General features: G+C 45.8%; 2 long non-coding RNA genes across 2 annotated transcripts in view; both read left to right on the top strand.

Annotated features, from left to right (window-relative positions):
• The first annotated feature begins 33683 nt into the window (after positions 1-33683).
• Positions 33684-43148, top strand: LOC129387154 (uncharacterized). Its single transcript, XR_008614444.1, has 4 exons — positions 33684-34118; positions 37484-37552; positions 38606-38686; positions 40996-43148. It is a non-coding gene; the product is annotated as an uncharacterized lncRNA (long non-coding RNA).
• Positions 43149-71376: 28228 nt separating this feature from the next.
• Positions 71377-72089, top strand: part of LOC129387153 (uncharacterized) — a 7664-nt gene continuing 6951 nt past the window's right edge. The window contains exons 1-2 of the long non-coding RNA XR_008614441.1: positions 71377-71445; positions 71597-72089. The exon at positions 71597-72089 is cut by the window's right edge and continues 13 nt beyond it. This is a non-coding gene — a long non-coding RNA (uncharacterized lncRNA). The remainder of the gene's footprint in view (positions 71446-71596) is intronic.

Raw genomic sequence — 72089 nt, forward strand, 5'->3', positions numbered from 1 at the left:
ATTAGGACACTAACCCCTCGACCTCAACAGCAACGACCTCGATGGTCCAAATAAATGTTTTCTCTCTCTATTCAAGGGCCTTAGCTCTGATACACCGCCTATTGCCGTGTAGCCCAGGAAGCATGTTCTTGCGTAACAGTTCTATAACCAACTGGCGTTTGACTGCACCGAGTAGTGTAGTTTGTCCTCCTGAATATTGAACGGGATCCAGTACGAGTTTACCCACAATGACCCTGCCAGTTGCGGTACTGGAGAGTCGTTCACGTCGGGCTATTTTATGGGCCTCCATGAGTTCGTATAGGTTATTGTGTATCCATAGCTGATGTAGTCGTTCAGAGTTCGCATACCTAGGGAGACTGAGGGTTGGTTGCAATATGAGCTGTGTTGATGACACAGTTGTCCGCACAACTCATAAATTGTCCCTCGGTGTCTGTGGCAGAGATGCCATCTCCAAGCGCTCTCTTCAGGCTATGGACGATTGTAATGTTTACACTACCACATCCCAGCATGCGATCTCCATAGCATATCACCTACATTTTTGTCGCATAGGAAAACAAGCACAGCACGTGTCATACGCACAAACTGTGAAATGCTGTCACGGTGGAGCCTGCCGGGATATGTAACGTTCCTAAATAAAAGAAGTAACTTGTTTTATCTAGGGATTCTAGGGATGCCCGGAGGCGAGCGACATCTAGGGGTGTTGCAAAAAACCCAGCGGTATGCGCAAACTAGACCACAACAGCAGAAGCAGCGCCCGGAAATTCGGGAGAAGAGGCAAACAAAGCTTCGCTTTAAAAGCAGACAGAGTAATCTCTAGGTGACATCTACGTGAAGCGAAGCATCCTAGGTGTGACTGGCACATGAAGCTTGTGTGTCCATGTGTGTGTGCCCACATATGAAGTGCGGTTTTCGAGGTAGAAATATTAGTATTAAAGAGCGGCACATTATACGAAGAAATTATTTTATTTGTAGTGAATTATAGACAGGCTGGAAATTATATACACACATTTACATGCAGCATATGTTATATCTTATATAAGATATGCTTATATATATTTAACATATTTCTTAAATTCTCTTGAGTAAAGTTTGTAAATGGGTTTCGTGATTTTTAATGTCGTGTTGCACTCGTGGTGTTCTAATACGGCGGCTTCTTCTAGCGCAGCTTAGGACTGAAACGCGTCAACTATCTCATCGCACCGGCTAGCACACTGGAAAAGGCGTTCTCAGTCGCTTGACGACGCATGCGCCCTTGGTATGATGGCACAAATATACAGCGTGTTTCACGTAACCCGAGCCAAACTTCACAAACACGCAAACGCCACGCAGCTGGACCATACCAAGTCAACGCCACCGCCGCCGCCCAGAGACACTCGGACTACACCTTCCGTTCCGCCTAGTTAGACTACCTGCCCCAATAAACCGATGAGCCCCTCAAACATCATAACCAGATGAAAATTGTTCATGAGAAAATGGCAGAGGAAAACGAAAAACTCCGAACACAGCCCTCTGCCGCCAAACACGCGCCAAATAATTTGCAACTTGTTCCCCATTAGCAAGTTGCGCTACGCTGCGGGTATTACCTTGTTCACGTGCTAACATTCATAAAATGCATCGCATTTTTGCTGTTCTTGTGTTGGGATGCACGTGGGAAAGAAGTGAACGAACAAGTATATTTACGCGCGTCTGCGTAGGAGGTGTTGGCTTATCCCATCTGTGCCTTAGAGAGCTGGTCAATCGCTTTATGTGTTTGCGCAATGCTACTGACCCCGTTTTACGAAATGTGGACCAAGAGAGGTTAGGTAGATATATGCCAAACTTAGCTGTGTGGTCGGAGTGTCAGCCAGGTAGCATTTCTGGATAGATGGGTTAGACTACGAGTCCCAATCAACCGTCACAACCAAATAATCTCAGTGAGAAAATGGCAGAGGAGCGCGAAGAACACGTATCACATAATTTGCAACTTGCTCCTCATTACGAAGGTACGGAACGCTGCAGGTAATACATTGCTGACGTGATAATATTCAGAAATGGTACAGCGTTCTTGCTTGGTTATGAACAGCAAGAACCGGAACAAGACTCAGTTCCTAGGCCGTAAGGGCTGATGTACATGCCAGAGTTCTGGTTACTCTCCTCAGGCCTTGCTTGGCTGGCATGATTGTACAGTGTATTTCTTTGTGAATTCAGTAAAGGCAATAAATAAAGAAAAAGCGTCCGTGGCAACATGGTTTCAATGTTCGGCGTGTGCTAGTGGTCGTGTGTTCGAATCCTGCCGTCGGACAATTTACGTATTTTTTATTTCTTATAGCACCGTACGTTGTTGGGAACGATGAGTTTTCAATGTCATGGAACCGTTGAAAGCCAAAAGGACGATCTTTTGGCCGATTCATGTTCCAACTTTATCCTCATGCTGACTGAATCGCCCTGAGATGCAGGCCCCGTAGACACTACCGCCACGGATCCGGCTGGTTATTATTGTAGGAAACTCTGTGCTTGAAGCGGTAAACGCGCAAACTACTTCAACGATGCACCGTGCTTAGATGGGGCCACCATTCTATTAAACGCGTTCCGCTTTAGAAGTCAGATACGTACGAAAAACAACCTTAAACTCATGAAGAAAGCTTTGCTTTAAAAAAGAATACAAAGAAAAGTATTAGGTTTAAAAACGGAGGAACAGTAAGAAAAATGAATTCGGGTATTTAAAGAAATGATGCGCTTGAAGGCACTATGTATTACGGCAGGACATTTGCCAGAGCTTTTTTTGTTGTTGTTGTTGTTGCGCAATTCTGTGGACAATAGAGTCGGCGACAGGCACTTCTGCAGCGTTAGCAGAGGTACGTATACTGTGGCTCGATATACGTGGGCAGTTCTCCTTTGGTTCATTCAGACGATGTGGTACTTCCGCGGAACGAAAGTTGGCAGGCGACCTCGAGAATAGTTTATACTGCAAAAACATTGAATCTTTACAGAATGCACTTGCTGATGTGACGCATCTTATGTTCGCGTTTTTCGGCAGTTGGCAAGAAATTATATTCATATCTATTATGAGTAATTTACTTGCTGTGTTTGTCTTCTTCCAGTGAGCGTTCCTCACGTCCGCCTTGAAATGTCGAACTGCGTGACAGCAGAACCGAAGCCATGGAGCAATATGCAAATAGGAATTGTGTAAGTTCGTTGAAAGACATGCCTCTTATTCCAACCTTAATATGACACCCCTTTCAGAACGCATTGCTGTCCTTATGAGCGACTCTATAAGATTGGCGAACATTGATTATTTGTGCAAGCAAAAGCGTTTAGGCAATACATGATCTTGAATGCGCTGGAGTGATTTCTTGCAGCGTCCTGGGGACCGAATATTGTTAACAAGTGTTTTAGATATTTTTTGCGCACGCAAAAATAAAGGTGAATGCGAAGTGGTGAACAAGATTGCAGCGTAGCAGAGAATTCAGGTCGCTTACTTACTCAGAAAGTTAGAAGTTGGTAAGTAGGAAATCTCAGTGGATAGACTTGCAATCCTTTTCCCCAACCGCCATCGCTCTATCTTGAGACTTTTATTGGAAATAGCAGCATATTGGCCACCAAACGAACAGGCTTAACACTAAGTCCGGGTCAAGAGCATCTTTAACCCACGGAGGTTTACTATTAAAAAAAGATATAGTACACAATATTCAATTGATGAAAGTGCTCTAAACCACCCTAATCGAACGCACCTGAACACGGTAAATTAGGGGCTGAATTTGGAAGCGTTTTTTCATAATAATAGCGGCGTGATAATAAGGTAAACTTCCTTCATTGTTTTAGGTGCGCGATACTAAGCTCTACCCCCTCAAAAACGAAGATGAGATCGCCCACGCGGCTGCTGCGGCCGCGGCGGCGAGAAATTCAGCGCATGCGCAGGCTGGCTCCCCCTCTGCTCTGCCTTATATATGCTTTCACTGTAGCATCCTCCTCCAATTTCCTCCTCGCGCGCTCTTCTTTTCTGCTACACTCCGCGTTCGCTTTCAACGTTTACTGTGCTCGTTCGCCCGGTTACGCCGCTGAGGCGCAACGCCGTCACTCAAAGCACGAACGGCCACCTAAGGCTAAGTTCACATTTGATCTCGGAGGCGGCGGAAGCGGCAAAAACTTGACAAAATCCGCCGCCTAGGCAGCGAAACGGGAGCAAATTCAGGCGGCGGGCCTAATTCGTCTCGGACCAATTTTTTTCGCCACGGCGGAGCGGAAAGCCGTTTCACATCACCGGAAGCTGCACTAATATGCAAGCATCCGGTCCTAAATTTAACCTCTTCCTTTGTTCATTGACTTTTAGAAAAAACAACTAGCTAAAGGTATCAAAACTGTGCATTCTTCCTCTTCCCTGGAAGACGAAAGTGATTGTTTCGAGCAGTTGCACAAAAAGATAGCTCTTAATAACTTATGGGGCAATGAATGAACATACCGCTTGCAATGATGCGATGAACAGTGCCACCACGCGGACTAATTTACGCAGACTGGATGGATGTGGGCGAAAGTAGCAGTGCTTTCCGCTGCAGTGGCGAAACAAAAATGGGTATCTTGGACATGCAGGGAAAAGATTTTCCTCCCGCTTGCCGCTTCCCAGACAGAGTGACAGCAAAGAGAGGAAAGGCAGGGAGGTTAACTAGAGGAGCGTCCGGCTTGCTAACCTACACTGGGAAAGGGAAGGACTGAACAGAAAGGAGAAAGCGGGATAGAGGGAACACTGTGTGTGGATGCTGCAAAGCGCCTTGAAATCACTCATGTCCAAGCAAGTTCTCCGCCGATACGTTAGATTGCTGTCATTCTGCTGTGGGAAGCTAATCTTGGTGCTTCCCCATAGCTGGTGATGCACGGGGCAGTCACCTCTGAGAACCAAGGAGTCGGTGGTCGTCACCGGTACGTTGCAGCACGTGGCAGTATATTGGTAAAGCAATCCCCATCGTTTTTGACTTCATTACGGATTGAATGCTGCGGGTGAAACACGATGCTTACTGAAGACTGCCCAAGTGTAAACGTAGCATGAGAGCTGTGCCCTAAAACTACGCATTCTCATGCGTAGGTTAAAACAAGATATATTTGCGGATCTTGTCCGCAACCAACCACGCACGGTACCCGAGTTCAAATCAGAAGCAACAGCCGTGGAAAAGATGCTATAGCAGCGGGGCCGCAATGAAACCTTGCGATGAATTGCATATCCCCCCATGTTTTTTCTGGAAGCAGGGGAAACAACCTGGAAGCTATGTGACCCCATCATGTCATTGATAAATAAAAAGCTTAGCAGGTTAGTTACTTCAGGCTCTAACGGCACTGCCTGTTGTCGATGTTACCAGGCGTTAAACGAGGATGGTCCTACGGAAACCACAGTGCGAGCCATAACCGGCTCTACGCGTCCCAACGTACTTTGATGGGTTCAGACAAACCCCTGTGCAGAATACTGCACCAGTTGCGACGTCTGCTGCCTATCGTCCAAAAGCAAACAGCTCACCCGTCTTGTGGAACCAACGGTCGCTTATCAGCGAACAGCGCGCATCGCACCTCGACTAGAGTAGGACGAAGGGGCCGGAAAAGTGACATCTGTCGCAACCACGAGCGCAGGCCTCTATGTTTCAACTGAGAAGAGGTGGGTGTGTATTGCCAAGCTGGTCTAAGAGGTTTTCCCTTAGACGCACTGTGCTCCCGAAATGGTGAACGACCGACTGAAATTGAGGAGTTCTTTCCCACGTACCATAGCCTCGTTACTCCTCGCGATGCCCAACCGCGTTCACCGTCACCTAAGCATTATTGGACTCCCAGACTACATGCATCTTTAAGACTGCTTAGGCGTCGTTCGCAGAGCTCACACCAGCAAAATGCAATTGAGAAACCTATAGAGGTGAGCCCGCAGGCAACAGGAGTTGCGAAGAATTTGCATGACGGTTGCAGTGTGACGACTAGATTTTGGCGGTAAAGAGGTGCAACAACCAAAAGAATACGTCATGTTTCAGGTTGATGAGGGATGGATGTGAGCTGATTGGCTTAGTCGGCACCCGCACTTTTTATTCTGTCATAAGTGACGAAATAGCAAAGAAACTCAAAAAAATTTTGGCGCGGTGGACTGAGCAGAGATACGCACGGCAAGCGGTCACATTATTGCACCTCTCGGCAGATGCACTATAAGAGTTCAAATACGAAGCTTTACTTACGTCTTAGACTTTATCGTACTGACAAATCGTCCAAAAAAACTTATACTAGGGATAGATTTTCTGCAAGCGAATGGCACCATCATTGCCTTAAGCTAGTCCCATGTATCGTTCTCGGCAAATCAGGCTATAGCTCTTGAAGAATCGGAGCAGCGACGTCTTACTGCATCGCGTTTCGCTGATGATAACGAAACTGTGCCGCTACGTGGTAGCGCAATGGTTCTTGTGGAAAATGAGAAATTGCACGGTAGAGTGGATGGCCACAGAGGGCTATTCTTGAGGAATGCCATTTTCATGACTCGGGTTCTGGTTTCCTTACACAATGGGCATGCAGATATCCTACTTGCAAGCTACGGAAACGAATTGCAGCACCATCGCACAAGCAACAACTATTTCTTATTTTCACGAGTCATGGGCAGAGACCAAACTATACAGGCTAATATTATCGACAGCGGCTGTGCCAGATGCCCACCACGCCCACGCAGCGATTACAGTCAACCTTAGACTTCCGGCGACCCAAAAGAAATCGATATACGACCTGATAAATAATTTTTTGTGACTGCTTCTCTCATTTCTCAAAGGAGCGGGACACACCGATTACAAGGGCGCAATTATAACATGAAGCCACGAGACCCTTATTTCAGCATCCATGTAGAGTGCCACCAAAACAGAGCGATTATCAAGAAACAGGTATAGGAGTAACTTGCAGATAATGTAATTCAAGCTTCCAACAGTCTATGGGCGTCTGCCGTATTTCAGGTCAAAATGGAAATTACACACAAGTTTTGTGTAGACTATCGAAACTAAACGAAATGTATACCCATTCGGCGCATCGATGAGATGTTAGATCGGCTAAGATGTGCAAAATTTTCTGGTCCTTGGATCATAAAGCAAATATTGGCAAATCGAAGTAAATTAACGCGATCGTGAGAAGACATATGCGTGACTGCAGATGGCCTGTACGATTTTAAGGCAATTGCACTTGGCCTCCATTCCATGCCAGCCACGTTGCAGCCTATGATGGACTGTGTGCTCCCGTGCTTAAAATGGCAGTCATGCGCAGTCTATTTAGACGATGCGGTGTTTATCTTATCTTATCTCACTACCCACGGAGAGGCTGCAGTAAGTTTGTCAGCATACCTGAAAAATAAGCCGGGACAGTGTCAGTCAAGTTTCGAAAAACTCCAATTCATCGGACAGATTATCAGCGTTGAGCATGTTCGTTTAGATCCCGAAAAGACAGCAGCGGTGGTGGTGCCCATGGACAAAACGTCAGCGCAACATTCCTTGGGCATATTTGCCTACTATAGAGATTCGTTGAAACTTTTTCAGAGATTGCCTAGACTCTACAAAACTCACAAGAGATGTACCTTTAAAGTGGTAAAGCAAACAGAACGCATTTCACGATTTATGGAATCGACTGCAAGTCTTCCCAATTTCTGCCCATTTTGACAAGACAGCCGACATGGAAGTGCATTTCGACGTCAATAGCATCGGCCTTGGTGTCACTTTAGTCAAATCAAAAGATGGGAAACAGAAAATAATAGTTAACACCAGCTGTAAGCTCTCGAAAACTTACGTAAACTCTTTAGCAACACAAGAAGAGTGTCTCGCAGTGATGTGGGTAGTAAGGAAATTTGACGCTACCTCTACGGCAGACAATTCAAAGCAGTCAACGACCACCATTCGCTTTTCTTGCTTGCAAACATCGAATTGCCCTGCGGACGATTGGCAAGATGAAGCCTCATCCTGCAAGATTATGACATTATAGTTGACTGCATACAGAGTCGGAAGGAAGCACAGCGACGTCGACTGATTTTCACGCGCCAGTAGGCACAAAGGCGCCAGAAGAAGACTTCACGTTTTTTTGCGATTAGTGATGATGCGTTTAAAATACCAAAACTTTAACGAAACGGCACAGAATTGTTGTCGCGTGAACAATACCTAGAATATTTCGACATTTAAGCCCCGTGTTCCCTTCCGGAAGGCTGTCATCATCCTACCTCCGAGGATGTGTGCTCCACAAGGGAAACTGCAGTCACACCGAGACAAAGGTTTTACTTGTGGCGCATTCAGCTTTATGGCGAGAAATTTTGCAGGCATGTCATAAGCCCACTTATGGACACCTCGCTGAGGGGCGTACATTCACCAGAATTTTATATTAAGGAGTACTGGCCTAAGTTACTAGATTCAGCGCAGCACTACGCGAAGACTTGTTCATTCCAGAGGAGCTAAATTCCATCCGCAAAACCAGCAGGTCTTCTCTAGCCAGTAAACCCACCGAAAGCTTCATTTCATCTAGTTTGAATGGCCCTTCTTGGGCCATTCCTGGCGTTATTTTGGGGGAAAAGTGAATTCTCATAGCGACCTACTATTGGACACGATACGTAGAAGCTGGCATACGGCCTAATGTGACGACTGTAAAAGTTGCAATATTCTTCGTCGACAATATTGTTCTCTGGCATGACGCTCTTGCTACCATTATTACTGATCGTGGAACAGCATTCACTAATCATCTAATCCAATCCTTGATGAGGTAGTACTACTTATAGGAAGACTACCGTGTACCATCGCCGAACAAACGGCTTAACTGAAAGCCTCAGCAGAAATATGGCTGACATGTTTCTAAATTTGTCTATGTTGGGCACATGAGGAATGTAATTTCGCCCTGCATTGTCTTTCCGTATAAGATGGGTGTTCAAGTAACAACCCGAGTTACGCCGTTTTAACATGTATTGGGTCGAGTAGTGACTGAAACATTAGATCATTTGTTGCCGTTGGACGAAGATAGCAACAATCCATGTGATCTAGATAACTTCGGGCAAAGAGCCGAGAAGGCATGCCAGATGGCAAGGTACCGAATAGGCCACCAACAGCTATTTTCGATGCCGTGACGTCCTGCTTAGCAGCATACCACCATAGCCACTTGGGTGCACTTAGAGTGTTCTGCTATTGTGTACACACTTGCTTCAAATTTTCTCTATAATAAAGCAAGCATAAATAGGGTGTTTCTACATCTGATCCACTCAGGAGGGTGCAATCCTCCTTGTTGCGCATGGTCGCTTCATAAACATATGAGAAAGCTATATCATTAAAAAAAAATTCAGGTTGTATATGCCAGAACCTTGAAACAGTGACAAAGTTTCTTCTAAAACATACGTGATTTTGTATTTGCAGTATATTTGCAGCTATCATACTTTTTTCTGTTTTTGCCGGAACGCTTGTTGACCACTTCGTGGAAGAACAATCTGTGTGGAGAAAAGAACTTGGTGAGTGCAATGGATAATTATCCGTTCTACGTTTTTGTGGTGACATGTGCACCCATTTACTAATGTTGCTAGAAAACATTAGCAAGAATTTAAAAAAAAAGAGAAAAGTAATGGCATGAGATGCGTGGCTCGCAGTAACTCCAGATCATTATACTTTTTGGAATGACGTTTATAAAGAATCTCTAGTGATTGATAGTACATTTCAGGCTCCGCAACTTGGAAAAACGATAGCTATGAACAAAAATAATCCCCAGGCAGGTCAGCCAGTATTCTGGGAAAGAGTGGAGATTCTCCAAACGACACATCATAAAGCAATGTGAGCTAAATGCTAATGTTACCCCAATGAACTTTGGAATTATTATTGGTATGAGGCGTTGCGTAGCAAGACGCTTTTTTCGGGAGATGTCGTGCCTTGTTCCTTGGTTTCGCCCGTCCTTCTTAAACATGGGGACAGGGGGTGGTGGGAGAGGGGATGCGGTTCACGTGAAAGTGAAAAATTCGGCTGGTGTTTGGACGTTGGGATACTGCATCTGGATAAGCGTCTGGTATAACTACTGCTAAGTTTTAGTATCACGGCCGAGTTGAATAATAAAAAAGCAACATGAACAACCAATGCAGTATGCTTCAAAGTTTGAGCACACTTTTCTCTAAACTGGCGCTTTATAAACACGTAATTTCCCCTAAGCTGATATTACTTCGTTACCAGTTAGCGTCCACTGCGCAGATCGGATGCGTGATGAAGGTCGATAATTAAAAAAATAATTTGATATACACTATGAGATAGCTGACATTGCAAACGCTGCTAATCTCAGTGCAAATAATGCGCGCATGTTCAATTAGTCTAGCTGATAAAAAATAACTTCGCTCATGCCAGAAGGGACTTATATTAAGTACAAGAACCATTCCCTGGTGTCTGTTTAGATTTGTTATGTGTGCCCGCGTATCTTTACACAAACGTTCATTGGTTCATTGCATTTAAGGCTGTGCCCCTCTGTGGTTGTGAGTGCTCTGGCATGACACGTCCAGAGATACGTGTGAGACTGCGGGAAGTGGTCACAGAAAGATTTTACCTGCACAAGCAACACATAAAGCTAGTTTTATGAAAGTGCCGCTGAGGCATGTTTGCGCGCAGAGCAATGACGCCATATACTGTAGGCGTCAATGGGCAACATTTACATAGAATGACGTGAACTTTTTTTGCTCGTGCTATAAGACCGTTATCAATAGTTTCACTTGCTTGGTGAGCTTTACATGCTTGTCCGTGTTCTTCCACTCTTTTGTATTTCGCCTGCCTCATGCGTGGAGCTATATGGATCTTGTCGTGCTGTTTACATGGTATTCAATGGTTTTCATAATGTTTTTCGTCAAAAATTTCATTCGGCCTGTCGAGGAGCTGCTGCCGCCTCTTAAATGCCCTCATCTCTTATTTATATCAATAAAAATAATGTTTTTACGTGAAAAACGGAACAGTACAAACATCTTTCAGAGTGAATTACATCTTATCAGATATTGAAAGGCCAAGTGTCGATTTACGAGTAAATCAGCCCCTTTTTGAGTAAAGCAAAGGAAATAGAGGAAACCCATACACTAGTTTTGTTTTGGTGAGAAACTGTAGCAGCTATACAAATATTTTATGCAGAAGTTCTAGCCTCTTCAAGAATTGAAAAGTTTCCGTAACTAACACTTATCATCAGTGATTAGATTTCATTTGATGTGGGTTTGCGAAATTCGTATTTAAGAAAAAATATTTATTCCTGCCGCTTCTTTTCGGCATAGGTGGTGATATCAGGTAAACTTATTTTCTTGAGCTGGATGAGTCAGCCAGTAACTAAACATTGCGTGGCGCTCTGAACATACCTAGTCCTATAGGACCGGGTGCCCACAGGCGTACGAATAATGTATGTATGTATGTATGTATGTATGTATGTATGTATGTATGTATGTATGTATGTATGTATGTATGTATGTATGTATGTATGTGTGTGTGTGTGTGTGTGTATGTATGTATGTATGTATGTATGTATGTATGTATGTATGTATGTATGTATGTATGTATGTATGTATGTATGTATGTGCCACGCATACGTGTCTATCTAATCTATCTACCTAATTGTTTACATGTATATATCTGTATGTCTGCCAGTGCGTCTGTCTACCGATAATGTCAATTCGTTCGCATCATCATTCTCGCAAATGCACTCACAGACCGAATACGGAAGTCGCGTTCCTTGGTCCCTATTCAGAGAAAACATTTAGAGCAGAATCGTTTCTACGAGGAAATTCCAGACAATAATTATGCTGGATATACTATCTGCTAAGGCATCTAGCCAATGAAAAAGACCACTTTTACCAAAGAAATACTTTCTGAATTGGGTCCTTTGAGACATACACTGAGGTTGACATGGCACTGCTTTCCAGGTGTCCTGTTCCAAGTCGTCGTGGCCTTCTCGGCGAAATCGAACACTCGCATCTTGCTTAAAGTAGACGACAAGTATCAAGTTCACCAGCAGTCTCTGCAATTCTTCAACGGCCTGCGACTTTTCTGCAATGTGCACGTTGTGCTCGGGCACACCATCATGATGATTTCGGACAGCATTTGTAAGTGTGTCACGCATGTTTGCGACTTAGTTCTCGGTATTGCGTTGCCTTTCACGTATATTCTCTGATACTAACAGCAGCAACCATGTGACAAAAATTTCGCTTAACAATGAGGATATAGCAATACTAAAAAAAGTATTTTTTACATTTGCATTACCATCTTCATATTTATAGCATTGAATCGCATGCTGAATGAACCGCTAGCCTTCCTTACTAGGAGACAACAATAGTTTGTTGAAAGCATCTTTGCCTGTGACTTATGCGGACATAACGAATGCGCGCCGAAAAATATTGGCTTTTATTAGCACCTTTACTGCATACAACTGCAACGTTTGCTTTATGAATCTTGTTGTAATCATGCTCTTGCAGCAGGAATGCTGAACATGTTCACTGCCACATCAGAGTGGCGAGCAGTCATCATAGCCACAGGATTCAACAACATTGACACATTCCTATTTATGAGGTAAGCAGTCTAGTTCTACTAGCCGATTTTTCGCATTCATACTAAGATGTAGTGTTTACTTTACGCACACATGTCCCTTTCGTTACTGCTTCTTGGTGGTGAATTTGGTCTGCTGCTATACAATTAATCTGACAGACCAACTTTCCATGCGCACAGCTCTTTAACATTTCATTACACGTCATGAATAAAAAAAAAGAGTTCAGTTGGAAATGTAAACTTATCGTTATTTAAATAGAGCTCGAAACTAGAACGAACCGTATTGTGGCAAATGCTATCTCTCAAGCGGCTAAGGTTTACTGGAGAGTAAATGTAATAGAAAGAAACATGCTAATCGAAGCTCACACGAAGAATTTTAAAGTCGCGCATGCGTAGAAGGAATACTAGAGGCATTTTACATCTGATATAACTGAAACAGCTGCAGTGGACGAACATCCAGTACTTGAACATTCAAGACTCGCCAAAAAAAAAAATGTCTATACAAGCCATAAGCGCCTTCTAGGATGCAGTTTATCAGTGTTTAAACCACTGCTTTATTGGCCTAAAAATAAATTATGGGGTTTTACTTGCCAAAACCACTTTTTTTTTATTATGAGGCACGCCGTAGTAGAGGACTCCGGAAATTTCGACCACCTGGGGTTCTTTAACGTGCACCTAAATCGAAGTACATTTCTTGGCTTGTTCACCCAACTTTCGTACACCTTTTTCATGGTTTCTAAACGCTACCAACTTGTGACCGCACTCTATTAGTACCAGTGATTCGGTACTTTATCACCACCCGTATTTCTTATGAGCATCTAATGAGCCCCGGTCGGATGTGGCGTCTGACTAAAGGTTGCGCTTCACATGTGTTCTTCACTGACATGATTTATCGCACATGTGCGTGTTAGCGAGCGATTCAGTTCTACGGAAACTTCAGCATGGTGTCTTACGGTAATGGTAAGAGCAATTTGGATTTACGACTGCTGGCCGGTATTAGACTAGGCGGTCACTTCGTAAAGTTTTAGTCAACACATCGATCATGTGTTCACCAGACGATCCGTCAATATCGAAGGTTAAGTATGCGTCTTACTTTCACGCCCACAGACAAGAGAGTGGAAATTTTAATGACACGAAAAGCGGAGAGGTTGGCCTGAGGTACATTCCTCTAGCTAGCTACTGCGCGCTAGTGAAGCGGAAGAAGGAATGAAAGAGGAGCATGATGTGTAGCGATTGACTATTCGAAATGTACGGGTCTGGCCTATAGGCTGTGAGCAGACCTTATTGTTTGTTATATCTTGTTTGCATATAGCCACAGACAAATATTGTGAGCAAGGACCATACAAGGATTCAAAACCATGGAAACGTCGTAATCTGTAAGTGAAGAGACCGGCACATTTTACCAACCCCGCGTTGTGTTTCAATGCGTTGTTCCCCAAAACTAAGCTTCGCTTACATTGACCCACATCAAGGACCTCTTCTGTCCAATTTTTCTTCGTATGACTAATTTGCAGTGCACGTGTGTATGTTTATGGATGTACGAGTTCTATAACAAGGTTACTGCGTTCATGTCATTGCAACCTTTGCAGCTTCCAGAAAGCGCCAGTCCTTTAATGTTTGCTTTCGTTCTAGTGCAACATTTCACTCAAATAATGCTTAAGAAAGAAGTCTGGATAGCATTGACAATGACGATGGTGCGTCAGATTCTCAGTTGCCTTATTTAGTATAGTCGTATGCCCATCTTTTTATGGGACAACTTCCAGGACAGGCGTTTACGAGAGCACACATAACGGTGTCAGCTCATGCCTTTGAGCACTTCACTGAAGAATAAGGAAAAAAAATGTAGAAAAAATTTGCACTTTCCATGCACTGTGGGAATAGGTAACTGGATATCAACTGTTGTATGGGGTACCGCAAAGCAGACGAAGGTTTCCTTCTAAATTGAGTAACTGTGTGCATAGGTCGCGAACGCACATGTGTGTGAAGCCAGACGCACTACGATTAGCGCGTTCAAGATGACCGTGTGGTGGCAATGGCATGATTTCTACGGCAGTTATTGGGTGTGAGCTTACGACATAGCGATTGCTGGGTTCTGCATAGGTAGTTGACAAGCGCAAGAGAAAAACGCTGGCTGTGACATCATTAGCTACTATGTCATACAAGAGTATGAGCTTATGACTATGGCACATGGTGTATGTTAAAGCGACGATGGAGTTTTGCTCCGGCAAAGAAATGTTAAAATATTGTTACGTAGGAAGACGCAGACAAAAACTATATACAAGTATATTTACAAGGAAATACGCCGTGCTTGGCCAAGACGCAACAGTCCGCGCTAGCCTCTAATCGTCGCCGTCTTCTTCACACTGCTCGCCTCTTCGTCATCGCAAATACTGTTCCGCAGCACTACCCTCGGCGGCAAAAACGCCGTGCCGGAGTGACTAAAGGCCGGACTCGGAAGCAGTCCAGTAGGCCTTGAGCCTACTGACGTGCACGACACCACTAGATGCCAGGGTAGAAGACGAGGTTGAACTCACAGAAGCAATTTCGTACGTGACAGGCGTCACTTGTCGCAGCACGCGGTTGGGCCCTGTGTATCGCGAAAGGAGCTTCTCTGAAAGTCCGACGTGACGAGAGGGCGACCACAGGAGCACGAGCGCACCAGGCAAAAACTGTACGCCACGGTGGCGGGCGTTGTACTGACGCTGCTGAGTGGTTTGCGAGGCCGTCAGTCGAGTACGGGTAAGCTGGCGTGCATGGACAAGCTGGCGTGCATACTCGCTTGTTGAGATCGCAGCAGGAGGAAGTGGCGTGTCAAGGTCGGTTTGCGACCGCACGGTACATAAAATGGAGAAAATCCTGCGGCGTCGTTCCGGGAAGAATTATACGCAAATCTGACGCAAAGAAGGCCAATGTCCCAGTCGTGGTGGTCCTTGGAAACGTACTTGGAGAGCATATCGGTAAGAGTACGGTTTAACTGCTCTGTCAGGCCATTGGATTGAGGATGGTGTGAGGTAGTCAACTGGTGTTGAGTGGAGCAGGAATGCACAGTGTCGGCGATAACTATCGAGAGGAAGTTACGGCCACGGTTAGTAAGCAGCTGTCGCGGGGCGCTATGAAGCAAGATAATGTCACGCAAGAGAACGTAAGCGATGTCAGTGGCGCAACTGGTAGGAAGAGACCGCGTGATAGCGTATCGGGTGGGGCAATCAGTTGTGACGGCTACCCATTTGTTCCCAGAGGATGACGTGGGAAAGCGACCGAGGAGGTCTAATCCAACTCGAAGTAACGGTTCTACAGGGACGGTGATCGGCTAGAGATGACCGGCAGGTAGACCTCACGTTTTCCGACACTGGCAGGGATCACGGGCACCAACATAGCATCGGATGGAGCGAGCTAGACCCGCCCAATAGAAGCGGCGGCGGACGATGTCGTACGTGCGAGTTACCCCAAGATGTCCTGCAGTGGGTGCATCATGCATCTCAACGAGCAAAGTCTGTCGTAGATGTTTTGGCACGACAAGAAGATCAGATTCGTCAGGGAGGAAGTTCCTTCGGTACAGAATGCCGCCCTGGAGGACATATTGGCAAACGGATGCCTCGGTAGGTGTAGAGTGCAGACGCTCGATGAGTGCTCGCAGCGATAGATCTCGGCACTGCTCATCGGCGATGTTAGCGATGGCAGACACAGAGAAAATGCTGTTGACGGTACTACTGTCGTCGTCGTCAGGCTCGTCTACCGGATAGCGAGACGGGCAGTTAGCGTCATTGTGTAGTCGGCCAGATTTGTAAGTTAAAGTATACGAATATTCTTGGAGGCGTAAGGCCCAGCGACCAAATCTTCCTGTAGGATCTTTCAATGCGCATAACCAGAAAAGCGTGGGAGGGTTTGTGACAATGGAAAAGGGTCAGCCATATAAGTATGGGCGGAACTTCGGAACCACCGAAACTAGGGCCAGACACTCATGCTCAGTGATGGAATAGTTGCGGTCTGAGGGTCAGAGAAGCCTGCTGGCGTAAGCCATGACACGGTCGTTGCCGCGCTGGCGTTGTGCCAGTACTGCGCCAATTCCGTGACCGCTGGAATCAGTACGGACATCGCTAGGCGCAGAAGGATCGAAATGGGCAAGAACGGGAGGCGTTGTGAGAAGGTAGATTAGATGTGAGAATGCAGAGGCCTCGTTATCGCCCCACTGGAAAGGGGCGTCTTTCTTCAAAAGCTCAGCTAGTGCTCATGCTATGGCCGCGAAATTTTTCACGAAACGGCGGAAGTACGAAGAAAGGCCGATGAAGCTACGCACATCCCTGACACACTTCGTAGCAGGGAAGTGCGTAACAGCATGGAGCTTGCCTGGGCCCGGTTGGACTCCGTTCGCGTCAACGAGATGTCCAAGGACGGTCATCCGGCGACGGCCGAATCAGCACTTCGATGCGTTGAGTTGCAGACCGGCTCGACGAAAAACGTACAGCACTGCTGAGAGGTGCTCGAGGTGTGTAGCGAACGTTGGGGAGAATACTATAACGTCGTCCAAGTTGCACAGGCATGTGGACCATTTCAAACCGTAAAGAAGCGAGTCCGTGATGGGTTCAAAAGTGGCAGGAGCGTTACATAGACCGAACCGCATCACTTTGAATTGATAAAGACAGTCGGTTGTTTCAAAAGCAGTCTTCTCGTGGTCGAGATCGTCCACGGCAATCTGCCAGTAGCCGGAGCGAAGGTCAATAGAGGAGAAATAGCCAGCACCATGAAGGCAGTCAAGGGCGTCATCAATCCGACGTAGGGGATACACGTCCTTTTTGGTAACCCTGTTAAGGTGCCGATAATCCACGCAAAAGCGCCAAGAGCCACCCTTCTTTTTTGCCAGTACAACAGGTGACGCCCATGGACTACTGACGCTTCAATAATGTTTTTGGCAAGCATTTTGCGCACTTCTGCGTGAATAACTTGACGCTCAGCCGGTGACACTCAATACGGGGGGCGATGAATAGGAGGTGCATCGCCGGTATTAATGCGATGTTTAACAGCTGTAGTTTGGGCCAAAGGACGATCGTTAAAGCCAAAAATATCGTGGTAGGAAAACAGAACGCGGCACAGCTCACGAGCATGCTAGGACGACATGTTGGGCGCAATCATTTTCCGTAAATCGGCGATGGCACAAGTTGCCGACTGCGACGGTAGAGGAGGATCGACTAAATTGTCGCGTACTGCAATAGATGATACTGAGTGATCCTGGAATGAGCAAAGCTGGGCCAGAGACATCCCGCGTGGCAGCACTTGTGTAGTCAAGCCAAAATTTACCCCTGGCAGGAGGACGCAATTCGCCGTAATAGATAAAACTGTATAAAGTACTCTGATCCCCTGTGTAAGGAGGACGTCTTGCATAGAAGCCACGATGTAGTGACCGTCGGGTACTGGTGGGGATGACACTAAGTGAACGTAAGTCAGTGCCGAAGGTGGCAAGCGAACGAGGTGGACGGAAGTGAGGCGACTGGGGTGTGGTTCAGTGGTATCCAGAACAGGCAGGTCAAGGCGGAGAGTACTGGCGGAACAATCGATGAGAGCTGAATGTGCGGAGAGGAAGTCTAAGCCGAGGATGATGTCTGTGAATAGCACGATAGTGGAGCGATCTGCGAAGGAGACGCGGGCAGCGCACATACCAATTACGGGGGCGTGGACAACAGGCGTCGTGGCGGGCGAGATTATTTTCTTCAGCCGGTTACGTAGGTGAGCGCTCATTACCGACAAATGCGCCCCAGTGTCTATAAGAGCAGACACAGAAACACCGTCGACCTGCACGTCAAGAAGGTTCAGATTAGTGGGCAACGTCAGTAGAGGATTTGGCGGCGTAGGGAGCAATGCAGCGTCACCTCGAGGCACTACAACATCTAGTTTTCTGGCTGGGAGTGGCGCCCGAAGGGAGTCGGTGAATAGGAGTGACGGGGCTGGGGAGAGCGAGATTGTCGTCATTGGGGCGAAGGCGAACGAGAATAGAGGCGGTTTGGCGCAGGAGAATCAGTGGCGACATTATCGGAGCATGCGGCACAGGAACCAGAAGTGCCACCTGGGGGGCGAGAGTAGGCAGTATAAGTAGACCAGGTCGGGGAACTCCAGCGACTGTGACAGTGCCGGGAAATGTGCCCGACTCGACGGCAGTGAAAACAAATGGGCTTGTCGTCAGCAGGGCGCCATTCAGATGAGTTGCGGAAACGTGGTGGGTAATAAGATGCAGGACAGGGTGGAATCGAGGAAGCCGGGTGGGTATCAGGGCGATGGGCTGAGCAAATAGCGTGAGGACCCATGTTTGCGAACTGCTGGCGGACAACTGCCTGGATCAGGCAAACCGTGACTGAAGGTGCGTTGGAGGTGCTGGAGTCGAAGGCAGCCGAATAGGCGGCCTCGATCTCACGTCGGACGATCGGTAACATCGCCAGTGTTGTTGCGACGAGGAGCATTGGCACAGGAACATGTCATTGGGGTGTTGGGTAGACGGGCACACTGCTGGTCGAACGTTGGCTTTTAGCGAGTTCCAAGCGGCGGTACTCTAACTGCATCCACCGTCGCCACGTTCTTGAAAACGAGAAAGTTGAAGGCGTCATCGGCAATACCTTTGAGGATGTGGGAAACCGTGTCTGACTCAGTCATGTGTGCGTCAACTATGCGGCACAGAGCCAAGACGTCCGGAATGTACGTGACGTAGGGCTCTGTTGACGTCTTCACACGGCCAGATAACGCCTTCTGCGCCGCAAGTTGGTGACCGTAGGGGTTTCCGAACAAGTCTCGGAGCTTTTGCTTAAGCGAATCCCAACTGGTGAGCTCATCTTCGTGCATCCGAAACCAAACTCTAGGTGTGCCACCGAGGTAAAAGACTACGTTGGCGAGCACGATAGTAGGGTCCCACCGTGTTCGTACAGACTGATCCAGTCCTCGACGTCTTCCCCATCTTTGCCCGAGAATACGCCAGGATCACGGAGAGCGGGGCGAGCGATGTAGGTCGTCGAAGTGGCAGCAGGTGTCGGAGCCGCCTGAGTCGAGTTGTTGTCGCCGGGAGCCATGAAGCAAGGCTCGACGTACCGTCCACTGCGAAGCTCCCAGACGAGGTACAGGGAACGTCCACCTCCACCAGATATGTTACGTAGGAAGACGCAGACGAAAAGCTATATACAATTAAATACGCTAGACGAACTGGTCCACCAGCGTCGCCAAGCTCGTTCCGCAAAGTGCCATAATATCCCTGAAGCTGCAGCTCTTGAGAAGTATATGGCAGACGGTTCAGTGATGCCCTGCGATTCCTGCTCGCCACGACCACCATGGCTTTATCAGCAAGTTACGGACAATCGGCCTCTGACTCGCATACACCATGATCCATTGGCCACCTTAGAGAGTCGAGTATAATAGCCAATAGCTCATTAGCTACGAGTGCAAGCTCTTCGTGCAGACATGTAGCGTTTGTCGACGCTAGTGTGAGCGATGATCACGTCAACACGGCTATCGCTTGTCCGGAAATATTGTCAGAAATCGCAACCTGCTCGTATGCTCGCTCCTCTGCCTGGCCGTCGACACAGGCGGAGCTCTTGGCAATCCGAGACGCCATATCCATCCTCTGTCCGCTTCTTCCGCCGTCTAGTAGACACATTGACATCTTCACCGATTCCTCAGCTGCCATCCGTTGTCTGTGGCGTGTTCTTAATTCCGACGTTTTGGCACAGGAGATTCAGGACACAGTGGGGAAATTATCCATTACAGTACGTGTACAATGGATACGTCGCAATGCACATCCTACACAAGCCTTATAGGATGCAGTGAGCCATAACAAACCTTCGCGTCCACTTCAACTGGCCCCAACCTCTCCGGAGACAAGGCTCTTCACAGATAAAGAACACCTTCGGCGCGCCACGCGAGCACTCCTCCCACCGTGTGGCACCGACCTCCCTGGCAGCCTAGCGCGCTGGGAAGAGGTCTTGTTACGAAGGTTACGCCTCCGTGTCGCCCTCACCGCTGCGGTAACCTGGTCGTGGTCGGCACAGTACCGTGCCTCCATCAGCGATTCCTGCCCTTCTGTCCCGCTCCTGTTTGCGAGGTGGACACTGGGCACCTCCTCTGGACTTGCCCTTCTCTACATGCCCTCCGCCAGAAACACCAGCTTACATGTGCACCACCCCCAGGTCGGCCGCCAGATGTAGAAAGTTGGATCTTGGCGCCCCACCACCGGACATTGCTGGACTCCGGAGTGTATCTACATGTTTAAATATTTCTTTATGCCAGAAGGCACGCTGTCGCAATAAAAAATAAATAAGTGCATTTTCAAGGAAATACGCAGCACTTGGCCTAGAGGCAATAGCCCGCGTTAGCCTCTATTCGTCCTCGCTTTCTTCCCACTGCTCGCCTCTTCGTCATCGCAAATACTGTACCGTAGCAATATGATCGACTTGGGCAATCATGAAGTCTGTAAAAGGTCGCCCACTTTCCACGTAGCGGAAACTGCTAAGAGGAAAGCCGCGGCGTAAATGGGCCGGCCCAGGTAATATTGCAGTCTAACAAGGCGCCTATGAGTGCGACCTACCACAAGGAAATATAGCAAGAACATGGCACACGCCGCAGGCATCTAGTGTTTGTAAGGCTTGCATGCTTTGGTACGCAAGGAATAAGCGTGCTACTCTTCGTAAATAATGACTTTTGAAACTTTCTGCTTGAAACTGTTGGGTGACAAGACAACAGGGTTTTTTCAGATGCTGGCATGTGAGGTGAATACACTATCTACGTAGGTAGTTTCAGGGAATTCTGCGGAGACCAGGAAGAACTTTATCCAAGTTTTCAAAGTTGCGACGTCGTTTTGCACACAATCTAGCCGTGCAATCAACGTGCCAAGGTACGTGAAAGCATGCACAAATAACTGCACGCACAAGTCCGCTGTTTTCTTGAACATAGAGTGAACAGGATAGTCCAACCTGGTCGTGCCGTTGTAGCACTACCACCTAAGGAAGGAATACGGGAACGAGGAAATTGAGAGGATAAATATCAAACCAGAGGGTTGGCGGCGCTGCGATCGGTGCATGTTCGCGAGAGCGACCATGTGCAACCTGTTTCTGACAAGTAGGCGGTGTTATATTTTGCAATTTCTTTGTATATCATGCCTTATTTTTCAGATATTCTACCATGTATTCGCTGTTTTTACATGGGCTTCGGAGTGGGAGCTTATTAGTAGCAGTAACCTGTTCAAGAGTGTCAATGTCGTGTGGTAGGAACTTGCCAATTTATTCATTAGAGAAATTGTGACTCGCTTTCTCTTTTTGAAGGACCAATACAACGACTTTTGGGAACTGTTATACAAATGCGACTGACATGCTGCGAGAGTTCACTGTCTCGTTATTCGGTACGACCGCTAGAAAGGCCAGCGGATATTTCCACAAAGCTATTTGCCCATTTCGCATATTCAGAATGCATTTCGCATTGCAATGTCTACCGCCTGCAAATCGGAAGCTCCTGTATAAAGGTCTAATTTACGTACTATCACCAAAGCAAGTGCATAGAACCCACCACTGTGAAGGTCGAAGACGCGATGCTTAAACCAAAGTCAAGCAACTATCAATGGAGCGAAGGACAAGGCACCTTTTCTTTAAAGCACGTATCGACACACTTTCAATCAAAAGTTGGCTGCGGGATAAGGGCTTCTTTGTTTCATAGACATTCAACTTTACCTACGCCACACACAATTTAATTGTTAGTTCATCATGTACAAGGTCATGGTCTAGATGGAAGGATGTCATCCCAATATCAAGGCATGTTTTTCAAGAGAAAACATTATGGAAAGCGTTGCATACTCCTGTGAGGGCTACAGAGCTCAACTTGAGCCGTCACATTGGCTCGCCCTACTAACGTTATCGAAGTTCTCAATGTTGCAGCATTGTTTTGCACACAATCTGGCAGTGTAATCAACATGCCAAGGCATGTGAAAGCGTGCGACAAGGTAACAGCATGCAATAGCCCGCTATTTGCTTGAACATACAGTGAAAAGCAGAGCCATACCAGGGGGTGCCATGAGCAAGGTTTACCTGTCGCTTTTTTTCTTTATTGATGCTGGTGTTTCTTTTACGAAAACCACTTGAATGGCATTATCGCAGTTGTTGCACGGGCAATAAAAAATGAATAATACTAAAGAACGTGGCACAAAGTTAGATCCGCACCAGACTTCTGCGCTCGATGGCAGAGGTTCGATTCATACATTGGTCACTGATAATCTTTTGCTTTTACTAAAGAGACACAACGGGAGATTCTGCCTGTATACTTATCTACCACAAAGAATGCTTCGCAATGATAGAAAATAAAACTCGTCATCCCGGCCCTGCGAAAGTGATGTCTAGAGAAGCTCTTGAAAACCACCACTACAACTGCTGAGGGTTGTTCAATATTTGATGGCTTTAGATTAATGGTAGGAATGGGAATAATGTTAATTTTGACAGCACGCCGCAGTCCATAGAGGTTTCTTCAACAACATTGAAATTAATTGCTAGGCTGGTTGTTCTATATACAAGAGGCCAGCGATGGCACACCTTCCTTTTGCAAGCTGGCGTCGTCGCGGGAACTTGCGCCATAGTCATCTTTGCCGAGGAACATATGCGGGGAACGCTACGTGCTTCGCATTGCTGTCACGAACACCTTATCATAAATTACGTGGTACGGATGCTTGCTCTGGGCTAGGTATTTACTGAAATGTATGCTGTTCTATATGTTGTAGTCGTGATTCCATAGATTGGTATGCAGTGTTCGCTTGATTTTGCTGAGTGCTTGTAGCCTCTGCCTTATCCACGTATGAGATGACATGACAAGAACTTTATCTGAGTCCTGAAAAAGTGAGATCTTGAGAAGCCGAAGGCTCCCCAAGGTCAAGTCGGTGGCTTCGCCCACGATGGCACCGGGAGACGAAGCGCTGCCGCAATGTCGTGGTATGAGCCGTTGAACTTTTCCTTGCTTATGGGGGTATGAGCCATGGGTGATGATAGTTTTCGTTATGATGCTCTGTATGCATTATGCGTGACTTTGTGGGAAGGCTGGACTCGGTCCGATCACCAAATTGTGGGAGGCGGTGCGCAGAGGGTGCCGCCGTAACCATGCTTTATTTAAAGCGGCCAGCCTTGGTGCAGCAGGATCTCGGGAGCGGCCGACACCGCGGCCGCTCTGGTCGAGCGCGATACGAGTTCTATTCTCACGCTACCTACACTTGAGCCAATCTTCGATAACTGCTTTGGAGGCTACTGTCGCGCCGCCAGAAGGCCCCCACCTAGAGCGAAGCGCGTTTGAAATAATGACAAATGGTAAAGTCCAGGTAAAGTGTGCAGATGGTATCGTCATTGGTAGTGTCGAATTCACGCAATGCGAGAGAAATATATCAGGCAGCACCGGCAGCGTAGGTTGTGAGCGAGGCAGAACTATAGTGATGCCGGATTGCGAAATCGCGACCTACCACAGGTTTTCGTATATGCACGGGCCTGTAGAAGTTGGAGCTCCAAAAGTAGACCGTCTGACAGCTCGGGACTTGCGTGGAGATAGCGCAAATGCTGGCCACTCATGTTCGTGACGTAGAAGTGATTCTCGAGTTGAAGAAACCAGATAGTGAAGCTGCTCCTGCAAAACTTCGGTAGGCCATGTATCCACGGAAGGTGCAAGCACAGAACAGCGAAAGACTCGCCTGCTGCTGCTTGCGGAGAAATCTCGAATGCCGATAGCATTAAGGCTGGGTTGCTACTGAATGCATCGCGAAGGGTGTGCTTGTGACGCCGCCGTGGCTTCGAAAGTGAAATTTGTGCCTAGTGAAGCCGGAGGAAGCGCCTCTGTATCGATGATGAGTGGGGTGCCCGCGACCGGAGAATGGACCGCTTGTGGGAACGTTCAAGGATGGAGAGCGGCGGGCCGTAGAATAGCCGAAAGCGCTTACGTTTGGCCCAGCTAGATCCTTGGAAAAGGTCGTTGCGCAGCTGCCTTTGGGCTGAGGTGGAGAGAGAGATAAAACATTATGAAATGTCCTTGCTTGGGTCAAGGGGGGCGGGGGCCGGGAGACTAGCCCTACTAGAGCTCCCTTTTCTAAGGCGGCAGCCAGACCGTGAGTCATGGCGTCATCGTCGGCCAGCCGGACTGCCCAGAATTGGTCTTCTGGGCAAGCGCTGAGCAGCATAGCCTCCCACTGTTCTGATGTGGTGATGTTATATAAAGGGTTGGCGCTGCGTGACATGGCCAGATTATGTGGTCGAGGTTTGCGCGAGCCGCACCACACGCTTTGCATTGTGGTGTGTAAACGTCTGGAAAAATGCGACTATACAGTGAGGGTGTGGGGAATGTGCGTGTCTCTAATCAACACCATGTTGTCGACCGGTACTTATTAAGTTACTTGTCAGCAGGTGCAGGTAAAACACAGGGAAGTCGGGAGATAGACATTCAAGACGACCAGCAAAACGAGAACAAGGTAAAAGCAGGAGTCAACGTTTCGGCAAGTGGACTAGTCTTCTTCAAGGCCTTGAAAAAGACAAGTTTCCTTGCTGAAACATTGGCTCCCGCTTTTACCTTGTTCTCGTTTTGCTCATTATCAGTAGGCGAGTACTTCATTCTTTCCTTACGAAAATGCATGAGGATTTAACCCTAGGTAACCATGCCGTCTTTCGCGTGGCGGTACTAGGGGACGACTGCCTTGTATTCAGCCTGCCGGGCTGCAGGTCATCGGGGTGGGGGGGGGGGGGTTGCTCCGCTGACGGGTGACGTGCCCGATGGAAGATTCCTCGGGCAGTGTCGTGGGCGGCTTCGTTCCCGCCAAGGCCCAAATGGCCCGCGGCCAAGAATAACTGAACTTGGCGGCGATGGTATGAGGATCTGCTTCAGAGTATGCTGTTTGCTTGCGCTGAGCTGAGGCCTCTGGTGAAGTTGCGGATAGCCGTAGAGGCCGCAGAGAGTCGTAGACGATAGCCGTCTTAGAGGCCGTAGTCATCGCGTAGTCGTTGCGTAGGAAAGCGATGGAAGCTGCTTCGCCCTCTTAGGGTTGTGTGCTGCGTATGGTGCTGGTGGTTGTAGTGGTATGGTTCGGCCCCGTGACCCCAGCTAGGGCAATGTCCGGTAGTTGCGGTAGTCTGTGTAAGCCACATGTGCAGCCCCCTCGGAACGCTTGTTGAGTTGTCTCACGCGGTCGGCGCGCCGTTCTGCATTGTAGGCAGGGCGCATATTGCGCGGGATGGGAGAGATGAGGAACGTCTGTCGGAGGTCCGCGTACATGAGGACCTTGGCTCCTGTCTGCATAAGGTATTGGATGTTCACGGTGTGGTGGATATGCCGCCCGGTCTTTGTGAGAGCCGCTCGTAGTGTGGAATGCCCTGAGCCTCAATTAACTTATCAGTGATGTTATGTAGACTCAATTATATCAGCTTTTGATTGGCTGTCGATTGAGGGACGTGAAGGGCCTGCTTGTACGCCTCTTTTATAGCCTAACGAACTGCACGTTTCTCGCGTCTCTGTAGAGATTTTAACGTTCTACGCGTGGGCCACGCATATGGGTCAATACTGGGACACGATGGCGACGGCGCGGACGCGCGTCAACCGAGGGTGTAATTGCTATCGCAATAAAGAAGTAGCAGAGCAAAGCCAGCAGCAAGCAATATGTATTCAAATCCAGCACACATTTTGGAATCAGCGTGAAAAGAGGCTTTCGTGAAGTGGGTAATTACGGGCTGTAGATTTGACCATTTCGTCAATGCGTCCTTGGTGTAAAGAAAAATGGTGCACACGCATGTGCTTTCGCACACCCGTGCTATACGCAAAGTGACAACTCTTACATTGATTTGCAGTTCTTCATTATTTCTTGCTTATTTTAAGTCTACTTATGCTACACCTGGTCTAATATATGGCGGTGTGGGACACTGACGTTCGTGCCCACACTGTCCAAGTGTACGCTTTTGAAACAATATGTTCATTGTAATGAACACAAAGGGCCCAACAAAACATGCGTGAATGTCTCCGACGATGCGAAAGCCTTCCACACATGAAAGAATTTCGGAAAGTCTGCAAGAGTCTCCGTTTCGGGAAGGTTGCATTTTCCCTGTAAGTATGGTTATGTCACTGTGAAAATGTGCTTACGTATGCATAAAGTAAGACGATCATGGCCAGATGCTTAAAGCATCGGACTGCTGCGCTGGGGTTTGATCGCAGAACTGGTCACCTAATTAAACTTTAAATGCAAAAGCATTATGCGCCCATTTACGCGAAAATTCTGCATCATCGGCAGCGTGACCGAGCGATGGCACCAGAAATGGCCGACGGCTCAATGAGTAGAAATGGACTCGCCATCCCGGTTCTGCAAGAGCGAATATCCAGCAAACCTCCTGGAAACCGCCATTACAAGTGCTGAGGAGGGGGATGCCATGCTTTATTGCTTTAGAGTAATGGTAGTAATGGTAATTTAGAATAATGGTAGTAACGAGAGTAATGGTAATACTGACAGCACGCTGCCGCTGGTCCTATTGCCGTTTCATTTTCGCTTTGCCGCTCCTCGTATTCACGCTGCTCCTGGGCATTCCTATGTGTTGCCTACCCATAGCGGTGCTGCAACAACAATGGAATCAGTTTCTCGGCTGGTTCTTTTAGATGCGAAAGGTTGGTGACATCACCTTCCATGTCCGAAGCTGCCGTCACAGCGGCAGGTTGCGCAGCATTAATCCTAACCAGGAAAGCGTATGCTGGGTGCACTACGCGCAGCGCGTCGTTATCAGGAGTGCCTTATCATCAAATATGTTGTCCGCGCGGTTTTTGTGCTTGTTATTTATTCAAACGAATGGTGTCCTATGTGATGCATGTGTGATTGCGAAGAATGTATGCGCTTTTCGTTTCACTTTACCGAGTGCTTGAAGCCCACATTCTTTCTCACGGACGACACCACAAATAACGCCGACCAACGAGAGCTTAAAAGTTTCGCTGTAAAACATGTCACAAATGCTCTTACTGACGGCAAATTTCTCAAGGATGTTGCTGTAGACAAAGCAAATCATTGGCTTCGAAAAGAGAACTTCGTGCATGTGGGTGTGGGTGGGAATCCAACCCGGGGCTCCGGCGCTCGAGATCAACAAGCTTTCCCGACGCTGCGGCGGCTCCATGGTTCTGACTGACTAAACGTGCGCCTAGTTCATGCGTCATTGCACATGTCACGTCGCAGCCATCTGGCTGACTTAATGTTCCGCCTATTCCTCCAAAGGGACTGTAATGGCAGTGCTCGCGAAACGAACCAAAGACGCAGACAACAGGACCGGCGTTGGACAGGCGAGCTAACACATTTACTTCAAAAGATGATCCATTTTAACTCTGCGTATGAGGCACATCATGCAAGCATCATCGTAGAAAAGATTGTAAAAGTCAATCAGTGCATACAAAAGATTCTTTTCAATATTGTGTTCGTTCACTTGTGTAGATACGTAGAAAGAAAAATCAGTTCTTTCACATGGAAAGCCTCAGACGGACAGATGACGCACTCATCACCTGCGTTTCTTATCAAATACGCTTCGACTATTTTGCGCTCTGTTTTGGTGTTTTCTTTCCTAGGAAAAATGCTTTTCTGAACACTGTTACGATGAACCATTTCGCTCAAATGAAGGTATTATTGACTATAATGCTCTCGCAATCCCACACGTAAGCAGTCGTAAGTGTCACCACCAAGATGTTTAAATTGCAACCTATTCCGCAAGGCAGCAGCAGTAGAAGTTGCACCACCCACCGAGAAAGCATCCACGGCCAAGAAAGTATGGATGAGTTCCCAAAGAATACTTCGCTTTAATAAGCAAAACAAAACACTAGGCCTTCATGTATTTGGATTAGGTGACACAACAGGATATCATGAGGCCATTTATAAAGCCGTCGGCTAAGATGTTTCGAAGAGATCTAAAACGTTTTGTTGCAGGTTAGCGGTTCATATCGCTTACGTTATAACGATTGTCCTTATCATACATCTACAGGTGTATATAATAAGGTGCTTTCGCAAAAACCAATATATCGGTTTTAATGCCATTATTTGTACACACCGTACACAGCAGTGTGCTTGACTATTTCCCCGAAATGTTCCATAACAGCTGATCTTTCCGCTTAGCTGTAGGCGAAGACCCTGCGTGATCGAGAGCACGACAGAATGCCAGCAAGTAGACTTTTCCATCGAGGTGCTATTTTATTAGAAATCTGATGAATTTGCTGAGTTTATAATTGATCAGTGAGTAGGCGATTTCACCAACGTAGAGAGACATAATTTCGGTCGAAACTGACATGTCTGAACCCCTTTTCCAGCGGATTTTTGCTATGCCATACTCTAAAGAAGTACGACAGAAGCAGACGTGCCGTGTTCATCATTGCCATTCTTAGAAGGCTCATCAGGTGAGAAACTTGTGCTATATGTGATCATGTGTAGATGGACAAATGAAATAAGGATGGCAGAAGCGATTACTATACTTCAATGAACCGCGAAAGGCGATAGAAACAGCCTGCACACATACCTAAGAGCTGCTCTTATTGAATGCTTGTTTCTTGAACCTTGGGAACGCCACAAATGTAGACGAGCAGATTTCTTGGAAGAATAGTGACATGATTATTTCTACATTACCTTCTTTTGCGCTCTGTAAAGGTTATAGACATCGAAACTCCAGTAAAGATACTCGTAATCCCCAGAGCACCTTACGTAACGTAGTTCTCTACAGTAGCTTTTACACGAAGCAGTTTCGGTTTAGATTCGCAGGAGTTCTATGGTCATGATATAGTGAGGTGGCAGTTGATCATGTAGTTGGAAAAGATGGATATGTTTTGGTAGTCGCTCCGGCTCATTCAGGCGTCTACTCCGCTGTTATATTGGACCTGTCAAATAGCAGCAACATGTAAGACGTGGGAAAATTGCAGAGCGAGTGAGTTGGAGCAAGCATCAGAACGTTACGATGTTCTGCTCCCACGTGACCACCTGTAGCGTCATGACTTGTACAGCTCCTTTGAAACGAAAGCGGAAGTAGTTCGTAAAAAAGCCATGACTGCAGAATATTTGGTACACACTTATGCCTGCCAGTATATTTTGTAGGGTTTCGTGGTCTAGCAACATTTAACAAAAGGATGTAAAGCTGAAAATGTGATGTCGGTACTTATGTTAGTGACCGCTGCCATACGCATATTAAAAGTCACAAGCTTGCGCGGCACACGCAGAACAGGGACAAAGTAGGCTGGAGGAGCGGCTCCATAGAAACTCGATTTTCGGCATCACGCGCTACAGGTTCTTCGCAGCGAAGTCTTTTCGCGTCGTTTTCACGAGAACGGCCTGAACTGTCTACCCGTCGTCAACTGCGAGCTGCAGCTTGTGCTGCTTTCTTCACTGCAGTCTACCGAGCCCGACACTACCTGGCTGTAGCCGCGTGCGTAGCTCTATCATTCACTTCGCCACCACGGGGTGTATTCTCTGCGAGGAGATGCCATAACTTGTACCGATGAGCAAACACAGGCATCGAGATTACGTGGGACACCTGTCGCGTCCATTGACCGCGGCACGGCACGTTGATGTTTTTGTTGTTGTTGATGGTCATGATGCTTTATTGGCATTCCCTTGAAAACTGGGTGGTGACAAATAGTCACCTAGCCTACTTCAGTTAACTAGCTACATGTAGCATGCAGCTGCTATATGGAACTGCTAAACGTTGGGACGCCTATTGGAATATAGCGAAACTGCACTGCAAGGGTTGTAGGCATCGACGCTACGCAACGCGCATGTCACATCGCGTGCCAAATGGCACCATGCGATGCTAATGACTATGTCCATGATATAATGGCATTCTCTTTGAATAGGGATAGTGAGGAACAGTAACCTAGCCTGGCTTTAATTATTCATGTATTTCATATATATTTGTAATAAAGCAATATTTATACATCGCCATTAGGTTCACTTTTCCCTCAAGTCTTCAATATCTACCTTGTACGGCAACATATGCAACTGGTACATGGTGTTCCATCTCGTGTACTAATATGCAACTCAATGCAAAGGGCGGACGGATCGGCCCTACGTGGCGCGGATCGAACATCGCAAGTGGCTTCTAAGGTTTCAATTGGGCCTGCTTATGGGCCATAAGTGCAATACACAACATCGCACCGGTTAGGTGACGCGCAATGAAGGCATGGTCTACCGTATACCACTGTCATATAAACGCTTTTTAGGGCACTGAGGTGGGTGCATTAATAACAGGGTGACATTAATGACATTAATGACATGCGAACAATGTTAAAAATACGACAGGTGGCTGGTTAGCCATTCACTGCAGAGATTGCAGATACAAATCCACGTTCGACCAGTGCAGAATAATAGCTCGAAGCAAAAGAGACTGGCTTGATAATCAAAGCACGTAATATTTATAAATTAGGAGATAAGTGCACCAGTCAGTTTAAGAGTTCGGATCGGGCATGTCGAAAGGGGCAACTCGCCCTTGCTGTCGTCCGACTCATCCACGCTAAGGACGTGGTTAAAGGGAGGAACATGCTCTCATTGAGAACAAGGAGTACAAGGTGTACTTATAATATGGTGAGAAGCCGCTAATTAAGAGCGAAGAACGTTACGTGTCACCAGTCTAACATGATTGAATTGAAGCATACTGACGAGCCGACAAAGTTTGCGCAAACGCCCCCTGTCCTCCTTACATCCCTATGCCACGGAAATCTGCCGCCCACCTTCGTCCAGTCGGAGCGTCCAAAGTCATCGAAGGACCCGCGTTTAGGGCGAGGTTTCACACAATTACTCCCGCACCTTTGTTCACTGAACACAAAGAAAGGAACGCAGCTTCATAGTCAGGGATTGTCAAGCTTTACTCAAGTGTGCGCGTCTTGGTTCCTGGGATGACCTATTGGTTAGCTGGAGCGTCTGTCAAAGGACCGTGGCGTTTACCGGAGTCTGCGAGGAAACGCCGTAGCACAACCTTTTGAAGAAATTTCTGGCTCTCATTGTCCGTGATGGCAACACTGAACCAAGATAGAACGCCCGATCCGCCAAACGTGGCTCGCCTTGCTGTCGCCGCAGGCCTGTCCGAGGAGGGCGCATTGTCACCTTTACGAAGCGATTCGTCGCAGTGGTGCAGGAGTGGTTAGAAGGTCACAACCCCCGCTGGCCGATCGTAACATGAGGTGTGAATTGCACTGTCTGCAGAAGAGGGAGCCTTTTTGATGGATGGACAAGTGCGTAAAGATATTTCTCAGGACATGCGATGTATTGGTGCAAGTGCATAAAAGGTTCTCGTTCTTTCAGAAATAAGATTGTTGCAAATTTGCGGCTGGTGTGTCCTATCGTTCCTTCTTGTGTCCGTATCCTTTATGCGCACTCTCGTACGTACAAAAGGCACGATACGATGCTAATGGTGGAGATGATGATGATGATTTAATGAGATTCACTTTGAAACGCAGTGGTGGCATAGTCACCGAGCCAGCTTGATTCAATCAGGTACACAATGTATGCTTTTTTTTTAGCATTCCGGTATACATCTCCTTAAAGCTCGTTGTCTTCCCCAAACCTTGTACCGCTGACTGTGCATCTGTTGTATAGAGTTCTAACAGCTGCAATACTATGCAACACGCAATACAAAATGTGCACTTTTCGACGCTACGCGGCGCGCAGGTCAGGTAAGGCACCTCCTCGCGCGCTGTAAGGCGCATTTATTACCATCAGTCACGAATTACGATCGGCTGCTGATGAATGTGCTAAATTTACATAATTTTACCCCAAGGCGCCGGAGACACCATACAGAAAACAAGTCAAGGTAGCAGAATGGCTGTGTGCACTTTATAGCAACCCATCATAATCTCAAAGTAATTAATTATTTATTAACCTGTACAGACAGTCGTGATACGTTTCTTTGTTAAATATATTGAATCACCCGCTCGAATTACAAGTACACTTGAATTATTGGGCACTAGCATTACAACAAAGGAAGAAATAAACTTTCGCGATTCCTACCCAAACGCCCCACTTCAAACGACCCGTCAAAGGGTGTAATGCCTTCGTGAAAGCGGTCGTTTGAAGCTATATATTTCCCTCAGAAGTGAAATAAAAAAAGAAAGCAGAGTGTTCAATTTACTCAAAGCCTAATGTTCATTGTCTATTCCTTGCAACCACTGCAGAGTAATGGCAAAAGTAAGTAGCGTTCACAAACTTGTGCACTTTGACTGGAGGGGTTATAGGGCATTTTCCCGCTGCATGCTAGCAAGCGCTTGGGTGGCTCAGTGGTAGAGTAAAAGATTTGGGGCGGCGGGCCCAGGTTGGATCCTGGCGGGAACTGGTTTTTTCTTCTCATTCACGGTGATAGCTGCTCCGGACATCGGCGGCGGACCTTATAGCCGACCTAACCGTTATCGGAATGCACCCAAACAGCTTACGTTGTAAAGTAATGTTTTGCTTGTGGCTTACCGCCTCTTCTCCGTATGGCGTATTTCGATTTCTAGCCTCTAGCCTCTTTCCTGAATCACGTGACCGCGTGTTCATGCACTAAGCATAGTGCTCACTTACCGCATTTTCACCCCCAAACTCCTACAAGACATTGTATATCATCCAACTTCAGCTAGATATTCAGCCACCTTCCAACTTTTACAGAGCAAGCTGTTATGGGCTCTTTCCAATAGCTGTTTTGCTTGGCGATAGTCTCCTACGCCGCCACCGCCTTTGCCGCCGGTGTCCGTAGCAGCTACCGCCGTTAATACGAAAGGAAATACGCAGTTCCCGCCACGATGAGACTCAAGTCCACTGCGCGGGAGTCAACTACTCTAGCATTGAGCCACACCAGCGCTTGCTATCCTGCCGCGGAAAAGTGCCTCGAGCGGAAGTGTGGGAAAAGGCGTCCTAGCGGACGAAGAGACACGCGATGTCAATCAAGCTGGCTCGATGTCATCGTCGCGTTTCAAAGGGGGTGCAAATAAATAATCATCATCCCGTTAATGATGCACCGTATTGCCTTGCGATGTGAGATGCGTGCCAACGTGCACACTTTGCCTTACAGTTGCGATATATTGCGCTACATGGCGTGCTATTACGCCAAGTGGCACGCCATGTAGACTCTAAAAACTAGGAAGGGTATCGCAGGAGTGAAGCTGCCGGTTCACTCTTCAAAGCGTCGTTTTACTCTCGCAAAATGTCGAGGAGAGTGAAATGCATTGTTCACTCTATCACCAAGGAGAGAGTGAAATGTGCTTTTCACTCTCCCCTTCAGAGAGAGAGAGTGAAAAGACTCTTGCGACAATAGAAAAGAGAGACTCTTGCGGCAATAGAAAACAAAACGTAGCGTAATCTTCTGCTTCAACTGTAGGTGGCTGGCCCCGAACATGGCAATGTATCATTCATGCACGCTGAGCAAAGAACACATCGTTTTGCTTCTAAGAGAACAGGCCGCCGCAGTTCAAAGGAACGCGTAGCGAGCGCTCTACTTTTTCACTCGGAGTTGCTCCACCGCGCGCGCGCGCGCTCAAGATCGCGGAACAACACAGCACCGGAGAAAGGTGATCCCTCCGCCGAGCAGCACAGCAGCAGCAAAGGCCAGCCAAGGGAGATCGTATGTCAGCCATCTCGCGTCGCCACGAAAACACGACAGTCGTTCGTCATGCCTTGGATATAACAGCAAATCCTCCACGGTAAGTGAATTCTAACTTAGGTGCACATTGTCCGTATATGTCATGCTATCGCCAGGAAGTCGTCGCTGCGCTTAGCCGACGCGATTGACAAAGGACTAGGCATACGCGCTGTGTCTCTCGATGTCAATCGAAAAAGCCAGTCGTCGCGATAACTGCATGTGATTTTATCACTTTGCCGTTGTCCGTAAGAGCTTTAAAAATCGCAAACGCCGCCAGAACTATGGTATGTTCAATAAGACGCCAGACGAGAGGACGCTTAAAATGGTTAGTTCACCAGCCCGTGATTCCGAGCCTATGCGGAGCGTGATTAGCGTGCGTTTTGTGTGTTTGAATTTATTCAGTTTGGCAGTCTACTGTGTACGGAACGCTGTTGAACTAAGGAATCACATAACAGAAGGCGTCATTTTGCTGGCAGCATGCTTTTTTTTATAAATAAACCGCGCGCTTGACGGTGTCTCGCGCAGGGGGAATCTGCGACCACTTAAGTTACGTGCAGCACCAGTACTAGTTAGGAACTTTGCCGCAGGCATTCAGCTGCATGCTGCAAGAGGTCAGTTGGGCGCGTTATCTTGAACTTACTGAAAAAGCATGAGGAATCCATGTTTTATGCTGAAAAAGTATAAACCCCATATAAGCGATCTTGCGCGCGGCGGCTACAAGCGACGCGACGGAGATGGCTGTCGCGTTCGCTCGTCGCCTACAAGTCGTACTCCGTGCGAGCGACGATTTTGAGCGACGCCTCCCCGGTGTTGCCGGCATGAGGGCTGCAGTCACGCGTGACGCGTGCTTTAGTAATTTACGTTGATGTATTTTACTATAAAAAGTAGCATAAAATATTTCCGGAGATCTTGCAGTACGTTCTTATCCTTGCACGTATAAAAATTGAATCATTTGCTCGTTCCGCGCGACAATCGGTAGTATTTGAGCGATGTATGTACATCCAGTTCCGGCTTCGCGCTATTGGCTAGTCGCTCATAGCACTTCTGGGCGACGAGTGACGATTTCTAGATTTCCAGAACCGAGCCATCTGTTCAAGCGACGGCCCGTTTTGTCGCTCATCGCCGTCGCGCACTAAATCGCTCTCACAGTGTTTATCCCTAAGACTGCACTGTTTTTGCTCATGTTGAAATGGTGTGATTATAGGTCTGGTTTTGTCTCCTGTTGCGGTTTTCGTGCACGGTGCGAAACTGAAAGGATGCTTATGTCTACGAACTCGGTGAATTGTCGAGCAGCTAGTTACGCATCGGCATCGAATATAACGGCTGCTGTGTGGAATTACAATTGCAGGGGCGCTTTGCATACGCTTATTGTTTTGGACATGCCTGTGCATTTGCTAATATGAGTTGGCGTGTCAGAGTTATGTCATATGAACAGCTAAATCAGCCTTCCTCTGGGGGTTACAAGCGTAATGTGTGCATTTTGCTATAGCATGGCAGATCAAGATGTGTTTATCGCTTGAATATTTTTAGTAGAGAAAAAATATCAAAATAAAATGTTGCTTCAATTCCGTGTTACCAGTCTGTCGTACACAGAACAATAGGTTGGTGTAATAAACTAACAACTGCGGTGTAACTGCAACTTTTACATGCCTACAAGAATCTAAAATGCTAGATTTCAAACTGCAGCAGTAGTCGGGTCTGTCAAAAATGAACTCCACTGCGCACCTCATGCATGAAAATAAGTTCATGCCTTTTAGTAAGCTTAGATGCAGGCCGCAGTGAACTTATTAGTATTGAAATGTGGGTAAGCTTGCCATAACAAGCCTTGTTGCCCTTTTTTATAGGCACATCCATATATCCATTGAGCTGAAGGACAATATTTTCATCCCTACTGAGCATCATGTTTGCAGCTATAATCCTCAAATTATGGCTTCAGCAGTGGCACAACCAGGGATGGTGCGGGGGGGGGGGGGGGGCACACTGGGCACGTGCTTAGGATGTGTCACAAGTGGTGTTTGCGATACACCAGACTCATGACAGACCTATGACGTCTGAAAATGACCAATATTCTATTCATTAGCAGGAGTATTCTAACATTCATGAAAAACAAGGATGAACTGTGGTTTATTTGTTTTTTTGCTTAAATCTAAAAATTGAAGTTAGTTTAGCAGTTGACTGTTGCAGTCATTTGGATGTTTTGCATGCATTTCACTAGGAAGACTAAGAGCTAAGACTTTTTTATTGCCATGGCCTTGACTGTCTTGATGTTGTTTTGCACCATGCCCTTGTGTTGACTTTTGCATACGATATCTTTCAGGCACCCGCTTTATACAACGCAAGAAGGCAGCTGCAAGGACACGAGGATGTGAAAGCCAGTGCAGCGCGACTTCACGTAGTGCAGAGGAGCCAATGCCAAAAAATCAAAATGCATTGGCATGTTATTTGGACAAGAAAACTAGTATGTGGGTATATTGGGTGTACCATTTGACCAAATGTCAACAAAATCAAGATACAGTATGTTACACGAAGATGAAAATTCTCACGTGCTCCAGGCAGTCATCTTAACATGGTATATTTATGTAATGTCTCTGATTGGAAAGTCAAATCAAGTATGCTCTCTGGAGACAAACACATAGCAGCAAGTGTCATCGAAAAGTTAGAAATGTGTTTTAAGAAAGCTGATTAGTTCTGAGAAGTGACTGCTTTTTGTCTTGCCTCTCAACAGATATACCCATGTGATAAAAAAATAGTGGTACAATGAAATTGCATATTTGCTTAGCGACATGATACATACTTGCAATGAGCACGGTGCCTGTGTTTACTATAATAAGCAACAGCCCATGCTTGCTTAGGTTAGGCCCACTACAACATGCAGGCATGGGTGATTGGCGCTTTTTTTATTTCTGTGTCGTGAGGTTTATTGACGTGCGTATAGGTGCAGTGGCACGCAGTATGGCTAGTACAAAAAAAGGGGGGGGGGGGGCAGATATATGTAGCTCACTGTACACGACACAGGGCAAAAGAAATCCGTGTTCAGCAACTATGTTAAATGCCATGTACGTAAATTTTACAACGCTACTCGTTCGAAGCGCGCACAGGTGCATATTGAAGAAAAGTTTCCAGGGTAGATAATTTAGTTCGTAATTTACACTAATTTTGCTCTAACCACGAGACATAATAATTTGAATATACTGCACGGAAAAACCTAGAGCGAATTAAATTGTGTGTCAGCTTCGTGTGTATACATATAGTCTTTCCTATGCATTAGGTTTTTTGCGTAATGCATTAACAGTTGACAGCCTATCTTATGATGTGTACTCTGTTTACATTACAGTTGTTTATTAGTTTACTCGTTTGTTTTGCGACTGATGAAATGCCGGCATATATATATTTTCAACATTTGACATAACCCTGTATGTTTTGCAGGGACAACCCAGGACGTGCATTTCTCAGCACCCAGTCAACTGCCAAAAGTGACTCAAACACAGGCCACCAGTAAGTGGACATCAGTTGCAATTTCACATTATGCAGTTGGCGGCTGCCTTGTACGGAGGCTTTTTTTTTATGAGATGGTGATGTTGTTCTAATGTACATTTTGACCACAAAGGTGCGATCATGTCTCACAGAGGCATATATGGTTGCTATTCTCTGCGAGGGACGTGTTCTCGTGTTCGTGAAGCATTTGTGTTTGGCAGTATTGTCGCCCAATGAGTCGGATATAAACACTAACTTGCCACTGCCGGCAAGTAGTTGCGAGAAAGGCATTATGACGCTGTAAAGTTATTTCATTAATTCGAAGGAAAGTTTTGCAGCAGGAAAAAAGATTGCTATTCGAGGTAAACATGTCTTTTTCTCACAGGTTATTTAGCCAAACTGTGGATGCATGAAATTCGTGACTTATGAATAGATTTTAATTTATTCTTTAGTAATGCTTCTAAAAGAGACTAGAAATAGCATGTGACTATCTCTGCAATCAGCAGACCATACATTTACAGTCATAAGTGGCAGTTCCATGCAGTCTCGCACTTTATATAACCTTTCCTTTCAGCAACATTGGAACTGGTGGCTGCGTTTTCAGAAGGAGAAGTGCACTTGACACTGTATATGTATGTGTGAATTCGGTTTTCTTTGTATGTGTCGGCTCACTGACAAACAGTGCAAAAATCTGTTGTACCATGAGCCTGACGACGCCTTCTGCTGCTAGAAATGCGGCACTTCGTATGTTATAGTACTGCATGACATTTAAATCAAAGCTACCACATAAAATGATCAAGAAAACTAACCGCTGTTATAGCTGTTTTCCTCAAAGAACGCTTGTCCTTTATGGGCTATGTTAATCTGAGCTCTCCACCGATGTTTCAGTAGTATTATCCCTTAGTGAGTGAGAGATTGGGGGCAATTAATCGTGTTAGTGTTTAAGTGGTGTCCTAATTATGTGCATTTGTTCCAACAAAGTTGTCTAGATTACTTTATTGTGTAGTGTAAAGCTTATGAAACCATCAGCAACTACTGAGTTGCTAGCACGCATATGGATTTGTCACTATACAGGTGGAACTCGGCTGTACCATTGCAGTGCTGCGGAAATTGCCTTCACCAGCGGCTTTGCAACAGCTGTTTCGCAGCATGTCGGTATGTGTTAATTCATAATTATGTTGAGTTGGGCTAGTATTATGGACCACTGCTACTCTGTATTGTGACAGATCCATATGATAAGGGATGTAATGGGCACAGCGAAAACCTTTGAATTTTTTACTATGGTACATAAACAGGCTCTCCTCTTCGTCACTGGAGCAGGAGAGAAGGGCATGCAGGCACTCCTGAATGTACATATATTTCAAAACATGAGAGAGACATATATACACACACACACACAATTAAACTAAAGGCAGGGACATTCCATCTTTCATCTTGAATTGAATTGTGCAGCGCAAAAATACAACACAGACCACAGAGAAGCACACATGTTAACAGGTTTGATACACACGTTAGTTCAACAGATTTGATACTTCAAGTGTGCTATTTTACACAAGGGGGAAGGGGAGAAAATCTGAAAAAAAAAGTGGAGTGGAAAAAAAGGAATCATGCCAAAAAGCATGAGAAGCATCGCGCAGCCAGGATCACCAGCAGGACATCTAAAAAGCACTCTGATAAAATTACATACAGAACAACCTTACGTATAGTTTGTTTCAATCAACTCAGATCACATGCAGCCATTACTGCAATCAAGTTGTTTCCTTATGTCATATGAGGGAATGATGTGGGCCCAAAAAGCTGTTTAGAGCTGAAGGATTATGTTCCATTCTAGCCTCATTGCCTGCTTTTTTATCATATCGTTATCAGCTGCTTATGTTAGGGACAAAAAGTAAGAGTACGAACTTTTTCCCGATTCGCCATTCCACACAACATGTCTTTGTCACTATATGTACATGCAGATGATCCATAGTTGAAAAATATTCAGTACAGTAGAATCTCATTACAAGATGCACTTGGTTGTAAGAGACATCTGAAAATGGTTTGGTTGGTTTTCCTATGTTTGCCACGTTAACAATACTGTATACAAGAGATACCTTTGTTACTAAGGATGACTTTTTATGTATTCACTACTTCGAAGGGACACAACCCAGACACATTCACTTTGTGCACCTTGTGTGCTCCGAAGGGCGTAAAGATCACGCAATCCTAACACAAGTCAATCGCGCATGTCTCTTTTAGCATGAACCAGAAAAGGAGGGCAACGAGGACAGTGCAGGGCAGAAAGTGTCGGCAGTTGAAGCTGACGAGCGTCTAAGAGCACCTCAAAGGTACTGCGAGCAACAAGGCTTGCAAAGTGAAGTGTTTATATTCCAGAAGTTGGGAAGGAAGCTAACACAATCTACAGTCACTAAAAAGCTGTGAATGTCTTCTTTAAAGGGCCCCTAAACCACCGAGGTTGAAATTTAGTTGCGGTGTTGCAGTTCTACACAATAATGCAATGAACAGGTAGCCACGAGAATTTTTCGAAACGGTGCAGTAATAGTGGAGCTACGTGTGTTTGATTATCGAAAAGTAGTCCCCACTCATTTTACTCTTTCATCTGGTACACGCCATATGGACAGTATCGTCTTTTCCTTGCCTAGTACACCTCCAAATGTTACGGGACAGGCCAACACCAACGAGCTCTGTTGCTGCCGCGCTGGCCCGTCGTCCTGCGAGGGGTGGCGCTAATACAACGGAACTGTATGGTGACTCGTGTTGAAGAGCCTCATAGGGAGACCCTTCTGTTGGCGTTTCTCTTCTTTGCCCCCATTGGCTGCCCACAATGGCATCGCGCGCAACGCGACGAGGAAGAAGGAGTGTGTGTATTTGCTTGCAGGCCTTGCCGGCAGTCGTACACTTTCGTTCGACCAATCGACAGCACCGGAAACTGGTGACATCATCAGAGACAGCCTGATGACGTCAGGACAAACTGGGGGGTGCAGGATAGGTCGAGAGAGGCGCACGGGGTCATTTTCTTCATATTGTGGTGCTCCGGCAGTGCTACGCACTCTGGCATTTGGCTTCGTCGATCGTGACGGCATTCTGATTTCGATACGCGTGTTTACTTGAAATGTTCAAAAAATGTCGAGAAGTGGTTTAGGGGCCCTTTAAGCCACCCTGAGCATTTATTCCTTCAGATATATCAAAACATACTTTAGTGATAATGCATAATAAAGTGATCTAGTCTGGCTCCTCAGTATCTCAAAATTTTTGGTTTCAGGAGACATGTTTCCCGTGCCTCTTGAATATCTTCTGATGAGGCTTTACTGTAATATACACAAACAATTGTGTAACTCCTCCTGCAAGTATTATTCATCAAGCCCGGTCACTTATGTGCAAAGCTTGTGGTTAAGTCTTGATGTCCGTACTTTTTAGAGCTATGTTTATTAATTCATGCTGTTCTTATTGGTTCTTCGATGCAGGAGACAATGCCTACGAAATTATTGGCCCTGATCATGAGAGCCCTCAAGGGGCAAACAACATCTCTGTTGCAGAAGTGAGCCCGATACCACTTGGAAGTTACCATGACAGATGACACGGCAGCAATAGATACAGAGACTGCCATGTCTACTGCAGCTGCAACAGTGTACGAGGCAAGCAGCAGCGCGTCAGCATCAGCAGCAGTGTCAGAAGGAACCACACCAGGCCTGGTAGAGCAACATGTGTGCTATCACTGACTTTTTTTGTAGTGGATACAACTCATTTGCTCAACATACAAAAGCTTTTCACCACGACTGTGAGCCAGTGTTATTGTGCAGCAAGTGCAAGACTAAGTTAGGTGTTATAACACAGTACAAGCATCACTTTATTATATGCAAATGCAAACATATTACAGTTGTTGCCTCCCCAGCCAGCCCACATAGTGACAACAATGTGGAACACATGGTGGGACACACCTCTCCCCCATTACAAGATAGTAGAGACTGTCAGTGTTGTTGCTAGATTGACTGGTCTTTGTAGGCAACTAGAAGGACAACACAGGTGTCATAAGATTGTTGTTGAAGAGGTAAAAAAGAAGTTTGATGCAGCTGAAGTGCCAACTGATATTGAGCAAATCAAAAGCAACCACCTGAGAAAGCAACACTATCGAAATTTGGGTATCTATGTGCCGCCAACTCTGGTAAGAATGGCATAGGACAGAAGTGTGATGAAAATCACACAGACACTGCTGTTGCATCACTGGCTACAGTGAGCAGCGACTTGTAGGGCAAGAGAGTCAACTGAAACTAACATTATGATATAGTGTCATGCTCCCATGTGACCACTTTTCAAGTTATTTTGCAAGATACAGCTCAACCTCCAGAAACGAGACTGCAACTTGTCTGTAAAAAAGCTTTCACAAAAAATTATTCATAACACTATTAACATAGCAGTATCTATTTTTTTTTGTCGGTTCGAGATTCCCGGCTGTCCATTAATGCAAAAATTGAGGAAAAAAAGAACATGTGTCGTACTTACACCTTTTTAACAAGTACGAGGGGGACAGAACTTTTCTAGTCATGCATCTTCATCATACTATCAAGTTTTTAAATGCCTTTTATAATTATTATCACCAGTTATATCTGAGTGCATTGTATGCATGTAGCAGGTGTAAAATCAGGTCAGTTGGATCAGATGCCTTATCTGCAAGCGAGCCCTATATTCAAGAAATTTGAATTAAAATAGTTACGTTAGAGACGCAGTCTTTCAGCACTTTATTGCCTGTGGTTTAAGCATTCCTCAATGCTTTTGTGGGTGGCAATTTCAACCGGCACAGCACTGCGCTTTGCCACAGTCACATTTGTCTTCAAAGCGGTGTTTACCATTTGTGTTGGCCTGTTTGTGTATGCATAGAGCAAGGTTTTAATTTATATTTTTCTGCATTCTTGTGCTTGCACTAAGCTTGTATAAGGCAGTTACAAAATGTGCGGCACTCTAACGAACTGTTCTGTTGAGCTTACACTTGCAAATAATCGTGTTCAGATGGCCGCACTTCTATGCGGGTGCACTGCTAGCTTTGTGTATGTTCTCATGTTTGTATAAAGCTTATATAAGCGAGTTAGAAAATGTATGTCACTAAGCATTGTGATATTCTTTAAAGAACTGCTTGGTTGGTTTTACACTTGTGAATTAGTATTGAGGCAGTGGTATTCCCATGTATGCCCACTGCTAGCTTTCTGTGTCCTCACGTGTTTGTATTAAGTTTCTACAAGGGAGTTACAGCATGTACGTCACTAAGCACTGTGATATTTTTTAAAGAACTGCTTTGTTGGTTTTACACCTGTGAGTAATAGTACTCGGGTGGCACTAGTCATGTGTAGGTACACAGGGACCATTTGTATACATTATGCTCATGTAAAGCAGTTACAAAGTGTATGTCACTAATTACTGTGATATTTGTTGAATTGCTGTGATGGTTTTACACATGTGAATAATAGTGGTCAGGACACAGTACTTGCGGTGTATAGTTGAATTTATACACTGCCAAGACATGGGCTGTATACGTACCAAAAGAAATGTATGTCATTATATTGTTGTGATTATTACTGTTTGGATTTTATTAAACTGTAATAAAATTGTTTCTTGTATCTATTGAGGTATGGCAATTTGTCATGCAACCAAACTGAGGACCTGAACTTGTGCATACAAAAAACAGCTAATTTAAGAGTATACTGCTCATATTCTGCTAAACCAGTTTCAGAAATCTTGTACTACAATGCTGGAAAAATGACAGAGCTGACTCGGATGTACAGAAAAAGTTCTGCACTGGCTGAAGGACTGCCCCACACTGGAGTTCGTAATGTTGCGTTTATTGGAGTAGAACAGAAAGTGAACTTCTATTAAAAATGCGACAGTCGGTGCAGAAACAAAGGCAGACGAGCGGATGTGGCACATTTTTTTCAGGGCCCTCCATGCCTACTACTGCATTTCTAGTCTTCCTGTGCTCTGCGTATAAGCCCCTGTTCAGCCAAGGTTTTTACTCCATGACAGTTGTTCTACTGGGTTCGTAGCAATATTGAAGAAAAAAATTCAATGGTTTTCAAGGACTTTCGAGGCCCCGACACAGTAACTTCAAGGACCTCGTGCAATGTGTGTAGTAGTTTGGACAGGCAATAACTTGTTCAAGAACACCGTTAACTTTATTGCAAACAAAAGAAAACAAAACAGATCGCATTTCAGTGATTTCAAACATTTGAAAGACTGCTAATTTGCCTTTCACCGCCCACCACTAAACGCACACAAGGAAGCATTTCAAGAAAGCGCTCAAAGTTTTTCTGCAATAGCACAATTAACTACTTGGACCTGCAACATTTGCAGTTTTTGAATACTGTTTCGTTTGACAGTGTATGTGATGTCATCTGTTGCCTCAGCTTTTTTCACCATCAAATAAGCAATAGTCATTTCTAATTTCTTTTTATTGTGTCTGTCGCTCTCAATTTACTCTTCACGGCTTCTCTTCGAATGCCTCAACTGTTGAGCTTCCTGCTTCTGCTCCTCCAAGCACATTTGTCGCCGGTTCCATGTGCATAAAACTGGTATCTGCAGCTCCTTTGTAATTTCAACTTTAAGGATGTCGCTTTCCTTCTATTACCTCCAGAGACAATTTTCTGTGACATGCGAAAGAGTGTCACAGAAGGGAAAAAAGCGCTTGGCAATGCCTGCTAAGTCTAGCCAAGTGTACAAGTTTGAGGACTTTCCAGTACTTCAAAAAATTCAAGGGTTTTCAATGCCTTGAAAATGGCATTTTAAAAATAAAGAATTTTCAAGGATCGCTACAAACCCTGGATTCTAGCACCTAAATAATTTTACAAGCTTATTTTGGCATGGAGTTAGGAAATTCATGCTTTCTAGCTAACGCTGCACTATCTCTGTACAGTGAAGCCACGAGAGCGCAACTATTTTGGAGTAAAGAAAAATACTGAAAGCTTTTAATACCACTCTTCTTTTTTTCTATGGAGCTTGGTATTGCCTAGTTAAGTTTACGAATGTGCCTGGTTTTGGCGGGCGTTTCTTCGACATTTTCTGGAAGAAGCAGATGTCTAGCCCCCGTATTCAGAAATGTATCTTAATACAAAGCTCATGCTTGACTTGATATAAACGACGCCTGGTGCGAACGTCCCCCAAGACGCTCACTGCCTTTCTTTTGGTGCGTTCACGACTTGCGTCGTTTAGATCAAGTCAAGCATGGGCTTCAAGTTATGATGCATCTCTGCATATGGGGGTAAGCGTGCACAATTCCGGGCAACGCACTGTGCCATTGACACTGAGAGAAAACGGGGAAAACAGAGTTAACCACTTATGCTCCTAAACTTTCGCGTACCTGTGTTGTGCGTGTATCGTGGAAGAAGAAACAGCGCAAACACAAGGACGAAAAAAAGCATCAACCACACAAGCGCTTCGTGGTGTGGCATGTTTTTGCGTCGTCCTTGTGTTGCGCTGTTTCTTCTAAAATGCTCAACCAACTAGCCGGCAAGTCCATCCTGTGCATATATAAATTGAACACACGCATGAGTGTAGATGGTCTTCGAAGCTTTTAGAACGAGCACTGCCACAGGATTCGAGCAGTGCACGCGTAACAGTGGACACATTAGTCATTTAAACATGCGTGCCAATGCATTTGACGCGGCTATCGGCATAAGCAGTCTCCAAATGCTGGAATGCATGCGCTTCAAAACGCTAACGATCCGCTGCTAATGCAGGACAACAGCTCACAGCGGACTGAACCAAACTCTAAACTAATGCACTTGAAAAGAACGCTTACACGGCAGCGTGAGGCACCAGTATACGCGCGAATTAAATTCACATACGTGGATGGTTGGCGCAATACTTTGTATCCGCGTATTTTGGAGAACATGGACTGGAGAAGCACTCGATCATGAGCTGAACGGCACATTTGTTATTTTCCTGCGGTGACGACAAGCCGTGAATAGTTATCACATTGTCGTCTACGTTGTCTTCCTTCGTTAGTCGTAGCAAGGAATGGAAATGATGCAAACGCACACGTATTCCAGTACACAACAGCACAGCACACTGCAGAGAAACCCCACCCACCACAGCCGATTCATCAAATACGTTTGGTATATATATAACCTCTAAAAGAACACTACTGGGTGTGGCGGCGCTGTGGTGTAATGGTTATCATGCGTGTTTTGAATTGTACAAATGCGAGTGTACGCGGGTTCGAATCCGCATGTTGTATAGGGCATTGTGATTCTTGATAAGTATGTGATCCCTTTGACAATTGTATTCTAATTAGATTGTGTGACTCCTGATTGTGAATATATTTCCAGATTAAGTGTGTTAGTTCGCTTTTTTTTCTCCTCAGTGGCGTTCGTGACGCATCCGCATAGGCCGCTTCAGAGCAGTCACGCCTCACGGTAGGCAGCAAATAGCCAGGAAAAAATGACTTTAAAATCCTGCATAACTTTGCTCACGCCTATTCCGAAGGCCGCTTGGAATCGGGCCAGTGTCTCTGAGGAGCCGCCTAGGGAACAGTATATCAGCGGCACTAATTTGATCTGATCTCCTGCCTGCATGCGTGACCAGGACTTGGCTAAGAGGCTATTGGGAAGAGTACTAGCACTCTGTTCTGAAGGAGTACAAGCACTCTGTTTGGGGGAGTAGAAGTACTCGGTCTGGCGGTGTACTATTAATCCTGCGGGGAGAGTATTAGCACTCTGCGGAAGAGTACTAGCACTCCCTGTGGGAAGAGTATTATCACTCTGCGGAAGAGTACTAGCAATCCCTTGCGGTGGAGTAACAAAACTCTGTCAGGAGGAGTTGACCTACTCTCTCTCAAAGAGGGTCGATCTACTCTCGAAAAGAGAGTGAAATATGGGACAAGCAGCTACTCCCTCAAAGAGAGTGCCCGGCACTCCCTTAGTTTTTAGAGTGTAGCAGTTGCTAAATTAGCGGTATAAAACACATACAGAAGTCTTGAGGAAGAAAAAGAAGATTATGGTGATGTATAAATCTTGCTGGAATGAGAAACATGCTCGGCACACTTGATTAATTGAAGCTGTCTAGTTGACTGTTCCTCACCGTACCATTTCAAAGGGAATGCCATTGTATTTTCATCAGCGTGATTAGCATCCTATTGTGCGATTTGACACGCGATGTGACATGCGCGATGTCAATACGTGCAAACATTGCATTACAGTTCCGTTATATTCCACCAGGTGTCCCGACTTCTAGCAGTTGCATATAGTAGTTTCATGCTGCATGTAGCTGGACATGGTTAGCTCAGGCAGTCTAGGTGACTGTTTGTTACCACCCCGTTTCAAAATGGATGCTAATAAACCATCAGTATCATCATGAACGCACCGAGCCACGGATTAAGGGATTGGACATGCACACCACCTACTCCGGATAACTGCGTTTGCTCTTCGGTACATGTTGTGGCGCCTCCTCGCAAGGCACAAACTTGTGCTGAAGAAGCGACTCGTAGAGCTACGCGCGCGGCTGCAACCAGGCAACATCGGGCTCAGCGGACCGCTGTGCAGAGAGTAGCGCAAGCCATAGCTCGCCGCAGACGCCGGGCGGACAGTTCAGATCATTCTCGTGCAAACGACGCGAACAGACTTCGCCACGAAGATCCTTTAGTGCGTGATGCCGGGAATGGAGCTTCCATGAAGCCGCTCCTCCAGCTTGCGCTGTGATTGTGCTCCGTGTGCCGCGCAGGCTTATAGCTTTTTCTTTTTTTTAGATATAACGCAAACGAAATCCACAAATGGAGGAGAAGCAAAATACAGGGAACACTGTTGCTTCTTCGTAATCTCTCTCTTGCTCGTCTTGTGTAAAGCTCACGATTTATTTGAATTGTCACATAACTACTAGCTTACTTCAAGACTGCTTCATCAAATGTTATAAAAGGTGTTCAAATTGTAACACCTCAGTAACCCATACCTGTTTTTCTATTTCTCCTGTGCCATTGCAGGATTTGCGTCCCACTTTTCTTCACTATGATGTGGTTCTACCTGCTGCCTCGTTTCGTCTCCGGACCGGACACCGAGGCGTTTTTTAAGAAATTTCATGCCGAGATGGCAGAACAGTGGTGGCATCTGATTGTCCACATAAAAAACTTATTCGAACTGACCGTTCAAGTGAGTTTTTAAATTTTTCTTTCTTATTTAAAGTTTGAACCTAACACAATAACGGAAATTTAGGGTTAATGCACAGGATGCATTAACATGTGACGGTGTGAGGAAAAAAGTGCGTTGTGGAGTTTGTAGCACGCATAGGTTAAGACTGTTGCGGCGGTAATCTAGCTTTCGTCCCAATCATTCTCAATGGTGTCTTAGAGAATATTGCAATGACTGAAAATTGTTATTCAAGAGCCACTAATTATTGAGTAATCTTTAAAGTGAATCTGAAATGATTTCGCCGGTTGTGCACAAAATTGCATTGAATCGGTAAGGTGTGTTCTTCCGATCGCCACGGGCCATGTTCAAGCACTGCGTGAAGCGTGTAATCTATTATTGACTTTGCAAAACACTACATTGCTAGTGAGGGCAGCGGCGCCGTTTCCCGATTTGTAAGCCGCCTCTGCCTATTTCACCGTTTTTAGCCCACTCTGCATAGAGTGGGCAAGTGAACGGTCCAATTGGCCTCCTACCTGACGTCGTCTGGAATGCTTTAAGCATGCCGCACCATGAAACGTAATTTAATAGCACAGGTGTGCACGGTAATTAGCGCACCCTTAAAAATAAATACACAAGTACAACAAATCTAGACGCTTCTTAAAACCAGTAGCGCACTTTCGCCTGAGCGTACGGTTCATTTGCTACAGTTCTGGCGGCGGGCGCCGTAAGGCACCACAAAAGCGAATTACACCAATGCTGTATTACTGTTGCCTTGTGCTGCACGTTTGTGCGGGAATTAAGCGGCACCACCGTCATATTGCAGAAAACGTTGGTGCACGTTCATGCCAACATGCCAATAACCTGCATGTCTGAAAAAAAAATGCTTTCAGCGGCAGCCGCCGTTTCCGCATTTGCCAGAGAGCTAAGCTCTGTGTATAATTTGTCAAGAATGGCAAAGAAATGGTATCAGTAATGTGGAAAGTTGGGCGAGTTGTTAATTATTTATCACACCACGTTGTTGAAGCATTGCACTAACAAGGACAAGCCGAACACACACAGGAATACACGGCACTCGCTGCACTCTCAAGTGTCTCGAACGCAGCGAGTTTCCTATATTCTTGTTTGTCTTCGCCTTGTCCTTGTCAGTGCGCTGCTTCTCCACCAAGGTATAGTGGCGAAATGATATCGTAATCCGACATATGAAATAAAAAGAAAACATTGCGAAGGTAATTTAACATGCCTCATAACCAGTAAAAACGACCGCCAGAAAGCCGCTATCATGGCTAAGACCTCAGATGCCGTAAATATTCCTTTTTGTTTCTCATATAATGTAACCGTTAAAAATAGCTCATTTCACAACATACGGAAGTTAACGGCAGCTTTTCGGGGCTTGCCGTTTCATGTGACGGCTACAAATAAATAGCACGAACACAACATAGAGACAATGGTAAACGTGCGTATTAGATATTTACATTTTATCGGACTATTGTTAACACAAAATAATACCGCTAACAGCTGTTTTGTAGTAAGTACAATGCATATATTCTCGCTGCAACGTGCCAAACGCCCGGCGTCCTAAACCTCGTTTTTTTTTCTCAATGTAGCGCAAAGCAAAGAACAGTGCGCGTCGTGCCATTGCATCTTCTTCGGCAGCGCGAAATTCGTTGTGAAAATTCGCTGCATGCAGCGCAGGCCAGCGCGGCCCAGGTTTCACAAGAAAAAAGATCGTACAAATGAGACGCAGGAACACACTTGGTTGAAATCAACCTGGAGTAAACAACACTTGACTAATCGCACGCCGTTATGACCAAGTAAGCGGGACTTAGCGACGGCCGCAGAGGGAAAATTTGAGGTGTAATGTAGCGTCATGAGTTGAGCTTGAGGTTAGTTGAGTTTGAGTTGAGCTTGAGCACGGCGCTGAGAAAAGAGTTTTGTAAAAAAAGATGCTTTGAGAGATCCCCTTTTAAGTTTAGGCGGTAATCGCAGATTCGACAAAAACTGTTTCAGATACTTTTTAGCAGATACGTATAAAAGTTTGAGTATTTTACAGGTCAGTTGTTTTCAAGACAGTGGTCACGCGTCACTTGCAGCTACATCGATGTATTTTCTTTCATGAGAAGCTGACACAGGTCGCCATTCAATACAGAAAGACATAGTCTGTCTGTCTGTCTGTCTGTCTGTCTGTCTGTCTGTCTGTCTGTCTGTCTGTCTGTCTGTCTGTCTGTCTGTCTGTCTGTCTGTCTGTCTGTCTGTCTGTCTGTCTGTCTGTCTGTCTGTCTGTCTGTCTGTCTGTCTGTCTGTCTGTCTGTCTGTCTGTCTGTCTGTCTGTCTGTCTGTCTGTCTGTCTGTCTGTCTGTCTGTCTGTCTGTCTGTCTGTCTGTCTGTCTGTCTGTCTGTCTGTCTGTCTGTCTGTCTGTCTGTCTGTCTGTCTGTCTGTCTGTCTGTCTGTCTGTCTGTCTGTCTGTCTGTCTGTCTGTCTGTCTGTCTGTCTGTCTGTCTGTCTGTCTGTCTGTCTGTCTGTCTGTCTGTCTGTCTGTCTGTCTGTCTGTCTGTCTGTCTGTCTGTCTGTCTGTCTGTCTGTCTGTCTGTCTGTCTGTCTGTCTGTCTGTCTGTCTGTCTGTCTGTCTGTCTGTCTGTCTGTCTGTCTGTCTGTCTGTCTGTCTGTCTGTCTGTCTGTCTGTCTGTCTGTCTGTCTGTCTGTCTGTCTGTCTGTCTGTCTGTCTGTCTGTCTGTCTGTCTGTCTGTCTGTCTGTCTGTCTGTCTGTCTGTCTGTCTGTCTGTCTGTCTGTCTGTCTGTCTGTCTGTCTGTCTGTCTGTCTGTCTGTCTGTCTGTCTGTCTGTCTGTCTGTCTGTCTGTCTGTCTGTCTGTCTGTCTGTCTGTCTGTCTGTCTGTCTGTCTGTCTGTCTGTCTGTCTGTCTGTCTGTCTGTCTGTCTGTCTGTCTGTCTGTCTGTCTGTCTGTCTGTCTGTCTGTCTGTCTGTCTGTCTGTCTGTCTGTCTGTCTGTCTGTCTGTCTGTCTGTCTGTCTGTCTGTCTGTCTGTCTGTCTGTCTGTCTGTCTGTCTGTCTGTCTGTCTGTCTGTCTGTCTGTCTGTCTGTCTGTCTGTCTGTCTGTCTGTCTGTCTGTCTGTCTGTCTGTCTGTCTGTCTGTCTGTCTGTCTGTCTGTCTGTCTGTCTGTCTGTCTGTCTGTCTGTCTGTCTGTCTGTCTGTCTGTCTGTCTGTCTGTCTGTCTGTCTGTCTGTCTGTCTGTCTGTCTGTCTGTCTGTCTGTCTGTCTGTCTGTCTGTCTGTCTGTCTGTCCAACCTAGCTTAAAATTAGACGATAGTAAAAATTGTAGTGTGTTACTCCAAACGAATGCGTAACGCCCAGATCAGAGACCTGCCAACCTAGGCCACGCGGCGCTGCGGGCACTGCTAAGCAATACCGCAGTCGCTAGGCAGCGCGGTAGCATCGCCATGTTGCGTAGGGAAGTACGGGCTGCGAAATCATGTCTCCCGGGAATTTGTTTGAACAAGTCCGTTGTTCAGTGCCACAACCGCCTCGCAAACAGCAATGGCCAGCAGCTGCCCGTAGAAGTCTGCACATTCCTGGGCTGGTAACGCTCAACAGAGAGAAGGCCAGCGTGCCGCACTATACTGTAGTTTGCCGAGCCCGCTTCCTCACGCAAAATGTTTATTCGTGTCGCGCAGTCAGTCCAATGCGCTGTTGAATATAACTTCAGTACAATATTACGGCTCGTAGACTCAGCTGGGGGCCATCGAAGAGCGCCGCGGAAGCTGCAGCAGCTTCCTGCAAGTGGCGCAATGTAATGCGATGTGGTGCGATGTGGTGCGATGTGGTGTGATATCACCGTATATTAAAAACGAAAGTGAAGTAAGAGGCAAAGAATTTGACAGCCAGAAAGAGCGTGATGAAATCCGCCTGGAATGCCGCTTTACAAGTATGAAGACACGCTGTTACCAGCGCGTCGCGGTACACAGCGACGGGTACTTAACTGAGCTCCCGGAACCTATGACGAATTTATACCGCTTACACACCGGCGCTATGGATAGCGATCGAGTCCGGCTTCTACACCAACACATTGTATCATGATTTTGCACGATACAGATCCAGTCGATCGCGATTGTAGGCTGTCATCGGCACCATCATCCTGAGTGACCTCCAACTCCTTGATCCTTATTGTTTGACCCTTTAGCAGCGACCATTCTTGATTTCGATAGGAGAGTTTGATCGGGATCGGGCTTGATGCCGATCGGAAGTGCTCGTGTAGCGCGGGTAATAAAGAATGATCGAAAGCCGAAGCAATTAAAACTGCCACTGCCGTCAACACGGATCGCGAAGTGAAGGTGTCACACAGTACGATACGCATACTTTTGACTAAAGGTCTACTTTAGCATGTGCCTTTGCTGTATCACTCAACTACTTGCAACTTCCTACTACAGAAAAATCACCGATCAAGGTGCACCTCTAAAGTGACCGCCTGTCAAAGAGACACGAGAAGCACATCTGATAATCAGGCACGTCGTAGGGGGGCCTCCGGATTATTTTTGACCGCCAGAGGTTCGTTAACGTAAACCCAGTACACGCGACACGGGTGTTTTCGCATTTTTTACGCTCACCGAAATGCGGCCGCCGTGATTTGATCACGCGACCTCTTGCTTATTAGCGCAATACCATAGGCAGCAAGCCACGGTAGCGGGTAAAACATGTTGAAGTAGAGCTGCGGGCGACATTCTCGTGTTCACGAGCGCACTGTCATTATTGAGCTACACGACGCTGCAACGACGCTATCGCGATTAATAGCAAGCATTAAGAAGACGGCAAACTTTGACATTACGTTTTACTTTATTCTGCGGACAGCCGTTATCCGTGCCTGCATGCGCCCTATTTCATAACACTTACCCGGGAATCTGTAGAACCTGTCAGGCAGATGCAGGCCGCGAATGTTTTTGTCGCTGTTGTGCCACTTCAGCATGCCATACTACCGGCGTCCTTGGTTAGTCGGCCGCCGTGCGGTTGCACCGGCCGTCGCGAAACAACGGCGGGAAAAAGTGCACATTTGCAAATGTGTAATCGCATGCGCTTGACTGCACCGGCACGCTGTTACATGTTGACGCGGCCCTCCGCTAGCTCATGGAGTGGCGCTGGCGTCTAAGTTGAGGTTGTCAAGTTGAGGCGTCAAAGTTGAAGAAGGGAGAAGAAGCATGTGCTTGCTGCGGTACAGCTAGGAAAACTATGGAGCATATTTTATTAGAATGTGAAGACGTCTACCCAGCGGTCGACTTAGGCACTACTGGACTCCTTGAAGCCCTTGGGTTCGGCGGGAGCAGTGGAAAAGTAAACATGACCGCAATAGGCATTAGTAAGAGGTGATTGGAGGATCGGTGGAAGAAAAGTAGGGAAACGACAAAAAACGGAGACGTACAAAAAGCACACTTCCCAATAGGGGATAGAAAATTTGGGTGTGGTAGTTCATAATGTTTTTTTTTTAATTGTTTAGTCTAGGTAGGACATTAGGCAGTATAATAGCAAGAGCTTGGTGGCGCAACCCAGCGCCCCGTTCCAAAGGAGACGCTCATAACATCCATCCATACAGGTTGGAAGACCTATTCTTTCGTTTTTACAGCGGAGCTGTATATGGCTAGCGGATTCGTCCGTCCGTCCATCGCCTGAACGCCGAACACTCCTCTGCCACAACCCCATGCGCATGCGCGAAAAGAAAAGAGAAAGAGAGGCGCACGATTGGCTATATCAGTAGTGGCGTCGTTGCTCTCCGTCTCAGCCGAGCGCGTGAGCAGCAACTTCTCTTCGGCTCTGAAATGGCTATGCTGTGCGTCATATGTACTCCTGAGGAGCAGGGAGCCTTCGCTTAACAAGGCCGCTGCGGAACCGGGTACGAGTTCCTCTACGGCGTTTCGGTGCTGCAACCCGGCTAGAAGAACAGTCTCGTGCCGCCGGGCGCAAGCAGCAACTGCGTACCGAGGATCCGGCAGCCTACCAAGCCATCGTTTGAAGAACCTTGGGGATTAACCCAGTGATAAACAGCGGGGTCGCACGTTTCAGCTTCGCTGGTTAACCATCTGTACAGAGTGCTTGGGCGGTGATTTCTTTATGTAATAACAGCTAATTTTAGCACTTTATTTATTACCTGCTTGTAATATTGCAATCAGCATTCTTTGGAAACTTCAGCTATCTTGCGGTATGTTTCTCTCTCCGTACCTAACCTCTTTCACGCTAGCTTAGGTCCTAAAGTCCCTGGGCTATGCCGGGTAATCGGGCTGCTGGGCTGACGGAAGCGGTTGAAGGAACAAACCGCCGGGTCTGCTTGAGTCGCTGGGTATTTTATACTGACTATGTGCCACTCTTCAGTGAATCTCTTTGACGGCAATGTGGGACTCTGTGTATGTGCCACTTTCTATCTGCCGATCTTAGTGAACCTTTTTGTGCCATTTCGGCTCACTGGCGATGTGGCGCTGCTTAAGTGCTGATGTCCAGTGAAGAAAGGAATCTTTTGAAATTTCTCTGTTGCTGGGCGCACTTAATTTCCGTGATATACTCAATCTTGTCTGAATATGTATTAAGACACGCGTCATGTGCGACTTTCGCACATGACACTGTGTGTCGTGAGAGAAGCGTGAGAGAGGTGCCCAGGCGGCTCATATATCACACATTCCCGTGGTGGATATGCGCTCGTCACATTGCTTCAGTGATGATCGCATTAACGTGGACAGCCATCCTATAATGGTTTCTGCACGAATTTCTTGGTCTTTCGAGTCTCTAAAGCTCATAAAAAAATTGGAGGACGCTTAAGCTTCGCCTTCAAGAGTGGAACGCGACAGCGTTCCCGTCGACCCGCCTTGGGGTGTAAGACAATGCGCTATGGCGCAACGATCACTTACGAGTCGCCCCGCATCGGACTTTGCACCCACCAATCACGCGGTGAGCTTCGAGCAACGCAGCGTTCGGTGCGGCAACGAAACGTTCGCTGAGCAAGCAGAACGAACCAAAGAACTCGGTGTCTGGGAGGGGGCAACAATCGGCACGGACAGCCGGGCCGCGACGCGCCTCGCACCGGTCCCCGCACAGCCTCAATACGCGCGTGGCGCGCCATCTGTCGGGGCAGCGTCGTACATTGCAACGAGGTGGTCTTCTGCGTTTGCTGCAAGATGGCTCTGCGTGTGCGGAAAGCGCAGAAGAAATGTAGTGAAAACGTACTTCGCTGCGCATTTTACCGCGACTTCTGAAATTTACATGCTCATAATTACCGATAAACAGAGCAGTATAGCTTTCTACGGCACGTTTCTAAGGCAACACCGCATTCACTAGAGGCGCTTTTGTCCTACTTTGAACCATCGAACTCATGGCTGAGTGATAGCGGCTCCGCTTCACACACCGGAGACCCTGGTTGAATTCCCACCCGGCCTATCTGGTAAGTTGTTTTTATTTATGAATTGCCTTCCGGAATTTTTCGCTCACGGCCAGCACCACCGACACCGACGCCGACGACACCGACTTTTCTGCGACATGAGCTCCTTAATGCTCTCGCGTTGGAAATTACATATATGTATGCCTAACGCATAGATCGCACGGCCTGGGTGCATATTGTGGCTGTTTCGCGTACGTTGAATCATTTTGTTTGTCCATTAACCTGTATACTTTTTTTCATGAAGAGGTGTGTTGCGTATCTTTGTATGTTTTAGGACCAATTAGTCCATACGTGGTTCTTATCGGCGGACTTCCAACTTTTCCTGGTATCACTTGTGACATTGTTGACTTTCAGAGGGTGAGTTGGCATATTCAAAATAGTTTTTGATTCAATTTTGTTCGAAGGTTGCAGCAGCTGTTTAAATTTCTAGCTAAATGTATTTTTTTTAATGTTTGGTCAACTAATATTACCTAACTCAGGCGAAAGATGCCGACAACTTTTTTTTATTTTGATGCCATTCGTTATCTATGAAGATAAAAGAAAGAATTAAATTTTGAGTCATGGCAAATACGAAATAATTTTGTGCATCTTAGTTTCTTTAACGTGGCCTATTGTATGGTACGCGAGCGCTCTTGCATTTCGCCGCTATGTAAATAGTGGCCGTTGGGGCAGCCATCGAACCGGCGACCTCGACCTCAAAGTAGCAAAGTCAAAGCCACTGAGGTACCGCGGCTGACACACGGTATTGTTGTGCTGTTCTGCGTTGAGCACGAGGTCGCGGGAGCGATTCGTAGCTGCGGGGGGGCCGCACTCAGCGGGGGCGAAATGTGGGAAACACTCGTTTGTTAGATTTATGCCACGTTAAGAAATTACAGGTTCCCGAAATTAGTGCAGACCGCCTCTTGCTACAGAGTCGCCCATAGTCGACTCGGTGAATCCTGGAAGTTTAATGCAACGATCAAGCATCACTATCTCACCATTTTTAAAGAAGAGGAAGAAAAAAAAAGATAGCACGTACTCGACTTAGAGCATTCATTACAGAAGAGAACGAACACATCACTTAATGACAACCTCCTTACGCACGGCGAGCTGCACTGTCAATTATATTCTGAAGCATAACGTGAAATTGAAGTAAAAATATGGCCAGGCACGCTGCCCAGTACAAATTAGTGACGCACTAAGCAGCCGCATGCGACAATAATTGGCTAAATGTTGATGTCATCCGTATACATACTGCTTGATCATTGACGATTGACATTCTGAGAATCATGTGTGTCATGAAACCGGCCGTACGTCATCTTCTTTTTTTCCAGACGCAAGCATGCGGCTCTGGCAGCTTTAGCCTTGCTTTCTCTCCTAGGCTGTGCCATCGGAACATGGACAGTGGCCAGACTGCATCTCTCACCATTCCTTATTCTTCCCTTCCCGAATTTCTCGTGAGTACTTTGACGCAAATATGTGTTAAAAAATACGAACATGAATCATTGCTGAAGATCTTTTTGAGATAATTGCAATAGTACTTATGGTATTACCTACTGTTGCCCTAATTGTATGTTCGTCGCTGCTGACGAGTGTTGCGATGCAAGGACGAATGGCTTAGGCATAACCGCAGCTCTCTTTGTAACAATATTTAAATAAAAGCTATTACATAAATTACCATACCACATTCTCCTTTCCCCCATGGCTCCTGATACTGCACCTATCCTCTACGCTCCAGTAACTTTAGTAGCCAATTGACAGATCCGTTTAACATCCTTCTAGACGTGCTCGATGGCATTCATTCCTGATCGAAGCGGTCTAAGAACGGGAGGCAAACATGTTTTTTACTCGTGACGAGGTTTGAAGGCTTTCTCGGCAATGGATGATTCTCGCCTTACTGCGAGCGGAAATTCAGTTGCTACAGGCCGAGCTACGACGGCACTTCGTAAACGTAAATTATTTCCCCCTACTGCTGGAAAGGTGACCCTGCCTGCAAATAACCATTCCCTATAACAATCTGGACGTGTTTTAATGAACTCGCCTACCCTGATGCCCTGCCGGCGTGGTCTGTCCGTCGGAAGTCTATTTATTTATTTATTTATTTATTTATTTATTTATTTATTTAAGGCACTTTCAAGGCCCGAAGGCATTACAGAAAGGAGTGGGTGAACATAAAAAAAATTAGATACAAAAACATATTCAACGTCGCGTTTCAGAATGCTGGTTTTGAAGGTGTCGGTATCCAGGATGGCTGCAATGGTGGCGGGAAGGTGGTTCCAATCTTTGCTTGTGCTAGGCATGAATGCATTGCTACAAAGTTTAGTACGTGAAGACGGCACACCAACTTTGAAACTGTGGTCAGAGAGAGATGATATGTATGACGGTTGGGTGATAAGCTGTTGTTTCAACAAAGGATAGTACAAACAAAGGGTGGTAGATTTTATGGAAGAGCGAAAGGCGGAAGCATCTACGACGGAAAGAAAGTTCTGGAAAGTTAAGTGTTGTTTTCATTGAGGATAAGATGAAACGCGCGGCACGACTTTGAATGGCTTCTATGCTGTTTATGAGTGTAATGTTAGCCGGGTCCCAAATGGCGCATGCGTATTCTAGTTTGGAGCGAACTAATGTTTTGCAGAGAGTTAGTTTCAGTGACAATGGTGATGAGATGTCTCGCACAAATAGCTCAAGATGCGATTAGTAGGTTATGGGATGCGGTATCGACGGCTTTAGCAAAATCTATAAAGATGTAATCGGTGTCACATCCTAATTTGGTCTTAGAAAAGAGGTCGTTAGTAAAGCAATCTAGTTGTAGGAGAACGATTTCCTAAAGCAGTGCTGACTGTTATTAAAAAAAGAGTTCGTCTGAAGAAAATCAACTATGTGAGAATGTATTTTATGCTCCAGAATCTTACAGGGAATGCTGGTTAGTGAAATGGAACGGTGGTTTTCGGGACAATGTGTGTTACGTGATTTGTGAACAGGAAACGCTTTCCCCACCTTCCAGTCGCTTGGCAGTGATGAGGAGTGTAACGATTGTTGGAATATCCTAGAAAGAATAATTGATGAATACAGCTCAGTACACTTGAGTATTCTTGAATTAACTTCACCTGAACCCGCAGACGGAGATGTTTTCAAATTACCGATTAGTTTTCTAATGCCCACCCAGTTTATAAGAATTGGGTCCATTGGGGTAACATAAACTTTCGTTGTAGGTGGCAAAAGCATAGGTGCAGCGTCATGAAAAAATGAAGCAATCACATTATTAAAAATTGTGCAACACTGATCACTTTGAACAGTGGTGTTAGATTGGGACAATTGTATTGTGGCTGGTGCATTACCACGAACAACGTTTCAGAATTTACGTGGGTTGACATATAAGTATGATGGTTATGTGATGTTGAAAAAGGTTTGCTTAGCTTGGGAAATGGCGCTACAATATTCATTGTCCATGCGGTGGTGTTTGGACCAACGAATCGGGTTGTTTGATTTTTTTTTGCGGAGACAAAAAAGACAAAAAGAGAAGACGAAAAAGAGAAAATTAAGAAGAAAAAAAGATTAGGAGTTCTGCCTCAAACACTGCTTCTAGTGAATCGGAAGGAAGTACTGAGAAAGACCCAAGCATCCAAACGAGTTTTTTTGTGTGTGTGTCGAAGCTCTCTCCCATAACCACCCCTGCACACTTAACGCATCACCACAAATCTGACAGTGTTCATTCTTTCTCCTTCCGTTACGTCAAAACGAAGCACGAATCCTTATTCCTCGCGGTTGTTGACGACGGTACTTGCAAACGCCTTGATGACCCGCCTCTGTGGCCGATGGGTTGCCTTTTCAAGCTTGCAAACATGTTTGCAAGCTTGAATCAATGTTTGCAATGTTTGCAACAATGTTTTCAAACGAATTGCAAACATTGTTTTTTCTTCTTACCTAATTGTTGACCTAACTGAAACCTTATTGTGCAGTGATATTTTGCTTTTGATCAGTTCCAGGGTTAACCACAATGTACGTAAGAAAAGGTGGCAGTATTCTAATTGCTAGTTGACAGCCCCCTTAAATGTGTTATGCGCCCTGTCATGGAAACTGTACAGGCATCGGTGCGGCTAGAAATGGGCCCGGTGCGTAGTCACAAACTATTATTTGAAGCCTTTTTAAGTACGTATGAACTTCATTCTTGTAATTTTGGTGAGTTCATCCCATGTATTGAATAGTTCTTGACCGCGCATTTCGAGCACCGACGGCTCATTCTTAGTGACTTAAACACACCTTGTATTCAAAGTAGGTGTAAGCAGGAAAGCCTACTCCCACTACAATTTTTCATAGCGAAGAAATGCTGCTCGTTGTTAGGTTTTCTAAGTTTTAATCCATTCATCAACATAATTTAAATGAAAAATGGTGCAGTAATGTTATATACTTGCGCTGTAAATCTACAGAATGTAACACTGTCGTACTTTAACATTTCCCTTATTTGTCCCCACAAGTTTGAGCCCCCGCTGAAGATATCCGCGTCTTTGTCGGCGTTAGCCCGAGACGGTATAGAAGGAATCAATAAGTTCCTCCGATTTGCTTTCAAGTTTGTTGATTGTGTTGGCCTATTCACGTTATCCTGTACAGTTGAATTGTCTAGTAAATGAGACATCAATGAAGAGGTCCATCAGTTCAGCGAGATCGCTCTGAATGGAATGTATGGCAATATCCGTTTAGCACCCGCTCAAGTGATGTAAAGGTCTCTATTGCTACTGTGCGTGGCTAAGAAAAGCTCTAAAGCGTAAAACACTTGCCCAGAGAAAAGCCACAAGTTGCTAGCGTAAGAAATGAACAGATTTGTGCCTTTTCAATTCTCTCTGAAAACATCTACCTAAGATGGACCCAAAGTAATTGCAGTGAGTCTTCGGCAAAAAAAAAAAAAAGCGTCTAACCGAATGGGCGACTTTTTGGAACGCTTTCACATGCGCACCAGCTAACTTGGAGATCCAATCTGTCTACTCGACTCCTGTGGAGGAGAAGAGCAAATAATCGACTTTTTTGTATCCATTTTCACTCCCTATATATACCACCATCTGAGAGCATTATCCATCAACCCTGCTCTTCTCCTGGGAGTGGCAATGAAAAGCTCCCTCACAATAGGGCAGGGGGGAATAAGAAATAACAGAACGCTGCACTTCTAACAATTTATATTATTTTGAAGCAGCATTTCTATATATATATATATATATATATATATATATATATATATATATATATATATATATATTCACGCCGAAGCAGTACAGCTATACGCAATGAAATAGCACCACATAGAAATTCAACGATGTGAGGGATGCCGACGGCTGAATTGTAGATCTCGATACCATTAGTTTATTCATCTCGGGACGTCGCCAGAGCTTGCGGAGATCCCGAACTTTGCCAAATTGGGCCGTTCCTGCGTAGAAGCTCAGGACTGCTCTTTCTTTCGCAAAAGCTTGTCACATTGTAGATTTCTACAGAACTTGTTCGCTGAGATTTATAATTTAACACTCAATTGCAACTTTCCTCACGCCGTGTGAACGAATTATTTATCTTTTGATTTTTCTTACAGGCGAATGATGAGCACGGTCAACGCGTACTACGTCCTACCTTTTTATCACGCTGTAAGCTACTTTAGCGGCTGCATGACGTCTCTCATTGTAGCCGACTTCGCGGAACGCAAGATTTCCAAGGTACGTTTCTGAATTTTCTTTGGAGTTCGCGATTGTTGAGCATCCAAGCTGTAACAAACACGGACATGTTACCAATGGCGCGCCCAGCCTGCATTTTTCTCCTGACGAGAGCGGCACAAATACAGCATGCAAGCTTAAAGCACATCGCTTTCTTTCGCTCTTTCGCCCCCTTTTGGGGTTGTCTTTGGTCGGTGGTGGTCAAAATTTTTCGACGATGCACAGTTTTGTTTGGTAATGAATATGATAATTTATTATCTTAAATCTTGAAGGTCAGCAGGACAACTAAAAGTATCACCATAGCAACGAGTCGTGGCTCATGCATGTCTTATTTACTGCGACAACTGCGGCTCATTGGTCTCCCTTCAACCCGCCCAACATTGCGTGAAACTTCTCGAATTCTGTGCAATGTCCCTCGAGCGTTAGCATTTCCGACAGCAAAATGACAACCTCGACCGAAACAACGGGGATGTTATGTCAAGGATGATTGAACAAAGATGACGTTGAAAAGACGGAGACTCCCTACTAACGGTGGAGTGCTGACCGTCTAAATAACAGTATCCACGTGAAAATCGGCGAGACTATGTGCCCCAGGCGTCTGATGCACGCACCCGACTGGTATGGGTGAACGTATGTCCCATTGCCGCCTCTAAAGTCAATGTCGCCTCTCTCTCTGATGTCGCCTCTGTATCAAATAGGCTGAATTCAGATTCTTTGAGCTGCCAGCCTACTATGCCGAGGAAAAGAGGCTTTTCAAGTTGGCTGAACGTATGACGTATGGTGGTGGTCGCAATTTTTCGACAATGCACAGCTTTGTTTGGTAACGAATATTATAATTTATTATCTTAAATCTTGAAGGTCAGCAGGCAATCTAAAAATATCACCATAGCAACGAGTCCTGGCTTATGGATGGCTTATTTACTGCGACAACTGTGGCTCATCGGTCTCCCTTCAACCCGCGTAACATAACCGGAACTTCTAGAATTCTGTGGAATGTCGCTCAAGTGTCCGAATTTTGACATAAAAGAGAATCTGCGTGTCATGCTTCAAGTGCGGATATATTTAAATCACCGTGAAAAATGCACGTGATTATCTGGAGAGGAGAACCGAGAAAAATCCTCCGGTGTCTCGTTTACCGCTCAACTGCCACTCGTTATTGCATTTCTTGCCATACAGTTCCCCGAATGCATCTTGGAGGACATTTAAGGGATAATGGAGTAACACACGTTTCGTTTACCGACCACAACAACCACAACCTAGTCGCCTTGACTATCGGCAAAACAGAAACACAGACAAAGTTTAATTTGAAAACGTGGAAGCCGAATGATAGACTACTTAAGGATGAACTGCTTAGTACGAACGCAGCGAACAACACAAAAGAAGTACTTGCCGGAGACTACACAAGCGCTCTCCAATGAGGGAAGATTTTAAGAATGAAATTAGGTGAACGCTATATAATTAGCATGCGAGTTACGTAAGAGCCAAAAGCCAAATAAAACGAACTACAATCAGAACCAGACTTCCTTCTACAAATTGAGAGTGACCAGCCCGAGAGCTTCAGCGACGAAATAAGGAACGTGGAAGCGCAGCTATACAGATAAGAGATAAGTGTCACGGCGCCGTGATTCACGCGCGTGCTGAGCGAATATGGTTGGGAGAACCGCCTAGGAAATGTACTCTAAGCGACGAAAAAAGGCACACTGCTTGAAACCATATAAAGTAAATTCGATATCAAGACGAAGTTACAAAGGACGAGAAGACACCTGAGAAATCATTTGACGAATCCTATAGAACATTGACAGTCCAAATATGCAAGTAGAAAATTGTTTTGAGAGAATTTTTTCCATCGATGCCTTTTTTGGACTATGCACAGAAGGAAAGCCTTGAAGCCCCCATCACTATTTCAGAAATAGAGGTGGCTATATGGGAACTCAGCACGAGGAAGTCCACCGGACCTGAGAGAATTGCTGCCGCTTTTACAAGCCATTTGGGAGTGAAGGGACAGGGCTATTACATCTTGTCCCAATCGAATAATACAAACAAAAACGATGCCCCGTCTTTCCACAGAAGTCGCCGTATTTTAGTTCCGAAATTTGATAACCCTCTTCAATTTCTGTCGGTCAAGACATCTCGGCCAATAAGTCTTACATATGTTGACTACAAGATTTACATGAAGGTCGTAGCTGAAAAATCGGAAACAGATACTGGTTTCCTAGTTGGCCATCACAAAGCTTGCGCTATAAAAGGGCGCACTATATTAATGTATATAAGTGTGGCGTGAAGTGTCCTCGAATATTGTGATGCTGATGACGCGCGTGTTGCTATGCTTTAGCTGGATTTAGTGGAGGCTTTCAGCAGGATAAAACACGAAATACTATTTTTCATTCTTTACCATGTGAATGTTGTGGAGGTGTTACTTGAAGGGGTAAAATGGTGTATTCCGAATGCTCAACAAACGTCATTATTTGTAAACGTGTTAGTGATAATATGAAAGTGCGATCATCTGCGCTTCAGGGATGTCCGATTTTTTTTATTATTCGTGGTATATCCAAAACCATTTTGTTGACATGGCCTGACAAATGAAACTATACGCCGGTATAGGTGTTTTTCAAACGAAGTAAACATTTGTTCTTGTGCTGACGACGCTGCTGATATTCTGCACCTACTGGGAATGCATCTCACGTGTTGTTCCACTCGCGAAATAATTTTGTACAGTGACAGTTGGTGCAATAAGGTGGAAGAAATGCTTAGATTTCTGGGACGGAAGCTGGCAAACATCGCCGGAAACCTTTCAAATAATTCAGTGCACTGTTACATCCGCAAAATACTTGGGCGTTCCGCTAGCGCGCTGTCGACACACTCACAAACACGAGCACTGGGAAACTCAGCACGTGGCTGAGCAAACGCGAATGTGGGGAGGACACGACCCGGCCCCGTTTGCTCGCGCAACAATATGTGATGCCTTGTTGCAAAGTTATTTTACATTCTGCGAGCACTGTGCACGTCGCAATTCAATGCACAAACGGCAGGCAGAATTTTTCGCAGAGTATGTGAAGGGTTAGACTTGGTAACGCAGAAGTCGAACATTCAATTTGATTTCTGTAGTCAGAAGGGGGGGGGGGGGGGGTTAGGTTTATGCCACTTATTCCTAATGCAGGTAGTTACTAACTTTTTTTGTCTTTGTGGGAGATCAGGGTAAACATTTCTTGAGAACAAGACTGTGGGATATGTTACCATATTATGTTGTTTCTGCAAATGCCATGACTCGACGAAGTGTGCACGGTTTTCTTCATGACGTTGTTGCTTCTTTCAATATTTTGTACGTACAATTTTATTTAGAATATTTGAGTGGAGTTGCGGGCAAGAAGTGCTATAAATAATTTTGAGGGGTTATGTTTTCGGAACCACTGCATCGCACGTTGTATGCTATGAGGCCCGAAAGAGAGGTCCTAAAGTAGCAAGTAAGATGCTAGTGAGAACATCAGCAAACTCTTACTTTTATGTTCACAGAGGCCGGCTTCCTGTCTGCCTTGGCTCAAGAAAAAGGGCCTGTTTATTGTCTTAAAAACTGCATAATTGAAAAAAAGCATTCTGGGATGGTACACGCCAACACTACCGTCTGATCATGAGGCACCCCTTGGTGGGGGCTCCGGTTAATTTTAACCTTCTCCCGCAGGGGCGTCTGCAGGAGCAGGCGTTTTGTGTGTTGTGACACCACGTACTCGAGCACACGAGGGTCGGACCCTCCCGCGTGTAGCCGTGGTTGGCTTAGCCGCGTCTGGGGAAAGGGGATCCTGGGGGTTGAGCCGATGCCGGGTGTTAAGGCTTTAAGAACCTATAAGCCTATTCGGCCTCTGCTTCACATAGACGTCACCTCCAGACCGACCCGCCTGGAGGAAATCGGCAGTCGCTTTTTCCTGTCCCCCTCTCCGATCTTTTTCTTTCTCTCTCACTTTTCCATCTTTCCTGTCTTCGACTCACTTATTGTTTCTTCCTTTCCTGGAGACTAAGGTTACCCTTTGTGTGGCTAACTACCCTGAGTTATGCCGTATTGGATTATAGCCGCAGTATACAGCTGGCGTGGGCAGGGCCTGCTCGCAAGCTCCTGTCCCGTCCCCTCCTTGGGCTCCGCGGTGAGCGGCTGGTACCACGGCCGAAAAAGACAATTTTTATGCCTAGTTCTTTTGCTTCAAGCAATCGTCCTCCTAAGAAGAAGGGTCACTGCTCAGCTCTTCGTGAAGAACAAAAGCAACTTTCCGAAATTCCACGTGGTGCATAGTGAGCACTCAGAAATTACTGCACGACATGTCTCTCCTTTCATTTTTACACGTACCCTAACCGACGCCATTGGACAATGATATAAAATAAAGAAACCAGCTAATGGCGACCTTCGTTTGGAATTGGTGTACCACCTTAAGTACGAGAAACTTTCACGAGTAACAGCCTTTGGTGACACTCCCATAGCTATCAGCCCTCCCGATCACTGAACACCGTTCGTGGCGTCATTTCTGACGATGACCTAATGTGCCCGAAGAAGAACTCCTAAACGGTCTAAAAGAACAAAATCAGATTGGAAAACAAGGAAATCGAAATAAAGCACTTGGTCCTAAAGTTCGCATTGAGCATACTGCCTAACTCTGTGGAGGTAGAATACGCCAAACTGAAGCTTCGACTGTACATACCCAGCCCGCGACGTTGTTTCAAATGCCGAAGGTATGACTACGGCTGACAGAGCTGCCGGGGATAAACCACATGCACTAAGTGTGCTTCCCATGACAACCCTTCAGATAACTACGAAGCTGAATTGCACTACTGTATAAACTGGGAGGGCAGTCATCCTGCTTACTCGCGTGCTTGCCCAACATGGACATAAGAAAAAGAGAACAAGAAAGAGATCACATTCAAAGTAAAAGAAAATAATACTTTCAGGGAAGCGCGGAAGCGACTTTCATTGGGCAAAATAAAAGCTATTCCGTTGTGCTGCAAAAGGGCGCGGCAACACAGCGGCTTTCAGAGCTTACCCAGGTCAACCATAGTGAGGCTCGAGCGGAGCCTCCAGCGCCCACAGTCGACGCAGCAAGCACTGCGCCACTGCTTCGAAAGCAAGCCGTGCGGATCCCCAGGTCAGCAGGCTTCAGGGCCCCTTCCCAAACGGTGAGGCCCAACTTGAACGTACCCGTGGGTCCAGCACGGACGTCCGGTGTATCTGAAGATACGATGGAAACCAGTAAAGACAGCCCTGTACCGTTGACGTCGGGTGAATGGCGGGGTTTCTTGGATCGCAAAACGAAAGAGAGGCTTCGAAACAAGGGGCCTGAAAACATTAACTAGATCCTCTCTCACTCCACGCATGTAATACAAAATGGCTTTCATACACTGGAATTGCAGAGCACTTTTACATAACATAAACGACATAAAAGACATACTGGGCACACTCTCACCTGGGGCCCTGTGTCTCCAAGAAACAAATTTAGGCGCTAAACACGAAAACATAGTCAAAAAGTATAAAGTCTTCCACCGCGACCGAGAGCACGCAAGCAGGCTCTCAGGTGGCGTTGCTATTATAGTCAAAGAGGGCGTCGCAGCTAAAGAGCATCACCTTAATACTAAATTAGAAGCTGTGGCAGCTATCCTGCAAACATTTAAAACAATTACATTATGCTGTGCATACCTGGAGCCACACGTTGGAATAACCATACATGAACCGGAACACCTTATAGAACAGCTACCAAAGCATTATTTGATAGTCGGAGATTTTAACGCGCACTGTAGCTTTTGGGGCAGTGACAAAACCGATAAAAGAGGCCAAATTATTGAGGGTCTTATACTTAGTAATGACCTATGTTTACTATACACTGGAAAACCAACCTATTTTTCACCTAGCCCAGGAAAAATAATCTGCATCGATCTGTCCTTTAGGTCACCCTCTATTTCACTTAATTAAAATGGGATGTACTAGACCACCCATATGCAAGCGATCACCTACCTGTACTGATCAGCTTAAAATCCTCACCTGAAGTAATCCCAACAAAACTACGGCGGTAGAAGCAGCTCAATTTAGCAGACTGGGCGCTATTTCAAGTGAAAGTCAGCCAAGAAACAGATAGTGCCAAATCACCATAGACGAACTAAATGAAGCTTTCACTAACCGTATTATTGAAACTGCACACCTAGCTATAACTCAGTCCTCTGGAGTAATAAAACAATATCACAAAGTTTGGCGTACACAAGAACGAAGAAAAACGAAAAATGAACAAAATAAAGCTTGGGGAATATTTCGCAGATACCCAACGGCAGAAAAATTTATGTTTTAAAAAAGCGAGAGCGAAAACTCGATATATCCACTGCAGTGCTGAAAATCATTCATGACAAAGCTACGTGTCCTCTATAAACAGCTCAACCACATCAAAACAAATCTGGGAGAAGGTACTAAAGGTAAATAACAGCTATTCCCCATTCACAGTTACGTTTCGCACAGCCCCCCGGTATACAGACAAGCATCGAAGAACAGGCAGACATATTGGGTGAATATTTCTCGGCAGCTTCCAGTTCATCACACTATACAGAATCATTTCTAAAATTCAAAATACAGCTGGGAAACAAAGACTACCGATAAATGGCTGCAGAAATGAACCATACAATATTTAATTAAAGTTCAAGAAATCCACAGATCTAGTACTGTCCGCTGATAAACAAACTGCACCTGGCCCCGATCATATACATTACCAAATGCTAGGCCATCTCTCTGAACATGCCCTGAAAGCCCTCATAAATTTTTAAAACAAAGTTTGGGTATCGGGCAAGATATCCGAAGCATGGAAGAAAGCTATTATTGTTCCATTTCTGAAAACCGGAAAACCACCAATCTCTCTCAGGAGCTATAGGCCTATAGCCCTTACCACCTGTCTTGCGAAGTCCTTTAAAAATGTCCTGAATACTAGAATAATCTTCGTGCTGAAAACCCGTGAGTTTCTCGATATCCATCAACGTGTTTTTAGAAAAGCATCCTCCAGTAATGACAATCTAGTTCGTCTTGAAAACACAGTCCGAGAAGCATTTATACACAAACAACACTGCCTTCCTGTCTTTTTCGATTTAGAGAAGGCTTATGACACAACCTGGAGGTTCGGGATTCTTAAAGACTCCTCCGATCTTGGCATCCACGGCAGGATGTTGAACTGCATAAAATACTTTTTTGTCTAACCGTTCGTTCTATGTGCGCTCAACCCTGTCGAAAAATTACGTTGAGGAAAATGTAATACCTGAATAAAATGAATTCTATTAGCAAAATAATCCCCAAATTCATTATGTATTCAGCCTACGTCGGCGATCTTCAAATAGCCTGCACGTCATCAACCATATCAACATGAGAAAGACAGGTACAGCTAACAATAAATCAACTAGCAATATGGGCAGATAGAAATGGTTTCCGCTTTTCTCCAGAGAAAATACTGGCCCTTCTCTTTTAATTCAAACGAAGTGTACAGACAGACCCAACACTACACCTGAACAAAGCCGAATTACCTGTCCAAAACGAGCACAAATTTCTAGGCATAATTTTTGACAAGAAACTCACCTTCCTTCAGTGCATCAACGCGCTGAAAAAGAAAGCATCTCGACCTCTGAACATACTTAAAGTCCTTTCACGCAAACACTGGGGTTCTGATAGGGTATGCCTGCTACACATTTGCCGTTATGTTATACGCTCCTGCTTAGACTATGGGTCCAAGTGTATGGCTCAGCAAGGAAGTCCTATTTGAACCGCCTGGACCCAGTACATAATCTAGGCTTACGTCTTTCAACTGGTGTATACTGGACGTCTCCTATACACAGTCTGTATGTAGAACACAATGAACCACCCCTTTCAGACAGAAGTGCCATGCTTACGTGCTCATACACCCTAAAAATTCGTTCCCTGCCGAAACACATCTACTACCGAGTAGTTACAAGGTACCCATCACGAAGACTATTTACCAGCCAACCCCAGGCAATAAGACCACTCCTCCTCCGCTTCGAGAAAAGATGCCGAGAATTAGACATAAATAACACATTGCCTCAGATAGCCCGAAAATCCGCTCCATTGCCACCTTAGTATTGCCAGCCTTCAGTGCGCGAAATCACATTAACACATCTTCAAAAAATAACAGCACATGAACACCTACTACAAGAAGTTTTAGCACTAAACGAAAAATACTCGGAATACACAGTGTTTTATATTGATGGCTCTAAATCAGCAGGATACGCTGGCAGTGCCGCGATACAAAACATTTGGGACAACACAATACGCCTACCTCAGTGTGCATCGATTTTAATGCACTTTACTGCATTTTTACTCTCTAGCTGTAGAAAAATTAATAAATGAGAACATTGAAAACAGCATAATTTACACAGATTCACTAAGCGTACTAACAGCACTACACCCTAGAAATGAAATCACACCATTAATAAGCGACATCCTACATAACATAAGAAGAACCACAAGACAATGACACAACATAAAATTTTGCTGGGTGCCCAGTCACGTCGGAATCGGCGGGAAAGAAAAAGTGGATGAATGTGCAGCGAAAGCTCTACATAAGAAAAACATCAAAGCAAGAATTCCTTACAAATACATGAAATTAGTGCACCATAAACTGAGAAATAAATGGCAGACTACATGGAATAATGAAGTAACAAATAAACTACAGCTAGTAAAACCTGTCATCAAAAAATGGAAGTCATGCTCACACCGAGAGCGCTTCATCGAAGCCATTTTATGTCGCCTTCGCATCGGACACACGCACATTACACACAACTTCCTTCTGACAAAACAAGACAAGCCTGGCTGTGAAAAATGCGGAAATGAACTTACTGTAAACCACATCTTATCATCATGTGTGCAACTCGAAACACTGATGAAAAAATACTTTACTTCGTTTTGTAATGAACATATTCCCTTTCACCCAGCATTGATTTGAGGCGAAGATGCAATTGCTGATATCACACATGTTATTAGCTTCTGAAGAGAAGCAGGTATCCTTGAAAAACTATAAATGAGCCTACCCGTGCCTCAACTTCATATTGTCATTCACCTCACCCACCTTCTAATATTTGAGAAGACTGAGGTCTTTAGTATGTTTGGATCCTCGGTGTCCTTGCCCAGACAAAAATCGTCGCTGAGGTGACCCAACTTTTTTAAAAGAAATGTTACCTTGTGTTTGGCGCGTGATAGCCTGAGTTGCTTATGCGCCAATAAACCCAACCCAACACAACACAATTTTAACCATCTCGGTTGGATTTACGTGCACCTAATGCGGTGTACACGGATGTTTTTGCATTTCGCCCCCATCTAAATACCGTGGCCGGGATTAAACCTCGCAATCGCGTGCTTAGCAGCGCAATGCCCTAGCCTCTAAGGCACCACGGTGGGTCAGTGCATAATTTTTAACAAGCGATAAATGATCGCCCACATACTCATGAATTGGCGGGATGCAGTATTCGTACGTGACTTCCTCAAGCGAACACTAAAAAAAGAATCCCCAGTCACTGCATGTGGAATTCACTTCTTGCCGACAGATAAAACAGGAGGCTTGTCCATGAGATTCTTATGTTGATGAGCATGCGCAGCCTATGGAAAACAAAAAAGGGCTGTTCGAAATGCAGATATGCATGGACGACCCACCAGAGAGTATTTCATAGAAAATGCCACGTATGTGAGAGACATCTAAAGGAACGAAAACGAACTTGTAGTATGGATTGATATGCTGGATGACTTGGTGTCACTGAGGCGCTTTTAACTTCAACAAGCCAGCTAAAAAATTGCTGGCGTGCTTTTTTACCAATAACAATGTTATGCTTTCTTACTATGTGCATGTGTCGTGTGTTTCCTGTTGACGGAAAAACCGACACAAAAAAAAAAAGCATTCGTCGCGTCTCTATACCAGGCTTCTTCTGTACCAGACATAACGTGTTCAAATCTTGCCTGTTGACAGTTTTAGTTGGGTTTTTTCAAATGTTTATGAACCGTTACTTTGATAAAAATGATGAGTTCACGAAGCCGTTTGAAGCCACAAAGACGAAGTTATGCAAATATAAGTATTGACCATCCCCGATAGGAAACAACAATAGCAACCACCCCTTTCATGCTGACTGACAAAAAAAAGAAGAATGGTGGACGCTTAAGCTTCGCCTTTAAGTGTAGAACGCGATGACATTCAAAGATCCGTGACTGCTTCTCCCGCTTCCCGGTAACTGCAGCTTATGTAACCGCGATGTTTACCGGGAAACGCTTACGGCGAATGCTATGCAAGTAGGCGAGCTTTTTGGTAGAAACGCAGCCTCTTGCGTAGGCCGCGAATGTGCGGAGATGGGCGCCATCTGGATGGTGTTGTTGCAAGTAACCAAGCTCTGCGCGCCGCTCTATGAATGGAAACAACTCTGGAAAATGGGTTTGTTTGAGTTTCTGTGTACCAAAATTAGGTTTTCGCGTGCAGTTAAATTACAGTCGGACGCTACCACGTCTGTTGGTTGCACAGAAGTCCTACTTTACGATTTTTATAGAGAGTCTATTTGCAGAAATTCAGTTAGCTCAGTAGCGTCCTTGCGCTACACAGGGGGCTTGCGTGGTTCGGAGTGATTTTTTTCGTTCAAAGACAGTCCAATCTGGACGCGAGAGGGTGACGCCTGATTCTCTGCAACACGGGTCCCTTCAAGCTGTCGCGTTAATTTCGCGCAGGAGGTTAGTGCGTCCACACGTTGGCGCGCTAAGGACGACCAGCTCGACGCGCGTCGACGGTACGTGGCCGTTTCGTGCTGCAACGATTCGCGCGCTGCTTAGTGCGCGGCTGTTAACTGCGGCTGAGTTTTCCGACCATCTTAATACATTTCAGGCTCTTCAGCTGGCTGGCTGGTGTGCGTCTGTTTGTTGCGGCCTCTTCTGCGTTTTTGTGAAGTTCATCTGGTACTCAAGCCAGAATCCCACGTCGGAAGGCGCGGAGCTGTTTGTGGCGTTCTTCGACAGGATACTGTGGTCTTTCAGGCTCACCTGGGTCATACTGATGTGTGCTACTGGCCGAGGTGGTAAGGTTGCCCTGGTGCCTATTTGTTATGTGTTAGAAAAACTAGCGCCAGCCGGAAACTCTATGGTGATTGCAAGTGCTGCGTAGATGCGATCTTTTTTGAAAGGCAGCGGCATTTTGGGTTCGTACTTTGTGCACATGACCGAAGCTGAAACAAAGCCTGCTTCTCTTTAGGAACCTTGAACACCTTCTTGTCCTGGAAAGCATTTGTCCCATTGAGCAGGCTTTCGTACGGCATCTACCTGATTCACTGGCCGTTTCTCCAACTTATGCTGCACTCATCGAGAGAACGAGTCTACTGGTC

The sequence above is a fragment of the Dermacentor andersoni genome, chromosome 3 (genome assembly GCF_023375885.2).
Source record: "Dermacentor andersoni chromosome 3, qqDerAnde1_hic_scaffold, whole genome shotgun sequence".
NCBI lineage: Eukaryota > Metazoa > Arthropoda > Arachnida > Ixodida > Ixodidae > Dermacentor > Dermacentor andersoni.